The sequence below is a fragment of the Trachurus japonicus genome, chromosome 24 (genome assembly GCF_045865225.1).
Source record: "Trachurus japonicus isolate A0001 chromosome 24, Traja_1.0".
Taxonomy (NCBI): Eukaryota; Metazoa; Chordata; class Actinopteri; order Carangiformes; family Carangidae; genus Trachurus; species Trachurus japonicus.
The window spans coordinates 964,113-1,036,201 of NC_140930.1; the positions used below are offsets into that span (position 1 = coordinate 964,113).

The window sequence follows — 72,089 nt, forward strand, 5'->3', positions numbered from 1 at the left end:
TGTTGACCCCTTTTTTGGCTTAAAATTAGGCTGCTGGACTACTGGTGTTGGGTAAAAAAGAAAAAGCACTGAGCTCTGAGTGAAGGAAGGAAGGAAGGAAGGAAGGAAGGAAGGAAGGAAGGAAGGAAGGAAGGAAGGAAGGAAGGAAGGAAGGAAGGAAGGAAGTGTAGAAGCTAAAATATATTTTTGCCTGCCATTTTGCTTCAGGTTTTACGTCATTGTGTTGACACATTGAGAGGGTGTGGTTGATGTGGTTAGAACTAGAAGCTCATATATGGTAACATCTCACCATTAGCATTATTATTATTTATTGAAAGGGAACGTTATTATTTCCCCTTTTGCTGTAACTGCTTGTCGGCTCTTTTTGATGTTTTGTTACAATAAACACTTTAAACTGATCGTGGAGTTTTTGGACACGTCACAAAAGAGCTTTAAGTTCCTCAGCGGCTGAAGTTTGTTGAAAGACCGCCACAACAGGAAGGAAGGAAGGAAGTGTGTGTGTGTGCCAGCCTGAGAAAGTACAGTGTGTGTGTGTGTGTGGAGAAAAGGACGGCAGTAGAGCAGCTAACACACCCGGCGGTGGAAAGAGAATATAAATCTGTCATGAGGCTGAAAAGCAGAACAGCTCGTAGAGCATTCATTCACCACAACGTGGCCCGAGGCAGCACAGGAGAATCCACTCTGCTTAGTCTGAATCCTGCACGTGACTCTGAACCAGAGGAGTTTACATAGAAGACACTTTACAGAGTTTGATTTGGATACGAGAGAAAAGTAGGCTATATCCCTCGTTTAAATAAGAAGAGAAACACAAAGAGCAACAACTCAGTCTGGTCCCTCAATTCTACTTCTACCTTTTTAAATCATTTTAATGAAGTTATTCTGACACTTTGATGAGCATTTTTCTGACGTATTGGCCCTTTTGAGAATAAGAGAGTAAGGACACCTCCATTGACTCCCGTGGTAAGGGTTTAAGGGTTTAAGGGTTTAAGGGTTTAAGGGTTTAAGGGTTTTGCCCCCTAGTGGCAGGATATGGGTATTGCAAAAGCGCCCAGAAAACCCATTCACTCCAATGTATGTGTGTTGCCCACTTGCTGGTAAATTGATGAAAACGGCCGTGTTTTTGTTTTTAGGTGTCTTGGTCATATCAGATTATACTTATAATTTGTTTATTATAAATGTAGATTGAAACATTCATGTAGACAGCTGTTTTTTTTTTTACTCTCCTATGTGTTAATGTTTATCTGTAAAGGATCCTCAATGATGCTATTAACGTGGGTGATCTATAAATGTCCTTAAATGATTGAAAATACCACACTGCTCATTCACCAACAATGCAGAGATGTCAGTTCTTGGGCGCTTTTGCAAAACCCATATTCCTCCACCAGGAGGCGCTGCCATTGGACCAATGCTGTCACTACTCTCTTTTACAGAGCTCTAGTTTGTACTGGTCCCCGATGGCAGCTGGTAGAGCCAAGGGGGTAGATCGGACTACACGCAGGCGTAGCTCACAGTCGGCCATATGAGGACGGGCAACTGTCTCTGACTCTGGCTGCAGTTACAGTGCAGTAGATAGGTGATCCAGTCATCTGCACTAAAAAAACGATTCATAACTCTGTGTAAAATAAATCAGTATGTAGCTATTACTTTAATTATTTGCATAATGTCACTATAATGTTACTTTTACAAAAAAAAATACATTATTAAAATTATCCGTGATTCTAAATATGCTGCATCATAACTGCATAAACGTTCATAAAAATCAAACTGTTTTGAAATCGGACAAAAACTGAGCAAGTTGTGGTCATTATAGCAGAACATGCAGCAGAGGCTTAATGCTCTGAGGGAGAGAGTTGACCTTACCAAGATGGCCGCCGTACTGGCTACGCTTTGTCATTGGGAAACAGCTGCGGGTGAGTCATCTAGTTCTTATATATATCTATGGTCCCTGACAGCAGCTGGCAGGAAGTGGTAGAGCAGCCTGTTGTTTTCTCCACCGTCAGTCTGACCTCTAGTGGACAAAACTCTGAATGACATGTGAAGAGTTTCTCTAAACAGTCGTCAGGTCCCTCATCAGCTCTTATTGATACCAGTAACATCATAGATTCTGATAACGGATTGATTTCTTTATTGATTCCTACAGATTAGAGTCAAGTAGAAACACATGTTCAAAGCTGCAGTGTAACAACGGACACTGTCATTCACTCGTGACTCGGGGCTGAGGAGGAAACACACACACACACACACACACACACACACACACACACACACACACAGGAATGACGTGCCGTCGCTCTCCTTCATTCCTGTCATTCCTGACTCAGAGTTTCTCTCTGTTCAACCAGTTTCCAGCTCCTCCTCCAGCTCTTTATCTCTCTGTTGCTAATAATAAGTTTCATTCATTTGTTTTGGGGGTGGGGGGGGTGTTGATGCCTTTAATTGACAGGACAGTCAGGTTTAAGTTCTGCTTTTAACAAGATGCCGCCTCGTATTCATTTTACGTTATTGGATCAGACTCTATTGATGATTTTAAACTTTAAACTGCAGCAGGTTTTTGTGAATGGACTCATGTCCTCTGTCAAAAAACACAGACTCCCCCCCCCCCCACCCAGGGCTGTGTCCTCTCTCTCCTACTTTTTATCCTTTACACAGACAGCTGCAGATCCTCTCAAGAAAACAGCCGTTTTATCAAGTTCTCAGACGACACAGTCTTACGTCTCTTCCAATCTCAACTCAACTCAACTTTATTTATAAAGCACTTTAAGAGCAGCCTCAGCTGGAACAAAGTGCTGTACACAAGTAAAAATAGAACATAATAAAAACAATGTAGAAACAGTAAAAACATAAGACATAAAAACAATATAGACACTAAAAACAATAATAATGTTAAAACAATAAAACACTAAAATAAAACAGAGTCGCTGGGTTGAAAGCCAAGGAATAAAAACCACAGCTCTGTCCTCGCTGAAGCTTCATCGACCTCAATGTGTCAAAAACCAAACACATGATCATAGATTTCAGGAAAGCCAGTGTCGACCCCCAAACCGAGCCCTATTCATGGTGAAGAGGTCTCCGTCCATCGGTATCAGCAGAAATAAATATCTTCTGTACCTTTTCTCAAACTTTTATTTAGAGCCTTTTATAACATTTTCTTCTATATACTAGTTTGGTGGTCTATCTGTGAAAACAGGAAGTGTCTGATGGCAGAATGAACTGTGAATTATTTTGCCATGAATTATGTGAACTGTGACTTGTGGGTCTCTTGTGGGTCTTTATTTTGTGCAGTTTGATATTTATTCACTTTAGTGAACATGCTCTGAATGCAGAGATGCATTAGAAGTCAAATATATTGTTTTGTTGGTCTCCATTTTGTGCAGTTTGACATTTTTTTATTCACTTCCGTACATGCAGTTGTCATGGTAACTCCTCAGTTTCATTCATGTGCTCTGAAATGCACTTTGCTCAATAAAGAGCAAAATGAGTTTTTAAACGCTTTAAAAAAAAATTCTTGGTTTGAATTCTATAAAAGTGGGTCGCGACTTAATGACCATGGGACAATGTGGAGCCCAGAGTGAGACTAGTGGAGAACCACTGGTCTAGTCTTCTTACATACTGTTTGTCTCTGATGGTTAACGTTGGTGTACGGTGTCATGTAGCCAGCGTCAGACTGACAGCAGGTTTAACACAGAGCTGGTGAAACCATCCGACCGGTGTGAGTGACTCAGCTGTGACTCAGAGGAATGCAGCCAATCAACAACCTGCGTCACTTCCTGTTCACCTGGTTTACGCCGAGGACAGAAACATTCAGAAACTAGCAAGGTGAAACGAGGAGATCACATCATGAGGATCAAGTCTGACACTTCTACAGCTCATCAGTTCAACCAATCAACCATCAATAAATCAATAAATCAATACTAATATGAGAGGCCCTGCTCTGATCAGAGTCAATACAACATTTTATTCTGCACAGTTTTATTTATTTTTTCTTTCTTTTCATTATCCACTCTTACCGATGTTTTTAATGTTGTTTATTCTATGTTTTTTAATGTTGTTTATTCTGTGCTCTTGTGTTTCGGTGTGATGATTTATGCTTTGGTATTGTTTATTGATGATTTATTCTGTGTTTTGGTGCCTGATGATTTTAACTGCTGTAAAGTGTCCTTGAGTGGCGTGAAAGGCGCTTTCTAAATAAAATGTATTATTATTATTATTATTATTATTATTATTATTACAGACGTCTTCATCACCTGCTCTCAGGGATTGATCTGAAATATTGAGTTGAATAAAGCTGAAGAGACAAGGCAATTTTATTTGTATAGCCCGTTTTTACCACCAGTTTGTCTCAAAGGGCTTTACATCCCATCATAACAACATCCTCTGTCCTTAGACCCTCACATCCACTGAGGAGAAACTCCATGGAAAACCCTTTTAACAGGGAAAACCAGGAGAAAGCTCAGGGTGAGCAACAGAGGAGGGATCATCACCCAGGACGGACAGACGGGACAGAGATGTTGTTACAGACAAGAAAACAGTTTACAACAGAGAATGTGGGAAACATGGAAATGCTAACAACAGCTGAAGGAGGAAGCCTCTGGTAGGCAAGGGAGGCAGGGAGAGCAGACCAGCTTAATGCAGAAGTCAGTGATCCGGTCGTTTTGGCTAACTTCTTGTCAGCCGATGGAGTTAGCAGCCCCCGCCCTCGTCATGGATCTATTGGTCCTCGTCCCTACGTCACCACATTCAGGCGCATCCCTTGGCTGCACACACAGAGAGGACTGCCCCTTTATGCCGTTCTCTCTCCTCATTGGATAAAGGTTGTAGGATACAAGGAAAGTTTTCTCCTGGGCTCAGAGCAGAGCAGAGTGACTGACAGACCCGTGTTTCAGACCAAACACTCTATAGAAGTGATTGCTGTCGGAAGATACAACTATTTAAGACTTAGATTAACACACACATTCTGCTTACTGCTGCTTTAAAAACGGCTGAAGGAGGAAGCTTCTGGTAGGCAAGGGAGGCAGGGAGAGCAGACCAGCTTAATGGGAGGACTGGATGGCAGACTGGTTCACGGGAAGAGAGGGCAGACCGGTTTAACAGCAGGGGAAAGGGGGGGGGGGTAGTGGGGCGATGCAGGCCGCGTTGAATAAATAGTAATAAAGAGAACAGGAGTTGAATAAAGCTGAAGAGTTGAATAAAACTGAAGCTTTAAAGGTTTAAAGAGTCATTACATTTTTAACTCACACTGATACTATTATATTATATTATTATTACTACTGTTATTCAACTCTTTTGTACAAATTTTACAGATTTATTTATTTTGGTATTTTTATAGATCTATTTAATACTGCTTATTTATTTCTGTGTTGTCCGGAGGCCCGTAGCAACGACATTTCGTTGCCGTTAAATCACTTCTGTGTTTTTATGTGCAATGACAAATAAAGAAAGTCTGAGTCTGAGTCTGAGGTGATCAAACCGGTGGAGCAGGTGAGTCGAGCAGCTCAGGTGTGTCAGTAACCCCCCCCCCCCCTCCACTCCCCCAGCTGGTCGGACCGGTTGGACCTTCACGCCCCCGAGTCGACTGAGGAGGTTCAGGTATAAAAAGCTGAGGAGTTGGATGACGCCGTCACTCTGGAGCCCGACGGACGCCGACAGAATGCCGACGGAATGCCGACGGAATGCCGACGGAATGCCGATCCTCTCTGGTCCAGTGGTTCTAGACAGTTCAACAGTAGTGAGCCATGTTTGTGAAATGTTTAGGACCACTTGATCAGAGCAGAGGAACTTCTCGCCTCGCCGGGAGAACATCTGGATGTCCTCGCTTCCCCTACCCCTAACCCTGACGGACTTCAGGGTGGGCTGAGCTGGACCGGACCAACTCGACCCGGTCTGTCAACGCTTTGGTGCTGGAGCTGAAAATCCATCTGAGGAAAACATCTGTTCACTCTTCAGGTTGTTTCAGCTCTTTGTTTCTCAGTTTTGTGTAAATGAGGCGACTAAGTGACAACGAGGCCGGAAACGACCGCTTTATTTTATTTTATTTTTCTATTTAATTCTATTTTCTATCTTATTTAATTAAATTCTTCTGCTTTTTATTTTTGTAATATTTACTATATATATCTTCAGTTCAGTTCAGTTCAGTTTTATTTATATCCCGAGGGAAATTGGATTTGCAGCAAGCATTACAAACTGGTTTTTGTTTTTGTTTGGTTTTGTCTGAGCTCTGATGATTTTGTTTGGTGTCTAAATATGATGATAATGTGTCTTGTGAGCCCTTATAGGCTGGGCGCCTTAATTGGTGCATGACACGTAAATAAATATAAATTCATTCATTCATTCATTCATTCTCAAGACAAAAGACAGCAAGACATCAACATAGTGCAGTAATACATAAAAAAAACAGTACGAATAATAAAAACATACTACTACTACTAACAAATTACTTGATTGATTTTCTTACTATTCAGGAGTTTTGTTTGCAACAAAAAGACAAATTTCCCTCTAGGGATCAATAAAGTAATTCTGATTCTGCAACCGGTCAATCGATCAGTGAGGTGATCGACATGAAATCAACCTGTGTTGTCGTTTTATTGATGAACAGTAGATAGATACAGTAAAGTAGCTCTGTTGGTTCATGTTGTTGTGTTTGTCAGGTTTTCTATTGTCGTCACTTTGACACTAAACAACACAAAACCATCAAGTTACATCAGTTACATTTATTCTTTTATTGTACACATGTAGTCAGAGTTTGGTTAGACATTCAAAAATATTCACTTTGAGTTTAAGCCACTAAATATTTTGTTGGGAGAACTGGAGGTAAAATGCCCATCGACTGTAAACACCACCATCCTTTTGGGGAAAATATTTATATTTAAGATCCAAACAAAAACACTTTTGAATTTGGATTTTTTTTTTTTAGAAATAAAGTGCGACGCCAATTTCTTTTGGAAAAAATTATCACAACAAATCAAGATAAAGTAGAAATGCACAACAAAAATTGGGAAAAACTTACTTTTGAGTGAATGTACACTAAGTAGTTACTGTTAATTTAATTTTAGTAGCTTTACATCCTTTTTTGTTGTAGTTGTTTGTTCTTTTGTTTTGTTTTATCTTTTTTGTGCATGTTTTTTTTGTTTTTCTGTCCTGTTTTGGTCACGTTTTGTTGTGTTGTTAGGTTTGTTCTGTCTTTTGTCTTCTGTTTATCAGTTTTTTTGGTCAGTGTATTGTCGGTTTGTATATTGTATATGCCCGTTCCCATTTTTAAAAAATAAAATAAAATAAAATAAACAACACAAAAGGTTTAAAGCGTGTGTGTGTGTGTTCTTTATCAGTAAGTTAGTAAGTAAGTGACTGAGATGGTTGATGCTCAGTGTGTCACCAGATGACCTGAGGTCAGAGGTCATGAAGGTTTTAATGTTTCTTCCTCTGTTTTATCTCTGACGACTGATGGTTGGTGACTAGGGATGTCACGATTGCTTGTTTTCACAATTAATCGTGGTATTAAACGTCACAATTATTTAATCGTAAAGATTCCTAAATACCGTCACTTTCACAAAAAGATGATGTTGGAACCTTATCGGCAGATGGGCACCAAAATAAAGGAAATTGCACAGATACTGGTCCATTTAACTAACGTAACATTGAATTGGTAGGAATTTAAATGTTAGCGTGTCATTTTTAATAAAAAAAAAAAGCAAAACAAAACAAAAAACGATTAAATAAACGCAAACATTAGGTATAGAATTTTATGACTTGAATATTTCAAACACTTCCCCTGGGGGTTAATAATTGGTCATATATTAATAGATACTTGAAATATTTTGTGTAAACAATGAGTAATGAGTAATATTTTGACTATATTTGATTTTACACATTCATAGTGTTGTGAAATTAATTAGTGCAGAAGAAGAATCGTGATAATCGCAACATTGTGATTATTTCTCTGACAATAATCGTACCAAGAAAATCTATAATCGTGCTGTGACTGTGTTATTGGTTGTTATTGGTTGATCTGCTGAGGCACCGTCACATCCAACACACATACTGTACCTGTGCAGTGTGGGCGGAGCGTCATGGTCCAGCACCGGGACTTCTCCTCCGGTCCAGACCTCACTGTCAACACAAACATTTAAACATCATCAGTGATACAACACAAAGTTCAGTATCAGCTCTGCAGAGTCGGTTTATCTTCATCATGTCATAGTCTCTCACCAGTCTGTTATATGGACCTTTGACCAAGAGTTTAAATCAGTCTGAGTCAGTCTTTTAAGGGATAGTTCAACATTTAGTCAAATTGGCCCATTGCCATAATCCCTATAGTCATAGCAGTAGGTTTGTTACCTTTAATTGTCGGTGCAAGCTATTTTTAGAACGGCAGAGCAGAGCCGTGAGCTGCTCAGAGCTACGCTACGGAGGCTCATTATGGGATTTCTTGGTTTCCCTCATCAAACTCATCAAATACACAATCTAACAACTCCACAACGCTCTGGTGGACAAGTTGTGAGCTGCACATTCACCACGCTATGAGATAATAACAGTTACAGTTAACACAGCCAGATCCTCAGGAGCAATCAAAGAATCTATGGAGTTCAAAACCATTAACCAAACAATACCAAGCTTCAGTGGAGTTGATGTAAGGTTAGTTAAATCTCGTCTTCTCTTCCAGGTTTAGGAAATAAAATTAGCACATATAACAAATTTATGAGACAGTAGCCACAGTACACTGTCACTGTGACAGAAGTTAAATATTAAGGACAATGTTTTATAGGCTACCATCAGGAGTTGGTTTATCAGTGGGACCTATGGAGCCTTATTATCTCTACAGTGCAGGAGCTGGAGCTGTTGTAGCCATTGTCTTTTATCTTTACTGTCCTTATCCAAATTGTATTTCTCCTCCACTTATTTAGTGTTGGTTATGTAACTAACTGGTTAGTGTTTGAATGAACAAGTAGTGGCTATAAATCCAGAACATACCTGACAGCCGAGAACCCGCCCACTGGCCTCGAAGTAGCCTGTCTCCAGACCGCTCCGGACCTGTCACTCAACGTTTCCGCGCCCTAATTGGCCAGAATTTTAACCTAATAACATTAAAACGGTGGAGTTAAAAAAAAATCCACCCCCCTCAGAGTGTGTGCGGGGGTAGAAACTATCGATTGAGAAAAAAAAACGTGCTGACACCAGGCTTTGATCATGTTTATTGAGGATGTAAAGTGGGTGATTTTAACATGGGGGTCTATGGAGAATGCTGCTTTCTGACACCAGCCCCCAGAGGAAGCCCAGGGGATTGCAGTTTGTTGAACGCGTAAGTGAGTGCGGTATGAAGCTGCTCCAATTTCTCTCACACGAGTTTTCAAAGATCCAAGGTTGATGAGCTCCTTTAACTTTAGAGTTTTCTGCAGTGCATTCCAAGCAGTAGGTGCAGTGTACTTAAAGCAGTGCTTATCAAGTTCAGAATTAACTTTGGGCACGTTTAGTAAACAAAACTCATTGGAACGTAGGCGGTAATTGCTTTGGGATTTGGATAAATAATTACATAAATAGTGGGGGAGCAGACCCAAGATAGCTTTATAAATAAAAATATGCCAGTGTATAAGGCGGTGTGCTGCCAGAGATAGCCACTCAGTTATGGGCCGGTTACTGGTTTCAAATGGTTTCAAAAGTGAAGGTTTATTCCAATGGTGGAAAAACACAGCAGCCATGGCTTGGAGGAGGAAGTTCATCAAACATGTACGACAAAGGAGAGGACATTAAAGCAGCTCCAGTTGGCTCCTCTCTCCCTGCTGACGGCCTGAGTCTGTAGGAGAAACGCTGGTTTTTGACATGAAACTGTGCTACATGTTTTCGGCGCTTCATTCAGTTCCATTTATTTTTGAGAAGATCTCTGCTGATCAGTTCTTACAAAATGCAAATTGTTCTTCAATCTGGTCTGCAGAGGAACGGGAACTATGCTCATAGTTACTGTTGGTAAGTGTGTGTATAATATTTCAGTATATTTGAGATTATTCTTCGTAGAGAATGTACGAAAATTATTGGTACAGATAATTGTTGGCAAATACACAGATAAGTCTGATGATGACATTACCAGAGTCGATTATAATTAGTCAACATTTCATTGATTTTGCTCATTTTGCCCCGTGAGTTGATTTGAAACAATAACAAAAGTTAATTTTTGAAGAGTTATAACTGTTCATTTTTATGTTGTGATTACAGTAGTGATGTTGGTTATATTATTTTGTTAAGTCAGAGACAGAGCTATGATGTTAAATTCATCTTTACTCACTACATCTTAGCCTTTGTTAACCTCAGGTGTCTGTTAATCAGAATTGGTTATGAGAAGCAGGAAATTATCGGTATCATCGGATTAACAGAGTTATTGTGCATCCCTAATTCTGTAGTAGTGTAGACCTGTTCTTTCAATACTGTGCAACTGTGATATAGCTTTTTCACAAGGAGAACCAACAACATCTGCTCAACATAACACATTACCATATCACCTCCTCAAAGCTCCACAAAACTCCATGCACCCCCCCCACAGATGCCTCGATATTACTGCACAAAAAATGATTGCACAATGTCCTGAGATGATTAACCCCCAGCTCAATCTCATACCAGCTCAGACTGGTTCTGACGTCACTGATGTTGCAGATATGGACTATGAAGTTATAAGGAAGTGACTCCTTCCCAGATCAAACACACTGGGGCTGACGAGGGACAATGAGCAGCTTCTTGTCTTGATGGTTCCTCTACACATGAAGGTGAACAATGTCTGTAAGTCGACCTGAGGTGAGTTCAGCAGGTGAGAATCCTGCCAGAGAAATCTGTACGTTTGAACAGGATCACTGGGCGCTGTTTTATGTTCATTATTTAGGTATTTGAAAATGTATTCTATTACATGAACATGAGCAAGTCAGTCAAAAGAAGGTTTTACCATTAAATACACAATTTCGTTCTTCCAGGAATGAAAAGGTTTTGATTTGGAAGCATAAAGCAGTGATTTTCAACCACTGTGCTGCGGCACACTAGTGTGCCGTGAGCGTTCGCCAGGTGTGCCGTGGAAAATTACCAAATTTAACTTGATTGATCCAAACTAGCGATGCACATTTAGAATTTTTTTTTTCAGACCGCTAACCGACGCTCATAGGCGATTATAACCGTTAACGAGTGAGATTCAGCACTCCATCGAGTGTCTGTGCCTATAGGCTCACGCCGACCGGCCAGTCTCATTTTGTTTGTTTTTTATTTTTATAAAACACACGCGCGCTGCTCCCGCTGTGCTGCAGCTCATCCACGCCAGAACAGCGGAGCGCTCCTCTGCTCATCTGTGCAGCTGCAGGTGAGTGACGGGGGAGCCGGCTAGAGACCGCCTCCTTTTTATTTTAGGGGCATCGTCCTTATTCGTATTCACTTGGTTTTCCACACACACGTCATTTTAAACATGTGTGTGTGTCTCGTGTGCAGACGCAACAGTCAAATATGTATAGACGGCAAGCAACAACTTTTATTAATCATCATTTAATTTTGAAAATTGACCGGATTCTCTCGCCTTTTCTGTGCCCGACTTCCTGTCTGGTACGATCTGTTCTACCCAGCTTGACAGACGGCACTCTCGGCGCTCGCGGCTCACGTGAAAAATAGAACTGAACCGATCTGAAGCACTGCAGGCGCGCGCACTGCGCTCCACAGCGCGAGATGTGCGACCAGGCAGAGTGAAGCACGCGTTGCAGGTTGCACTCAGAGTTTGTTCTGACTTTCTATCACAGGGAGTGCATAGCATAAGTTTACATCCTCTCATGTTTGCTGTGAAATATGGCTGAAGGCACAAGTGGAAGTGTGCACGTGTTAACAAGCTCCCATGAGTTGATTGACAGCTAAAAAAAAAGAAGAAGAAGAAGAAGAATCGGAGTCAAATCAGAATCCAAGTTCTTGTTATCAGTTAACAGTTTGTGTCCAAACAAATATCATTTAGCTCCTAAAATAATTTGGCTTTGTTGAGCATCTGTGTCTGCAATAGTGACTGTCTGGCAGAGTTGGCTAATAAAATAGGACTCTTTTAGGTCAATGAGTGTAGTGGCAGAAGCCTGCAATGACCTGGCCTTAGCAATGACCATTACTGAGTCAGAATAAACTAACTACAATGTAAGAGACAAAATTTGTATTATATTTACTGTATTAGGCTGCACTGTGTCATTTTCTAACATTTTTGGTTAGTGGTGTGCCGCGGGATTTTTTTAATGAACAAAATGTGCCGTGGCTCAAAAAAGGTCGAAAAACACTGGCATAAAGAACTAAACTGACAAAACAACACATTTATGGTTAATTATTTCAACGGAACTGATATGAGTTGAATGTGTTGTCAAGGTTCAAGGTTCAAGGTTCAAGAGTTTTTATTATCCCCTAGGGGCAATTTGTTTCACAGCAAGTAGCAAACATGCAACAAACACATCCAGAAAAAAAAATTACTGAACCTATAATCATTACATTTACTGGACCTACATAATGTTTTATTGTGTTGGGAATAGTGCTGTTTGTGTAATGTAATGTTGAAGACTGTGGTATGACTGATGTGCACAGCAGCTTCTGAAAACATTGCTGAACCAAAGCACCACAAGTGCCGGTAAACTAGTGTAGGAGATGTCTGACTTAGGGCTGTGCGGTATATGCAGTAGATGGTAAAAATTATATGAATATACACAAAAAATTGTGTAGTGTGTAGTCTGTACTAACCTTCATTGGTCTAAACTGAATAGTTCAAATGTGGTCTGACTTTTATGAGTGTAGATGTTAACAGTGCAGTGTGAAGGTCAGTGTTCACACCCCACTTCTTGAACAAAGTTCACTGATTATGATCTACAAGAGTAACTGTACTACTAAAACTGGATTGTTTTTTATACTTTTTAGAGGGAAAAGATGGAGACACTCTCAGAGATCCTCTTGAAGACGTTGGAGGATTTGGGAGCTGAGGATTTTTATAAATTCAGGTGGCACCTGTGGCAGAGAGGAGCCCTAGAAGACCTCCCATACATCCCAAAATGTCGACTGGAGAATGCAAACAGGGAAGACACAGTGGATCTACTGGTCAAGACCTACTGTTTATACACTGTTAAAGTCACCAAAACCGTCCTGGAGAAGATTAATCAGAATGATCTACTGGGAAATTTCACAGGGCCCATCTCAGAACCCAAACGTAAGTCATGGAAAGACTAAAAGACATTTAGCAAAAGCCCTGAGTTGGACTCACCCCCTCTGGATTATATCATATTGATGAGATCCATATGGTTGATGGTCTGTGAAACACAGCATATAGGCTTAAGCCGGTGCATATTCTCATTTCCCCAGGTCATAGTATTTCAAAGGAGGTTAAATCGAAAGCAATTGGACTTAGTTATTTGTCTAGGAAGACGTTTCACCTCTAATCCAAGAGGCTTCATCAGTTCATGTACGCAACTGACCAGGCTGGGACTGGTCCAACTATCTGGTGTGGAGACTCACTATTTAACCTCTTGTGTTGGCATTCACAAGGGTGATGATGTCACTGGTTCCCTTTTGTGCTCCAAGTGCCAACGACAGTCATTTAAGTGACTGTCTTGATGGAAAGTTGGTTTCGACTTCGTTAGTGCCCTATGTTGTTATAACGACAGTCGTTGGAGTCAAAGAAAAAAAAAAAAGCATATAGACTTCAATATCCATTCACACACTCCCATAGTTTAATAACAATATGTTTCTTTTAAATTTGTGTTGAGTGAATCTGGTGAAATGGTGAATGTAAACCTCTAGAGGAGCAGGAGTTTTCAACACGTGACTTGATGAACATGTAGTTGTCTACTCAGATTTATTTTTTCCACAAGAAAAGCAACAACATGAATTCTGCAATTTCTGACACAGCCTCAGTCCTACGCTTGTTCAAATATGTGTACACCTGGTCAGACTTAATGTAGTGGCTATCTTACGTTGTTTTCTTCGTGAGGAGATCCTCGAAGTATTCCTTCCACCGCCCGACGATATCCCCAGTCGAGGTCAACAGCTCCCCTCCTCCACTGTAAACAGTGTTGGTGGAGCACTGCTTCCCCCTCCTGAGGCGCCGGATGGTTTGCCAGAATTTCCTCGAGGCCGATCGGTAGTCCTCCTCCATGGCCTCCCCGAACTTTTCCCAAACCCGAGTTTTTGCTTCCGTGACCGCCCGGGCTGCCGTCCGCTTGACCTGCCGGTACCTGTCAGCTGCCTCGGGAGTCCCCCGAGCTACAGGCTCGGTAGGACTCCTTCTTCATCTTGACGGCATCCCTTACTTCCGGTGTCCACCACCGTGTTTGGGGATTGCAGCCGCGACAGGCACCGGAGACCTTACGGCCACAGCTCCGGACGGCCGCGTCAACAATGGAAGTAGAGAACATGGTCCATTCGGACTCAATGTCTCCAGCCTCCCTCGGAATCCGGTCAAAGCTCTCCTGGAGGTGGGAGTTGAAGACCTCCCTGACAGGGGATTCTGCCAGACGTTCCCAGCAGACCCTCACGATACGCTTGGGTCTTCCGGGTCTGACCAGCTTCCTCCCCTGCCAGCGGATCCAACTCACCACCAGGTGGTGATCAGTTGACAGCTCAGCCCCTCTCTTCACCCGAGTGTCCAAGACATACGGCCGGAGGTCAGATGACACGACTACAAAGTCGATCATTGACCTCTGGCCTAGGGTGTCCTGGTGCCACGTGCACTGATGGACACCCTTATGCTCGAACATGGTGTTCGTTATGGACAAACTGTGGCTAGCACAGAAGTCCAACAACAAAACACCACTCGGGTTCAGGTCGGGGAGGCCGTTCCTCCCAATCACACCTCTCCAGGTAACACTGTCGCTGCCCACGTGAGCGTTGAAGTCCCCCAACAGAACGATGGAGTCCCCGGTTGGAGCACTTTCCAGCACCCCTCCCAGGGCCTCCAGGAAGGCCGGTACTCTGCACTGCTGTTCGGCCCGTAGGCCGAGACAACAATGAGAGACCTATCCCCGACCCGGAGGCGCAGGGAAATGACCCTCTCGTTAAGTTAAGTGGGGAGAACTCCAACACATGGCGGCTGAGCTGGGGAGCTATGAGCAAGCCCACACCAGCTCGCCGCCTCTCACTGTGGGCAACTCCAGAGTGGAAGAGAGTCCAACCTCTCTCAAGGAGTTGGGTACCGGAGCCCAAACTGTGTGTGGAGGTGAGCCCGACTATCTCTAGCCGGTACCGCTCAACCTCCCGCACGAGCTCAGGCTCTTCCCCCCCCAGAAACAAACAAACAAATAAACAAAATCCTATTGAAGTGGGAAATCTTATATTTAGTTTTATTTAGTAGTGTCAGCAGTGGATGCAGCACATCGGGTTATTATCAGAGAGACTGCAGTCTCAGGTGTGTCATGAGAGAAAATGAGAAAAACTTCGTAAGTAGGACAGTCCATGAATGAGGCCCAATGTCTCGAGAGCTGATCATGTCGGATCATCTGTCTGATTGCTGTGTCTGTTTTATATTTGACTCTTGATTGTAATGATTGTAAGGCCATGTGTTTGATTCCCAAGTTGACAGAAATCACATCCCGACAGTGACCCCTGTGTCACTAGTTTATGGTTTCTATATAATAATTAAGATTCTCATTGATGTCTTTGGTGCTCTATTCATACAGAGATTCTCACTAGCTGCCAATGTAAACTCAAATCCAACCTGAAGAAGAAGTTCCAGTGTGTGTTTGAGGGCATCGCTAAAGCAGGACACCAAACCCTTCTGAACCAGATCTACACAGAGCTCTACATCACACAGGGAGGGGCGGGAGAGGTCAATGATCAACATGAGGTCAGACAGATTGAAACAGCGTCCAGGAAACCAGACAGACCAAAAACAACCATCAGACAAGAAGACATCTTTAAAGCCCTACCTGGAGGAGACCGACCAATCAGAACAGTGATGACAAAGGGAGTGGCTGGTATTGGGAAAACAGTCTTAACACAGAAGTTCACTCTGGACTGGGCTGAAGACAAAGCCAACCAGGACATACACTTCACGTTTCCCTTCACCTTCAGAGAGCTGAATGTGCTGAAAGAGAAAAAGAAAAAGTTGAGTTTGGTGGAACTTGTTCATTACTTCTTCTCTGGAACCAAAGAAGCAGGAATCTGCAGGTTTGATCAGTTCCAGGTGGTCTTCATCTTTGACGGTCTGGACGAGTGTCGACCTCCTCTGGACTTCCACAACACTGAGATCCTGACTGATGTGACAGAGTCCACCTCAGTCAACGTGCTGCTGACCAACCTCATCAGGGGGAACCTGCTTCCCTCTGCTCGCCTCTGGATAACCACACGACCTGCAGCAGCCAATCAGATCCCTGCTCAGAGTGTTGACATGGTGACAGAGGTCAGAGGGTTCACTGACCCACAGAAGGAGGAGTACTTCAGGAAGAGGTTTAGGGATAAGAAGCAGGCCAAAGAGATCATCTCCCACATCAAGACCTCACGAAGCCTCCACATCATGTGTCACATCCCAGTCTTCTGCTGGATCACTGCTACAGTTCTGGAGAAGCTGTTGAAGACCAGAGAGGGAGGAGAGCTGCCCAAGACCCTGACTGAGATGTACATCAAGTTCCTGGTGGTTCATCTAAAACTGAAGAAGGCCAAGTATGATGGAGGAGCTGAGACAGATTCACACTGGAATAAAAAGAACAGGAAGATGATTAAGTCTCTAGGAAAACTGGCTTTTGAGCAGCTGCAGAAAGGAAACCTGATCTTCTATAAATCAGACCTGACAGAGTGTGGCATCGATATCAGAGCAGCCTCAGTGTACTCAGGAGTGTTCACACAGATCTTTATAGAGGAGAGTGGCCTGTACCAGGACAAGGTGTTCTGCTTCGTCCATCTGAGTGTTCAGGAGTTTCTGGCTGCTCTTCATGTCCATCTGACCTTCATCAAATATGGAGTCAACCTGATGTCAGGAAAGAAATTAATCTTTAAACTTTTTAAACTGTGCACAGACAAATCATCACATTTCTACCAGAGCGCTGTGGACGAGGCCTTAAAGAGTCCAAATGGACACCTGGACTTGTTCCTCCGCTTCCTCCTGGGTCTTTCACTGGAGACCAACCAAACTCTCCTACGAGGTCTGATGACAAAGACAGGAAGTGACTCACGGTCCAATAAGGAAACAGTCCAGTACATCAAGACGAAGATTGAAGAGACTCCCTCTGCAGAGAAAAGCATCAACCTGTTCCACTGTCTGAATGAACTGAATGATCGTTCTCTAGTGGAGGAGATCCAACAGTCCTTGAGATCAGGACTTCTCTCCACAGATAAACTGTCTCCTGCTCAGTGGTCGGCTCTGGTCTTCATCTTACTGTCATCAGAAGAAGATCTGGACGAGTTTGACCTGAAGAAATACTCTGCTTCAGAGGAGACTCTTCTGAGGCTGCTTCCAGTGGTCAAAGCTTCAAATAAAGCTCTGTATGTTCACATATACCCATCTATATTTATCTTCTTCTTTAGTCGCAATAAAACATTTATTTTTGTTTACTTTTGTTTTCCTGATTCCTCTTCAGACTGAGCGGCTGTAACCTCTCAGAGAGAAGCTGTGAAGCTCTGTCCTCAGTCCTCAGCTCCCACTCCTCTAGTCTGAGACACCTGGACCTGAGTTACAACAACCTGCAGGACTCAGGAGTGAAGTTTCTGTCTGGTGGACTGGAGAGTCCACACTGTAGACTGGAGACTCTCAGGTCAGGTTGAATTACTGTTTGTGTGAAATGTAACGATTATAACCTCTTGTTAATCAAGAAAAACGCATCCATGTTTTAATGAACTGGTTCAGATTGTTGTGACTGACTTGTTGAGTCTCAATAATCTCCTGCTCGTTCAACCTGTTTGAAACTGAACAATAAGAACTTCAGTCCTGAGGCCAGAGGACACGTCAACAAAACAGCAACTCCTGACGGGTCACTGTTTGAAGAAGGAGAGTTGACTTGGCGCTTTCACACTGTCCTCGTTTAGTCCGCTTTAAACGGACCAGAGTTCGTTTCCTCAGATAGTCCGCTTCATTTGGGCAGGTGTGAAAGCTCATACGAACTCTGGTGCGGATCAAACAAACAAACTCTGGTCTGCTTGAAAACGGGGGTCTCGGTTCGTTTGCAAGTGAACCCTGGTGCGGTTCGTATGCAGTGTGAAAGCTCACCGGATCAAACACAGGACCAAATGTACGTAGTGCATGACGTAGTGCATGATGTAGTGACGCAGCAACACCAACAACTCGACATCTCTCATCAGTCTCCGTCTTTTCCTCAGGTGCCTTTTCTCTGTCCTCAGTGCAGTTGTAAGAGCGGAATGCGCTCTGCCTCGCTGCCTCCGCCGAAGCGCCGCAAAGCTGTTCACATCAGACACTTATTTCTCTGCGCCGGTCGACAAGCTCTTCTGCCCCTCAGCTGTGTGTGTGTGGCCTGTGTGTGTGTGTTCCTCTCTCGCGCTCTGTTTAGATTAATAAACACAAATAGGCTACAAACGTACACACTTTGGACTCTGGTATTTGTCAATCTCTGTATTTTATTTTGAAAATTGACCGGATTGTCTCGTGTTTCTTTGTGTGACTTCCTGCCAGAATTGACGCGATCACTCGCAGCTCGTGCACAAAATAGAACCGACACCGTTCGGGTCTGATCTGAACTACACCATCGGTTAACAAGGGCGCTGAAAGGAAGCAGCTCCGTTCCACGGCGCTTCGGCGGCCGGTGTGAACCCGGCGTTACATGGTGGTCGTACTGCACGGCTTGATGAGCCATGTGCAATTGATAAATAAAAAAAGAAACAACATCCCAAAACAGCCATGCTGCTCCATGTTTACTGTTGTCCAGCAGGTCTGCCAGTCGGGAGTGATTTCCCCTCCTACTTTGTCCAATCTACAAGCGGCCGTTTCAACCATTGTGACGCTGACTGTTGACGCTCAAGTTTGGTGCAGTTCAGAAATTGCAGTGTGAAAGCGGAACCGAACCAAGTGATAAATGCAACAATGTTGCAACTTTCAGCCCCCCAAGCGAACCGAGTCCGCTTGGTTAGGTGTGAAAGCGACCTTATGTTCAACTGAAAAACATGAAGGTCTTCTTACTGTTGGTTACTTTTTTGTTTCCTTGTGAGCTGCAGAGAAAACTGAGACTATAATATTTGTGTTTTCTAATTTTGTTTAATCTTTACTCATCACTGAAGGCGATCACAGTTTAACACAGATGCTATTTGTAATCTTTTTATGATCAACTCTTCAGACTGAGCAGCTGTAACCTCTCAGAGAGAAGCTGCAAAGTCCTCAACTCCCAGTCCTCTAGTCTGAGAAACCTGGACCTGAGTAAGAACAACCTGCAGGACTCAGGAGTGAAGCTGCTGTCTGGTGGACTGGAGAGTCCACACTGTGGACTGGAGACTCTCAGGTCAGGATACAGATGTTTGTTCGACAGTTGAGCCTTAACATTCCTCTGTAACTTGTTGGTTAAGATTAGAGCTGACCGATTTATCTTGTTTTCATCGTCATAGCGATATCAACATGTAAAGGTAAAGGTAAAGGTACTTTATTAGTCACATATACAGCTAGTACAGTGAAATTCTTTCTCTGCATTTAACCCATCCCTGAGGAGCAGTGGGCAGCCGCGGTGCAGCGCCCGGGGACCAACTCCAGATTATGAGCCAGTGCCTTTGGTCAGGGGCACTGACTGGAGGATTAACCTAGCCGACATGTTTTTAGTGGTGCGGGATAAACGCATCACAAAAGGTTGCTTGAAATGCAATGTTCAAGTTATACAGTCGCCATGCCTTCACACTCACTTCAAATTCATACACCTCATACCTGTAGTCTGAGCTACACCTATAGACGTAACATATTAACAACAACAGCGGACTTCCATTGGGTCCATCAGACACGGTGCCTGAAAGGTGTCCATGCTGCATCAATCGTCATATTTGTTCTGAAATTACTTATTGTCTTTAGTCAACTTGTAATGTTTGAAGTTTGTTAACAGCAGCAAGCTTTCGACTCTTCTTCTCTGTTTGTGGTGTATTAGTGTGGCAGTGTTACAGCTCCACTACAGGACTGGTGTATGTACTACAGTGTATTGAGTCATTTTCAGAAAGACACAGGAAGTGTATGGACGAAACACGTTAACGCATATTAGACGCCATCACCCTGATATGTCAGTCACTGGTGCAAGGAAAATGACAAGTTGTGTACACCAACTTATCCCCACTGCTTTTAAGCCTCTTGACATGAACAGAAACCAGAAACATCACCATAGCAACTGGCATCTAGTCTAAATTAACTGTGTAAACCAACATTGATGTTAGTTTCTTGTTAGGGCCACGGGGCCATTGCACCGAGCACTATTGTTATACTGTGGATTTTTTCTTCTTCTTCTTCTTCTTATAGAGGGTATGCACATGACGTCACGGTACTCGGAAGTCGCTGTGGAATGTCCACTGAGTGGCAAAAAGACGAGTGGCAGAGCCGCCAAAGTTTAAAAACGAGCAAGTAACGAAACGATTTTCTCCGAGCCCACACAAGTCTGACATGTCTAGCTTTGCCAGCATGTACAGCATGCATGACCTAACCACAAGTCTGACATGTCTAGCTTTGCCAGCATGTAAAGCAGCATGACCTAACAGAGCTGCTAAAAATCTTGAGGATACGTCTCACTTTGACCGAGATACAGTCAAGAACCTGTTCTCAATGACGGAAAGTAAATTCACTGGAGCGGTCATTTTTTTCGATCGATCAGCTGTGTTTACAGTTTCAGGTGTCATAGTTATGATGTTTAGACAGATAAATTAGTCCTCTAACACATCCTACAGTTTGACTGGTCAGAGTTTTTCAGAATAAAAGCAGCTCGTGTTTTAGTGTCGGGAGTCACTGTCAGGACGATCTCGTCCCTCTGCACAGTAACAGCAGCCTGTCAGTCACTCTGCAGGTGCCGCGGTCACACTGCGTCTTGCAGGAAGTGTCCGTGGAGCAGACGGTTTTGGGGAGCTGGTTGTCGATTCCTTTTGACATCAATTTGTTTTGATATAAGATATTTTATCCAGTTTATGAGTCCACCGCTATCCGCCAGCATGTTGAGGGACGCTTGTTTTGCCACTCAGTCCGATCGAACGGGGCGTTGCCAAGGGCAACGTGACGTAAACGCATACCCTCTATTAGTGTGAATGCTAATAACAGACTCATTTATTAATGGGAAATGCTGGATACGCTGGTTGATAAGTTTCGTTTTTACCAGACCCATATAATATTCCCAAATTACAATAAATACAATGCAATGTGTTCTTAGTGGGAATTAAAATAACTTCTCAAGATAATCCGGTAGCAGTCTTCTTAGTTTGTTTTGATTCAGCTACTCGCCAACACTGCTGGTGAGGGGGGGTGGGCCCTTTGTGAATCACCAGCTGCGTGTTTGTGGATCTGTGTTGATCTCGACAGGAATGTCTTAGAAATACGTCATTGAGGAAAGAGATGTGTGCAAGGGAGTAGGTTTGATTTTGACATTGGTGGGGACATAAAAGTGGTCCGAGGCATCACTCCTGAAAGTTGATGTTTTTTTGCATTTGCAATCATAATTTAATGTTATGTATGGGGTAACTAATGAGCAACTAATGAAAGACAAGAAGGCAATTTAGAAGAGTTCTCAGTTGCTCTGGCTGAAGTCAACTGTGCATCATCATGACTAACACATCCATCGTTATTTAACCTCACCTGTGAATTTCCAGCCTCTCCTCTTTCTCTACCTCATCCAGCTTCTCCTTCTCTACCTCTTCCTGCCTCTCCTCCTCCTGTTCTAGCCTCTCCTCCTCTACCTCCTCTGGTCTCTATCCTGCAGCTTCTCCTTCTCTACCTCTTCCTGCCTCTCCTCCTCCTGTTCTAGCCTCTCCTCCTCTACCTCCTCTGGTCTCTATCCTGCAGCTTCTCCTTCTCTACCTCTTCCTGCCTCTCCTCCTCCTGTTCTAGCCTCTCCTCCTCTACCTCCTCTGGTCTCTATCCTGCAGCTTCTCCTTCTCTACCTCTTCCTGCCTCTCCTCCTCCTGTTCTAGCCTCTCCTCCTCTACCTCCTCTGGTCTCTATCCTGCAGCTTCTCCTTCTCTACCTCTTCCTGCCTCTCCTCCTTCTGTTCTAGCCTCTCCTCCTCTACCTCCTCTGGTCTCTCCATCCTTCTCCATCTCCTCCAGCCTCTCTACTGTCTGTCACCTGACAAAAATATGTTGATGTATGACATATGAACAGATACATTAGGGATACAATGATCATACAGCTTGATGGATTACAGTTATAGTTACAGATACAGTTATTGCCTGAGGAAAAAAGGCTTTTACTTTCACACAATTATGTGTAATTTATTCCCCCAAAATATGGATGTATAAAATCACATGAGCATCTGGAATCTGAGGTTTTTTTGTAGGCCTATTTTCCCGACCAATGTTCTTTATTTTTTGTTTTTTATTAAACAGTTGCTCCCTTTCACACAAAGGATACATGGAAATAATAAGCTAGTAAAAAATAAAAATAACTTTTAAAAAGTGTAGGCTATCTGTTTGCCATTAAATATTGGCTTTTATTCATTAGGCCTATCTGTATTGTTGAGGCTCTACAGTTAGATACCCCTGAAGTAACTTACACTTTGACTTATAAAGAAGTGTCTTACGGTATGTCCTTTTTTCTTTTCTTTCCAAGCACAGACCCACAGATAGAGCGCGCACGCACACACACACACGCACGCATGTAAACAGACAGACAGACAAACAGAGACAAACACAAATGCTAATGTAGTAGCTAAATGACACCACTGATGTTAAAATCCGTCTAGCTAACGTGACCCAGGCAGAACTAAAGCCGAACATGTTGACAACTTACATTCGCGGCTGCAGATTGAAGCACCGTGACCTCCTGTCCGTCCGACCAACGAGCAGGTAACTTTTACAAGCAGACGGAGTGACAGTGGGGACAGCCAATCACATGTACGTTAGCGAGAAACGGCAGAGCCAATCGGAGAGCGATATTCAGGTTAGAGGCGGGACTTCTAGCAGAGACCGACTGTTAACCCTTTGTGTGCCATAATCATTGACTAAAGACTACGGACAGCGGACACAGTGGCTGAATATTGGTAGGGACGTGTCCCTAGCGTCCCCACCCAATTCTACGCCCTTGGATGTGTGTATGTGATTGGTGATCCACAAATGCTGAATCACACTTCACAAACATAATTTTCACTTTTACAAATGGCTTTTTTGTTTTTACAAATGGAGAATTATATATTTACAAATACCCAATATATTTACAAATACACATGTATTTGTAAAAACCAAAATACAAGTTACAAATTAGAAATTTGTATTTGTGGATAGCAAAACACGTGTGCAAACCATGGAATATTTGTAGATCACCCTCTGTGCGTTTACAGGTATTAATGAGACAAATATAAGCCCATAGTCCTCTTGCATGGTCAAGTTTCTCTTGAGGCGATTTTCCATGAAGAAGGTGATGGTGGAGAACCTCAAAGAAAATTCACTGATTGCTCAGCTGATCATCCATGATGATGTGCACTTTACTGGAAGGCTGCACAACATAGGCTACACAAAGGAATTGCTCCTTTCTGTGTCTGCTGCCAGGCAGAAGTACAAAATGTACCTTGATGATGAAAGACATAAAAAGCAAGATCAACAGAAAATATCTGGTTTTACAATGTATGGTTTTCCCATTAAAAAAAAAAATATATATATATATATATATATATATATATATTTGCACTATTTTGTATGTCTACTTAACTTGCCTGCCTACCTCAGTTAAAGAAAATGCCCTAGGTTATTTTTATTTTTTATATTTCCACTAAGGGATTTGTTGAGAGTTATTTGTCTGCAAGATTTTGGGCTAATTTTGTTACACTGACTCAGCCTGGTGACTGACACATTGAAAAAAAAACGTTTCCATTAATTTATTATCCATCTGTAATACAACTGCTTTGTAAATTAAAAAGTGAAATTGCCAGTTTGAGTGTGCATAAATTTGATTCACATTATGCAATTCACAACTGCTCTTTCGGAACTGGAAAAGCTTTAACATTTTAAGGAAAAGTACTTCAATTTGGCCATAGCAAAAGCATAAAAACCTTGTCTATGTTTATCAAATTTTGTATCTCCAGTCTGTCAGGATGTCTGGTCACAGAGGAAGGATGTGCTTCTCTGGCCTCAGCTCTGAGCTCCAACCCCTCCCATCTGAGAGAGCTGGACCTGAGCTACAATCACCCAGGAGACTCAGGAGTGAGGCTGCTGTCTGCTGGAATGGAGGATCAAGACTGGAGACTGGAGACCCTCAAGTCAGAATGAATTACTGTTTGTGTGAAATATAACGATTATAAACTCTAACACAAACGATTAAAAACGTGCCGAGTGATAGTAATCTGCTGTGGTTCAACCTGTTTGAAACAGAACAATTAGAACTTAAGTCCTGAGACAAGAGGACACATCAACAAACCAGCAGCTCCTGACTGGTCACTGTTTGAAGAAGTAGAGTTGATTCTGGTTCAACTGAAGAAATGAAAGGCTTCTTTTTGTTTAGTTTAGTTTTTTGTTTCCATGTGAGTTGCAGAGACTGAAATCTCTTTGTTTTCTAGTTTTGTTAAATTGGTCTCTGTATGTGATCACTGTACATGATCACAGTTTAACACAGATGTTATTTGTTCTCTTGTTCATGATCATCTCTTCAGACTGAGCAGTTGTAACCTCTCAGAGAGAAGCTGTGAAGCTCTGTCCTCAGTCCTCAGCTCCCAGTCCTCTAGTCTGAGACACCTGGACCTAAGTAACAACGACCTGCAGGACTCAGGAGTGAAGCTGCTGTCTGGTGGACTGGAGAGTTCACACTGCGGACTGGAGACTCTCAGGTCAGGATACAGCTGCTTCTTACACAACTGATCTTTAAAGGGATAGTTCAACATTTTGGCAAATTTGCCCATTGCCATAATCCCTATACACGAATTCGGCGAGTGATTTGTGTATGCCGCCATCTTGCGGCGGCACCATTGCTGCGGTGACATGTGTCAGTCATAGTAAACTGATTCTCTATGACAGCATCATAAATAGGCTGCATTTGTGATGTTTAGTGCCCCCCAGTAACTGATTAAGGTATCTTACATGAATACCAATATTAATTTAGGAACTAATCATTTGTTTGAGCGATTAGCAGGAAAGATTAGAGTAACAGGGAGATAAGAGACTGTATCATAAACAATATAACATAGGCTACCGGTACGTTATGCGTGCTGGCGTTAGCAAGCCAGCAGCGGGATATTTAATCATGTGGACAGGCTACATAAATAAAAACAACAACTTGTGCTTTGTTCTAGATATTCAAGAATATTTTATTGATCAGCTGGCCTCCGATGATCAGAAAAAACTAAAACGTCAATTACAGGTCTCCGATTTATGGTCAAAATGACCTGAGCTCCGGATGGGTCGGACATATTTTACACCGGCTTTTAGACGACCATGATCACATCATATTGAAGGGATCAGTGAGACATTCACCACCGTCCACAGCTGCTGCTGCTGCTGACACGCTGTACGTAACGTTGCGGTCTAAACACGGACACTCCTCCTGAAGTAAGGGGCTGTGTTTTGCTGATATTAGAGCAGTCAAGGACGGCACATGTCCTCCCAGCCTTCCTAGACATATTTACAGAAGAGAAAAGGTCCACTTCTTGGCGCTTGCATTCAAATGCCCGCTTCAGAAGAACCCATCGCTGCCTGACTGGGAGCTGTCACCGCAGTAATGGCCGCTGCTCGACTAACGGTTATTTCGCCGAATTCGTGTATAGTCATAGCAATTGTTTAATTACCTTTAATTGTCAGATTCGTGGGGCAAAGATGCAAGCTGCTCAGTGACTACTACTTGCTTCGTGTGTTGTGATGTTATTATTTCATAGTATGGTGAATGTGCAGGTCACAACTTGTCCACCAGAGCGTTTTGGAGTTGATGGATTGTGTATTTGATGAGGGACAGGACTATTGTGTGTACTGTTACCTGGCTGAGAAGCTTGTGTCTGTGCCCCGCCGATCTCAAAACAACATGTACCAACAATTAAAGGTAATTAACCTAGCCCTATGACCAGGGGTGCAACTACCTACTTTCTGAGGAGGTATGCAGACACATTACTGGTTACTTTTTTACTGGTCTTTTTTTTGTTGAATGTTTAAGTGTATAAATTAGGGCTATCAGGCGATTAAATTTTTTTATCTAATTAATTACAGGATTTGTAATTAATTAATCTAATTAATCACATTTTAATCTCATATCTGCTAAAGGTACCAAAATAAAGAATTTGAATTCTAGGACATTACAAAATTGTATTGCATGACTAATCAATTGAATACACTAAGAAGAGAAGATTTGAAATCCACATTTTTATTGGTAAAGTGCGTTTCATAAATGAAATAAAGAAAAAATAAACTGGTCAAGCACCACAGCGCCCTGGAGCGGAAGCAGTTTCTGATCGGCACCCATTAACCTATCTGACTTGATCTGACTCGATCTGACTGGCCGTGCCCGCAGAGGCTTGCACGCTGCAGCACTTCAGTTCGGCGTCTGTTCTATTTTTCACGTGAGCCGCGAGCGCCGTTGTCAAGCTGGATAGACCAGATCGTATCAGACAGGAAGTCGGGCACAGAAAAGGCGAGAGAATCCGGTCAATTTTCAAAATAAAATAATTAAATGCTGATTAATTACAGTAAGTTGTTGCTTGTCCGTCTATAAATATTTGTCAGTTGCGTCTGCACACGAGACACACACACACATCCATTCATACAGAGCTAGAGACAGACCTGTGCGAGTGGAGTCGCGTCCATGTCTGTTGTCACCCTGCTTTGACTAGCGACGCAGGTGGGAAGTGACCAACATGTCCGGACAAGTTCCTCGGTGCTAGTGCTACCGTGACGTGCCACTGCCAAGTAGTCTGCTACGGGTCATTCACTGTGCCAAATTTAAAATGCTCGCGCATTGAATTGCCATTCAGAATCTCAGAAATAATTGTTAATTTTTATAACGCGCTAAGTTGCAGTGTAATTATTTAATCTAATTAACACGTTAAACTGACAGCCCTAGTATAAGTCTTATTGGTAACGCTTTATATTAAGGTCCTTGTAATAAGCATTAGTTAATAGGTAATAAGGCCCTTATAAGTGATTACAAGATGCTTATTAACATTATTATGCGTTTATAAGACTATATATGTATTAATAGACTCATTATAATATAGTTAATAGCAGACTATAAGAGATTTATAATAACTTATAATAAACTTAGTTAACTGTTTGTTGATGCTTATGAACATTAATAAAATCCTTATGAGTATCTTATAATTGTTCATAATAACATTACAAACACATATATTGACTCAACTAGCCCAATCATTATGTCTTTGTTATGCCTTTATTAATCTTAAGGTCTGTGTAATAAGCGTTAGTTAATAGGTACGGAGCCCCCAAAGGGACATGGAAGGAATTTTTTTTATTGCGAGATCTCGCAATACTTTTGCGAGATCTCGCAATACTTTTTGCGAGATCTCGCAGTGACACGCTGTCATTCATTCATATTTCAGCACTGAGACAGCGGACAGGGCACTTTTTTTGAAGTGCCCTGCCTTTTTTTGAAGTGCCAAAAGTGCCCTGTCCGCTGTCTCAGTGCTGAAATATGAATGAATGACAGCGTGTCACTGCCCGTGAAAGAGAGAGAGAGAGAGATGGTCAGGTTATGTCAGATGAATTAGTCCTCTAACACAAACTACAGCTTGACTTGTCAGTTTTTCTAGTAGGATGTAGTTAACGGACAGCGTATCATAGGGTCTGGGTTGTTTGGGGAGCTCTCTCCATGCTGATCGCCCACGGTGATTTAATTCAACAGCGTTATTTTGCATCGGACTGATGTCACCACCATCTCTCCGTCATATTGTCCACTCCCAGAGCGCAGGAGGAGGAGAGGACGGCGCGGCTGCATGGGATAAAGCATCCGGTCCTATCGAGAGTCAATTAAATATCAAAGACTGGGGAAAAGCCACTATCACAATCGTTACACTCTGTTTTCTTGTTATCAGTCCTACTTAATGCTGTTCATCACAAAAACCGAGAGAAAATCGGCATAAATAAAAGCGTCATGTTAATTCTGAAGAATATATTTCAGGATGGAGGACCAGGATCACTAACTGACTCAACAAGTTTTATCGATCAGTCTAATTACTGTAAATAGGCCTATATACAGCGGTGAGCCCCGTGCGTAATGCTGCACCGCGGCACCGCTGGAGGAGAATAAGGACGGAGAGGGTCTTCAGGGACCGACAACTGCCTGGCCCATGATGGTGACTGGTTCATATACAGACTCACTAGAACTGTTGTCATTGTTGTAACTATGTGCCGAACCAGGTCCAGCATTTGAGAGGGCAGTGCACCAAAACAACACAGCGTGCGCTCCGTGCCGCTGACGCCGTTAACAGCTGCAGCAACACGTCACGTTGTCACTTTAACACCTGCAGCTAATTCACAACACAGACAGAACAACAGAACAACAGCACGTCAGGTTCATTTACATGCAGACCGCATTCATGTGGTGGTTTGCATTGACCATCTACGGTTAAAACAGGGCGTGTACAGGGCGGAACGTGAAGCTGATTCAGCTGCGCACACTTGTAGGAACTCTGCGATTTATGAGGGGAAGTTTGCTTGCAAGTGTGCGTGTGCAGGGTTTTATAGAGCAGCAGAGATATAGCCTTACTGCTCCACAAAATGACACAAGAAAGCTGGTGGCAAAACTCTCTACACACTCTCTCTCTCACGGCCAGTGACACGCTGTCATTCATTCATATTTCAGCACTGAGACAGCGGACAGGGCACTTTTTTTGCGAGATCTCGCAAAAAGTATTGCGAGATCTCGCAATAAAAAAATTTCCTTCCATGTCCCTTTGGGGGCTCCGTAAATAGGTAATAAGGCTCTTATAAGTGCTAACAAGTATTAATAGTCTCATTATAATATAGTTAATAGCAGACTATAAGAGATTTATAACTAGAAAATTTCCTCTCGAGAAATTTTGAATGGGCCACGGGGCTACTGCCGGTTGTGCCATCTCTGTCAACATGGGAATCAAACCCACGATCTTAAGGTCAAGACAGAGCTGATCAGACAGACACATGATCATCTTTCTATAAGCACTGATATGGAGGAGCTGTAACCACATTAGGTTACCTGTGTGTGTGTGTGTGTGTGTGTGTGTGTGTGTGTGTGTGCGTGTGTGTCTTGTGTAATAGGACCAGGACTCAATTAAAACAATTAATCTAATTAATTAGAGGCTTTGTAATTAATGAATCGCAATTAATTGCATTTTAATCGCATATAAATATTTGACCTGAGAACAGTGAGAAGCATTTTTTTCACATGGATTTTAGTATACCATTGAATGACTGAATAGCTTAAGCAACAAAACATTGTTTTTTTTTTCAAGGTGGTACTTAACCAAGACCAACATGCAAATTATCGATCAATTCATTAATTGATATTTGATACAGATTTAAATGGTCTTTCCTGCCAATACACTATGATGATTACTGTAGTATTTAACTAGGCTACATAAATCACAGTAGCATAAACTGATTTGTTGAACGGACCAGGTGATGGGCTGACTGGTCCTGTCTAACTTCTGTGTACTGGGTGCCATTGTGCAGGGTGTTAAGGCAGCCTTCCTCCACTGCAGTCCCTATGGTCCTGGACCCTCTGGCTGGTGGGGTGGGCTGCTTTCAGCTGGGGGGGACTCTATCAGCTGCTCCCACGAGAGGCATTTGACGCATTTGACACCAACAAGGTTTAACTTTAAAACCAGATTAAATCATGGTTTAAGTTTAAATTCTGTTGCACGTTAAGTAAGGGATAATGTATAGTTCGGAGGTTGTTATGGAGAAATAAACCCCGACAGGTTGTATGGAACCCCGACGCGAAGCGGAGGGGTTTCATTCAACATGAAGGGGTTTATTTCTCCATAACAACCGACCAACTATACATTATCCCGCTTATTACACGGTTTACGAGTGAAATAATTAATTTGAAACATAATTCTGATCAAAATACGACTTTCATTGATTTAAAATTGCATAATTTAGCGAATCTGCAAGACCGGTCACTTCCGCTGTTTTGCCGAGCCTCCTCCCGTTCGTGCAATTGAAGCCTTTGATAATCAATCAGTGGATCGATAGATTACCATACACGTGTTACGATGTGTGTATTGTGTGTAGTCGTATCTGTCATAAACAAGAGATTAACTTTACTGTTTACGGGGTGCGTTTGTGTCGCGGAGTCGCGGTCCGACCGAGACGAGAGGAGAGCTGTGACACCGGGTCAGAGGCTCTGATCAGCAGGTTTGGTTTCCAGCAGCGATGTGGAAGGAGCCTCCACTCTCCTTGTAACAGGTTACAAGTCATTTATCTAACATCACTATTAGTCCGACGCTGTTTAATGACGGTAAAAATGAAACACAAGGTAAATATCCTGCATAGTTTCTCTTTTCTGTGCTGCGCTGATCAGAGCGGCGTCCCTAGCAACGGTCTGTTATACTTGACGACGGTCCGTTATACAGAAATAACAGACCGCAGAACGCAGCGCTGGACCAATCAGAGAGCAGCATTCAATAGAGTCGTGTAATAACTGTGTTTTAATCACATGAAGGTGTGTGTGTGTGTGTTTGTGTGTGTGTGTGTGTGTGTGTGTGTGTGTGTGTGTGTGTGTGACTGTAATCACATGAAGCTGGCTCCAGAGTCTGTGTGTGTGTGTGTGTGTGTGACTGACTTGACACATAGTTAGTTAGTAGCTGCATCCTGTGTCAGTCTGATTTAGCTGTGTCTGTGTTTATAAACATTTAAACGAGCGCCAGGTGGATTGTTTATGAAGTTAACGAGCTCTGGCCTGAGGATCAAAGAGGTTACCACGGCGATAGGGGCCCCCGCAGGCTGAGACAGACAGAAACGTGGAGAAAAACAGCCATTTTCTGCCTCTAAACCGGTCTCACAATTAGGCCTAGCATGAAAAAACGGTAACTCCTATCAGAACAAAACACAGAACACGTTGCTCTAAGGACTTACTGAAAATTTCGGTACGATTTGGTGTTTATTTTGGCGACGCTGGCAGTTTTAAAACATCAGGCCGTTCTGCTTCTCTCAGAAAATATTTGTATTGGACTCAATGAGGAGCAGAGACAGACGTGGCCGCACTTAGAGGCTCAGAGTTTAAATTCTGTAAATCACTCTGATATTTTGAGCAGATTAAGAGATCAAGGATGAGCTCGTAGGGCTGTCAGTTTTTAGAAAAATGAGGTTCGAACGATTATTGAATGACCCGTAATTCGTTCGGATATATTCGAATATTACAACCCCCGCCCCCCCCCCCCCCCCCCCTCCCCCGCAGCCGCAGCCACAGCACACACAGTCGCGGTGTTTTATTTTGAAAATTGACCGGATACTCTCGTTGTTTCATGTTTGACTTCCTGCCCAGCTTGACGCGATTGCTCGCGGCTCTCACACAAAATAGACCAGACGCTGCACGGCGCGAGCCGGCCGCGGAGGTGCACGCCGCGACACCACACCAGCGGTTAATATGGGCACAGAAAGTAAACTGGCTCCGTTTCTCGGCTGTTCGCGGCCCTTCTGCGTCCGGTGGACGTTCCGCGGCGCTATGCAGGCACCGGGCACTGCAGCCAAAGACGGTAAATAGAGTATCTTTGCTGCAGCCTGCATATCGAGCAGGTCATTACTGCTCGAATACGAACTTTTTCCCCCACATTCGAACGAATATTCGAATGTCGAATAAAAAGTGACAGCCCTATGAGCTCGTCTACAAACGTGCTGGAAATTATGTGTGTAGAGTGTAAATTGTGGCCGTTTGGAGTTTGGATAGAGAAAAAATCTGGAGTTTTTCTGGCATCTCTCCCACTCTAACCGATGATGTCACCCACTCTGACACGAACATTCCGTGCAATACACACCCATTATAATCTAATAATTTCTCCAAAAATGATCATGGTCATTGATCAGGGATTGATCAAAAACTATATGACCTATCAAACGTGGAGTAATACGACAATACACAAGACTTGTGTCTACTGTTTAAAGTTTAAATGGAGTCTCTAGGTGAAAGTATGCCTGAGCAGTAGACGTTTGTTAAACTCCAATGATTGGTCTTTTTCTGTCTTTTTTTTCCGCCCGTCCCATTGACTTACATGCAAAAATTTTCGCCCGGGCACTGGTCCCTGCAGCTATTTCATAGCTGTTGGGACCAGTGCCCGGTGCGATTGCCCGTGGCCCTAACTAGAAAATTTCCTCTCGGGAAATTTTGAATGGGCCACGGGAGCTACTGCGGGTTGTGCCATCTCTGTCAACATGGGAATCAAACCCACGATCTTAAGGTCAAGACAGAGCTGATCAGACAGACACATGATCATCTTTCTATAAGCACTGATATGGAGGAGCTGTAATCACATTAGGTTAACTGTGTGTGTGTGTGTGTGTGTGTGTGTGTGTGTGTGTGTGTGTTTATCTTGTGTAATAGGGCCAGGACTCAATTAAAACAATTAATCTAATTAGAGGCTTTGTAATTAATTAATCGCAATTAATTGCATTTTAATCGCATATAAATATTTGACCTGAGAACAGTGAGAAGCATTTTTTTCACATGGATTTTAGTATACCATTGAATGACTGAATAGCTTAACCCCTTGGAATTCCGTAGAATTCCGTAGATTTTTGTCTAGTACACCTAAAAGATTTATACCCAAAGTAAATGTGAAGCTGTGCTTGAACTGTTTGGAGGATGTGACTTACGTCGCGAAAAATTCGCACACTGTTGAGAAAAGTAATAGCGCACCGATCCCGATCAGGACGCACGTTTTGATATATGATTTGTTTCATTTGTTTCATTTGTTTTATATGATTTCGAGTTGCAGGACTAGTAGCGAACCGAAATCTGGCCGGAAGTGGAAAAATAACTAGAAAAAGCATTTCCAAGAATGGAAATGGTGTGACTGCTGAAAGCAGCTGAACGCTGTTGCAGAATTAGCAAATAGTGCAAGCAGTGATCACCATACAAATGTTTGACCAAGGTCGGAATCGAACCCACAACCTCATGGTCAATAGACTTCCACTCTGCCTCTAGGCCACAGTGCACACACAGTTGCAGAGACTGTTGTCTGTTAATGATCTGCACTCTGTCTCACTCTGAAGTTAACGAGCCCAAAGCTGCACCTGTTGGAAACACTGTCAACATCAAGAAAGCTTGAGAGTCAAGCTTGAATGACTTAGAATGAAAATTTCTGTGAATTTCAGGCTGAGAGCAGCAGTTTCAACATGAAGCAAGTTATCAGAAGTCAACAGAGGACAACTGGGAAAATAATTCACTATAATTGTTGTTGAGGCAAGATTTGAACCAGCAACCTTCAGGTCTTCAGACCAGCAAGCTAACCACTAGGCTACAGACAGGGACAGTATGTGAGGGGCAAAGAAAACCTTTGATAAGAGGATCACTGGCTTCTGCTTTAAAAAAAAAGTAAGGAAAGTGCAGAAATTAGCCACAACAAGTAAGTAGAGGACTCTTTTGTGAAAATAGTGCAAGCAGTGATGACCATACTTGGTTGACCAAGGTAGGAATCGAACCCACAATCTCATGGTCAGAAGACTTTGACTTTGCCTCTAGGCCACAGTGTACACACTGTTGTAAAGACTGTTGTCTGTTGATGAGCTGCACTCTGTCTCACTCTGAAGTTAACGAGCTCAAAGCTGCACCTGTTGGAAACACACTGTGTCAACACCAAGAAAGCTTGAGAGTCAAGCTTGAATGACTTAGAATGAAAATTTCTGTGAATTTCAGGCTGAGAGCAGCAGTTTCAACATGAAGCAAGTTATCAGAAGTCAACAGAGGACAACTGGGAAAATAATTCACTATAATTGTCATTGAGGCAAGATTTGAACCAGCAACCTTCAGATTTCCAGCTCAGCAAGCTAACCACTAGGCTACAGGCAGAGACAGTATGTGAGGGGCAAAGAGGGTAGCATTAGTGCCCTCCCCTGGAGCTGTGACACGTCAGCTCCAGTCTCCCTGAAACTGCCAGTTTGCGTCTGCCATTGGTTCACAGCAATTTGAAGGCAGAAAAACTCAGAAATGCAATTTTGCACTAACTTTTCTGCTGATATGTGCTCTAACACAAGAAAAATGCCACAGGAACTTGTGAAAAGCACGAAAAACATGATTTTCATGGGAGCGGGTCTTTAAAGTTCAAAGTTGCTGACACACTAACAAAACTGCTCAGGTGGGATTTGAACCAGTGACCTTGTGGTTGGATGGCAGGAACCTTATCCACTGGGCTATTCCAACACTATTAGTGAAGTAGAGGTTTGATGAATATGAGATTTTTCAATGATGCTTTAAAAAAAAAGAAATGAGCCACAACAAGTAAGTAGAGGACTTTTTTGTGAAAATAGTGCAAGCAGTGATCACCATACAAATGGTTGTCCAAGGTAGGAATCGAACCCACAATCTCATGGTCACTAGACTTTGACTTTGCCTCTAGGCCACAGTGTACACACAGTTGCAAAGACTGTTGTCTTACTCTGCCACTTCGCCACAGAGAGCACAGACATAAGCATGTTGCCATTGTAATGTGATGATGTGCTGCAAACGGTGGCAGAAGCAATTAATGCGTCTCTTAACGAACACCTGTAACCAATTGAGGGTGGGGGAGGGGAGCAAATGTATAAAAATCAAAATCACCTAAAACAGGTAGAAAGCACCTTTAAAACATTTAGGCATATTATACAAAACATAATTTAACTCAAAAAAGTGCAATTTTGCAAAGTGCAACATGATTTTTATACTTAAAATGTATAAAAATAAAAATAACCTAAAACAGTTTTATTTTTTTTTATTTTTAATTCCATTGAACATTTAACACAGCTGCTCTTTTGCACTCTTGTTTGCATCAAAAGCAATTCCCTCTTCCTCTTCTTCTTGCCATCATCTGAGGTTGAGGAGCCTGAGGAGTCTGAGGAGGGGTCGGTAGAGAATGAGGATAGAGGAAATTTACATCTGAGTTTTCATAATGACATTTTCTTTTTATGTAAAAACATAAAAATAAAAGTCTCGATATATCCTGCAATAACACTTTACAGTTGAATTTTCAAGCATTTTAAATAGAGTCTTAATGTAGCACATTTCATTAAACTCAAACTCAAATGACTGTGCTGAATGTTCACAGCAGTAAGTAGGGTCCGGGTATAAAAGTACCCCCGAGTAGAATTCAAACCCATTCTGGGCCTCGAAAAGAAGCAGCTGACAAGAGGAAGCAATGTGAGACGGTGGATGACTCTTCTGGTAAGTTTAACTGCTGCTAACTTGTTAGTACAAACTCAAACATGCATAGCTAACGTTAGCCGAAGCTAGTGTAAACCTAGCCGCCTCATGACTGTTGCTGCCCTATGGAAGCGCTTCTCTGTGTATCAGTGAGAACGTTTTTATATTAAAATGTAGTTTATTTTGTCTCCAGCTAGGCTTATATACATACAGTGTACATTGTCGAAATATATAACTTCTCTCTTTCGTTGTGCACCGTCTGATATGTTCTTGACACTTTTCTGTACATGATAGCCTACTTGGTCCGGGTATAAAAGTATAATCCGTTTTTTCGTTTTAAAACAAAAACGGAAAAACGGAAACAGCGCCCCTTTTTCCTTTTTTCATTTTAAAACAAAAACGGAAAAACGGTTTTTGCTGTCAGCATAAAAAACGAGAAAACCAAAAAACCAAAACCAAATAACGGCCGAAATTTGGTTTTTGCAAATTCATTTTGTCGTTTTTCGTTTCTTTTTTTTTAATGAATATGATATGACGGCGGACAGACCGGAAGCGGAAGTGAAGTGTAAAATCGTCAAAATAATAGTTTAGCTTGCTAGCGCTAACTTCTTAGCGTATAGACTGCCGTCCTCTTTCTACACCTATGGTTCACTTTTTTTTTTTTTTTTTACTTCTGTGAAACTATAACAGCTGGTTGTTTGGAAGAACGTGTTAGGCCTATAATCTATTCCTGACGTCTGCGGTCGATATAAAGTCGATAGGTTTCATTCATTGACAGACAACACAAACAGCCGCGCTGCACCCACAGTCATGTGTCTCAGCCAGCCAGCTGACACAGCACAACACACAGCACGGCGACGTGTGCAGGCTGCTGCAGCAGTGCACATCAAAGGGACACCGCCGGAAATAAAATAAATAGGCTACACGTAGTTTTTAAATTGTTTTTGCGCATGTTTTCATCCATAGGTGTAGAAAGAGGACGGCAGTCTATAATATACGCTAAGAAGTTAGCGCTAGCACGCTAAACTATTATTTTGACGGTTTTACACTTCACTTCCGCTTCCGGTCTGTCCGCCGTCATATCATATTCGTTAAAAAAAAAGAAACGAAAAAGGACAAAATGAATTTGCAAAAACCAAATTTCGGCCGTTATTTGGTTTTGGTTTTTTGGTTTTCTCGTTTTTTATGCTGACAGCAAAAACCCAGCAAAAACCGTTTTTCCGTTTTTGTTTTAAAATGAAAAAAGGAAAAAGGGGCGCTGTTTCCGTTTTTCCGTTTTTGTTTTAAAACGAAAAAACGGATTATACTTTTATACCCGGACCAAGTAGGCCATGTACAGAAAAGTGTCAAGAACATATCAGACGGTGCACAACGAAAGAGAGAAGTTATATATTTCGACAATGTACACTGTATGTATATAAGCCTAGCTGGAGACAAAATAAACTACATTTTAATATAAAAACGTTCTCACTGATACACAGAGGAGCGCTTCCATAGGGCAGCAACAGTCATGAGGCGGCTAGGTTTACACTAGCTTCGGCTAACGTTAGCTATGCATGTTTGAGTTTGTACTAACAAGTTAGCAGCAGTTAAACTTACCAGAAGAGTCATCCACCGTCTCACATTGCTTCCTCTTGTCAGCTGCTTCTTTTCGAGGCCCAGAATGGGTTTGAATTCTACTCGGGGGCAAAAATGTTGGGCAACTACCTCCATTTTACACATGGGCATGTGTTAAGCTATCAGCGGCTAGCTTAAACCGGAGCTTTCAAAATAAAAACGAAAGGGGTAAAGAATCACTCAACAGCATAGACTGTACAGACTGAGAAAAAGCAGAAAAGAAGCGGTCCCTCAAAAACACTGGAAGGAGGAGGAAGAAAAAAAAAGTGACTTTGCCAGGCACACAAAACAAACTCAGAAAACTGATTTTTGAAGGTAGTTCGACCAAAAAAACTTTAAATCCTAATTAAATAGCCTACCTTCAGGAAAAAAAAAAAAAACCCTGAAAAAAATCAAATCTGTCACCAGATGAAGATGACAAAGAAGAGGGTCAGAGACAATGCCTTGAGAAAGGTCTGAACGAAACAATCGCTTAATAAATGTTTCAAGTGAGAAGAAACTCTACAAGTCTGCTCTTCTCCTCCGACGCACCTGTCTGAAAACCAAAATTAAATGCCTTAATAAGACATTGTTCTCGCTTTAGATCCAGTACCTGCAAAAAGCACAGTTTACTGTAAACAAGTAAACTTATAATGGATGAGCAATAAAGTATAATGTTAATAAATCAAACAAAAAAAAGATTAATAAAGGCATGACAAAGACATCATGGTTGGGCTAGATTGATACTCATGAAGATTTTATTAATGTTCTTAAGCATCAACAAACAGTTAACAAGTTTCTTTAAGTTATTATAAATCTCTTATAGTCTGCTATTAACTATATTATAATGAGACTATTAATACTTGTTAGCACTTATAAGAGCCTTATTACCTATTAACTAATGCTTATTACACAGACCTTAAGATTAATAAAGGCATAACAAAGACATAATGATTGGGCTAGTTGAGTCAATGTGTTTGTTATGTTATTATGAACAATTATAAGATACTCATAAGGATTTTATTAATGTTCATAAGCATCAACAAACAGTTAACTAAGTTTATTATAAGTTATTATAAATCTCTTATAGTCTGCTATTAACTATATTATAATGAGTCTATTAATACATATATAGTCTTATAAACGCATAATAATGTTAATAAGCATCTTGTAATCACTTATAAGGGCCTTATTACCTATTAACTAATGCTTATTACAAGGACCTTAATATAAAGCGTTACCGTCTTATTTATTCAAGGACTTTAAATGATTTTAGTGAGTCGTCATCATGTATGGACTATAAAGACTTAAAAGTTTATTTTAAAGTAAAATGTGGATAAACTAACCGCATATTGGGATCTAAACGGTTAATTACTTGCATGAAAAAATATTAAAACTTAACAAAGTGAAGAATACCAGCGCTACGGCGGGTACATCGCTTTGCCTGGTTTGCCTGCACACGTCACCAAAGGCTATGGGTCAGCCGCCACCAGGAGTAAACAAAACGCGCTAAATGTTTAAAATTAATCACCAAAATTAACACGTAACTTTGACAGCACTAGTGTGAACACAACAGTCACTCTGCACTGTGCTCAACAGTAATTGTTTTGAGGAACTGGTCAAAGCACAAATATGTACTATGCTTCCCCCCACCCTGGACCCGTTGCAGTTTGCCATTGCTCATGTCATACATATTGCCCTCTCCCACCTGGAGGGAAGGAACACCTATCTGAGAATGCTTTTTGTGGATAACAGCTCCGCTTTCAATACCATAGTACCATCTAGGGGGCGCATGACGTCTGTCCGACGACCCATTTCTCCGGCCATACATTTCTTATTTTTGCGTCCATTAGTCCGACCTCCCATTTCTCCGATTTAAGTAGCCCTAACCCTTAACCTTACCCTAAACCTAACCTTAAAGCGGAACTATGCAGGATTTGGGCTGTAATTATTGTGGCTCAGAGTCACTGTGATGGTTGAGTGACCTGTTATGAAGTGAATGGGGTCTAGGCCAATGCGCTCACCCCCCCCACTGGCTGAAAACCGCACTTGCAAGATCAGTCGTCCGTCTCGGTGTTACAAATCTCGTCAATGGATAGAAGTATCGCGAGAAACTGCCTTACGGCAGTACGAGATAAGAACGCACATGACGTCATGCATGTCACGAATCGTGATTGGTTTGAGTTCGGAAAGTCGGAGGAAACCATGGAAACATGAAATGTTTACTGATGAAGTTCAGCTTGTGGCTAACGGGGAGCTAATGCTAACACAGATACACACACCATGGGTCTTTATAAGATAATGTAATACATCATGACACACACACACACCTTCGCGTTTTGGAACCTTTATTCCTGTGTGTGTATGTCTGTGTCTTTGTGTCTTTGTGCCTGTGTGTGGCTGTATTAGCGTTAGCGCCGTGTTAGCGTTAGCTCCGTGTTAGCATAGCGTTAGCTCCGTGTTAGCGTTAGCTCCGTGTTAGCATAGCGTTAGCGTTAGCTCGGTGTTAGCAGGGCTTAGCAAACAGCAGTAAACACAAGCACGTGTAGGGGGGGTGGAGGAGGTGGCGGCGGCGAGTTTTTTTTTTTTTTACGACAGTGACATGTGCCTCCCAGAACTGTGGGGGAGCTCCGGAGAGGGAAAAAAAGAGAAACCAACGAAGGAGCGAGCTATTTCCGGCCGACTTGCATTGTTCTGCTTTAACACAGTAGAATGGGTAGTCGGAGAAATGAGCCATCGGACTTTTGGGCGGTCGGACTGATGTATGCTCCCCCCATCTAGGCTCATCAGTAAGCTCCAGGATCTGGGTCTGCATACATCTCTGTTTGACTGAATCCTGGACTTTCTGTTGGGCCGCCCCCAGGTGGTGAGAATGGGTGACTGCACCTCCTTCCCACTGACTCTCAGAACAGGAGCACCACAGGGCTGTGTTCTCAGTCCTCTCCTGTACTCCCTCTATACCCATGACTGTGTGGCCTCACACACTTCAAACACCATCGTGAGATGGTCGAGATGGAACGTTAGTGCTGGGGATGATCACTGGAGATGATGAAACAGCATATAGAGAGGAAGTGACCCACCTAGTATGCAGCGTATAGTGCATACTATATTGCCATACTGTCTATGAATATACGGATTATGGCAATGGGCGAATTTGCCAAAATGTTGAACTATCCCTTTAACATCCTTCTGTAACTTGTTGGTGAAGATGCTCAACATCTGCCGGATGTTCCTGTTGATGTAATTTTCTAAGACTCTGAGTTCATCACATTTTCTATCTCCAGTCTGTCAGGATGTCAGGTCACAGAGGAAGGCTGTGCTTCTCTGGCCTCAGCTCTGAGCACCAACCCCTCCCATCTAAGAGAGCTGGACCTGAGCTACAATCATCCAGGAGACTCAGGAGTGAAGCTGCTGTCTGCTGGACTGGAGGATCCAGACTGGAGACTGGAAACTCTCAGGTACAGTCAACAAGGACTCAGTCTGTCTCCTGTCTTTTATGTTTTCCTGCTCAATCAGTCGTCATGAAAGATGTCTGATTTATCTTAGTTGTGTTCAGAGCAGTGAGTCGGCCTGAATTCACAAACACAGGGATCCTCTCAAGTCTTTGACCAAATGGAGACGTCCCTTTAGGCTTGGCGATAGGATGAATGTATCGCCAATCGACCACCGGCTGAGTCCGTCACGGTTGATTTAATTTTTGGCGATTTTCTTTGCATTTTGTTTTGCCAAATTAATGGTCTGCCTCCACAGAATTCAACTCTAATTTACATGGAGCACAATTCAAAGCGTTCGTAAATTGGATCTGGCAGCTATAGTTATGTAATATGTATGTTATTCACACTGATTTCCGACGAGTCTCTCACAAAATAGGGGCAGTGATGGCAGAGATGAAAGCAACGTCAGTTCATAAATCATATTTGAGAACTAGATAAAAACTTAAGTGCAGTTACACACTGATGGTTTTAATAGGCCAGGTAGCCTGTTATCCCGTTCTCCCACCTGTTTGCTCAGGCTGTGAGCGGAGACGTCCGGAGGGGCACGAGACATTTCTTGCCCATTACACGTCTGCAGAATTATTTTTAAAAGAGTGTTACGGCTGTAGTGTTTTATGCTATTCAGTGTTAGCCTCGTAAACCCGCCTCTCCCGGAACTGCATTTCATTTCATTTCATTCTGAGGGAGAGTCTGGCCTCATCCCCATTCTAAGCGTTTGGACTGAAACCCTCAGAAGGCCGAGCCAATCAGCGTCGCCGCTGTGATTGACACAGCACGTTGGCCAATCAGGGACCGACCGGTGCAAAGCCCCGTCTCTACATCAACTTGCTGATTGGCTGAATGGGGTTGTCTGTCAACGCTACTACTCCCGCCCAGCTCCCGCCCACCCCAGACGCTTAGAGCGGGGATGAGGCCAGACTCTCCCTCAGAATGAAATGAAATGCAGTTCCGGGAGAGGCGGGTTTACGAGGCTAATTCAGTGTGCCCTTATTTTGAAATCCTTGTACCTGGGGTTACTGTTACCAAGGAGACGGAAATAAAAGTAGCGAAGCTCCGGACAGAATTGCGGTGATTGTATCCACTTCATGGTACGTTATGTGTCTATCACAACAACAGATTTTCCGGGATAGATCAAATCCGTTAGATTATCACGCTGATTATCCATATGAGAGGTAGGCTGCCGGTTCTCATAGTTTGTTTTTTTTTGAGGGTGTGTGTGTGTGCCGAGCGGACCCGTCTTTTAGAGACACGCGTCTATATGGGACAGGCTTTTATTTAATTTAGAACAAACATTATGCTCAGCAAAGATGGAAAATAATTAAAAGAGTCAGAATATAAGGAAAGAATCGGATCCAGAGCAACATTAATTTACAAGTTTAGCCAGCACCAATTAAACTTCTTCTAAATAAACGTAAACATTTAATAACTCGGGTCAAGTCGGACCACAGGCTTCTTCTTTTTTTCTTTTTTTTCCCTTCTTCCTCATAGGAGAAATAAGGTGTGCGCTCACCTCGCTTCTCTCTGATGCGTCAGTGTTCTGGTTGTGATTGGTCTGCTCTCCTTTATACGTGCGCGTTCACCGATTCACAATAAGACAAGCCTGGTACACACATAAAGATTTTATAAAAGACCCCACACATGAAGATAAAAAATCTTTGAACAGTTTTGATCGTATTGTTTGTGGTGTGCTCCGATATTCCAAATACAGCACACCACACACATAAAGATTTGTCTGATAACACACTAGAATCTTGTCCCCCACGGCAGAAATCTCGCGTGATAAAACGTGATCTGACAGTGGTAGCCACGGAGATGTTAGCCACACTGGTTTGTTATGCTACGTGTTCTGCAGTCAGCTCACTTCTTTTTTGGTTACATTCAATTTCACGTCACATTCCGTGGAGCCGGTGACTCAGGATTGTCGGGTTCCCCCACGAACAAGGCAACTTTTGATCCAAAGGCTCCCGTTTGTCGGAGCCGAAAATCGTAAATATGGAACATGTTTAACATTTACGATTGTCGGCGTCGACCGTTTTACGAGCCGATTGTCGGGAGAATTTAACTCTTAACACACCACACACCACAGGAGAATCTCATAAGATAATCTTAAGAGCCTAAGATAATCAGGCGATTTTTGTCCGTGGTCTGAAGGGGGAAAATCGGGGCAAAATCAGCCAGATTATCTTTATGTGTGTGGTAGGCATTACCGAGTTGATAACCAGCGTCGTGGTACCGCTGATCCGGTGTGACAGTGTTGTGGAAGGAGCGTACCTATGTTACCCGGGTTCCATGTTCCCCTATAGGGAAACATAAGACCCTCTTTTTGAAAATGGATCCTATGTTCCCCGTTTTTCCCCAAAAGGGTCCTATGTTCCCCACTGTTACCAGGGAACATAGGACCTTTTTTCAAAAAAAGAGTCCTATGTTCCCCACTGTTGCCGGTCGATGGACTCTCTGACTTTGTGTTTATGTCTTTTACCTTAATCTTAAACCAAATCAAACTTATGTCTCAATGTAAAGCACTTTGGCTTCCCCTGTGGTTTTTCAAATGTGCTATATAAAAAAAGTTGATTGATTGATTGATTGATTGATTGATTGATTGATTGATTGATTGATTGATTGATTGATTGATTGATTGATTGATTGATTGATACTTATCTGGACTCTCTCTCTATTTTTTATTTTTTTTATTTAAAGGTTTATTTGGAATGGGACCTCACATATTCATGAACATACAAAAAAAAACAATTAATTGCTGTAAATATGTCAGATTTAGCTGGAAGCTAATTTCCATCCGCAGTCCCATGACACATAATTAAATAAAATTACACTCAGACATTTAAAACGATAGACAATAACCTCCATAGGGTGTTTAGCAGCAGTTACAATTACAATGTTGCAAATTACTCAGCAGGTGACAATGCTAGGCGACGCATTGCCTGTCTAGCCTCTACCTGGTCTTTTTTTACTAAACTTAACCAACTCCTTTCTTCATTGCCTAAACCCAACCAATGGGACAATTACACTTCTCACTCAAAGTCACAACCAGTGTTGGGTAGTAACGCGTTATTAGTAACACCGTTACGTAACGCCGTTACTTTTTTCAGTAACTAATAACGTAACGCGTTGTTTTTTTAAAATCAGTAACTCCGTTACCGTTACCAGACGCTGCGTTACTCCGTTCCTTTTGGCGAGGTTTTACAGCGGCACACAGTTCCCATAACATTTTTGCGATCAATAAAGTTTCATTGAATTGAAAGACAGAGCACACTGACACTGTGTGACTGTGAAAAACAAAGCACTCGGTGCCCTCTAGCGTCCCACACGTAATCAAACACGCTCCATGAAGAGGACTGGGCAGGTCAGGGCATGACGGCAAGCAAAGGTAGCTTTGCTAACGCAGCATCCGAGACCGAAGCTGTGTGTCAGTTCAGGCTGCAGCCCCTGAACTGGGACACAGCTCCAGAGTCACAGCGAGACACAAGCACCCACTCCACCGAGCAGCAGCGGTTAGAGTCCGACAGACGGACTCCAATTATGACACCTGAAACGGTAAACACAGCTGATCGATCAGAAAAAATTACCGCTGGAGTGAATTTACTTTCCGTCACAGAAAACAGGTTCTTGAATGTAACTCGGTCAAGACGTATCCTCAAGATTTTTTTGCACTTCTGTTAGGTCAAAGCTGCTGTATTTGCTCATCATGCAGCATGATGATGATGGTAACATTTTACAGATAAAAACAGATGTTTTTTCATCAGCATCAGTACAGAACTGAAATGAGGTTAGAGGGGAATTCAATCAACCTTTATTTAATGGGAGCATTGGAAAAAAACGTTTTAAAGTAACGAAAAAAGTTACTTTCTTAGTAACGCATTACTTTTTGGTTTAAGTAACTGAGTTACTAACTGAGTTACTTTTTTAATGGAGTAACTAGTAACTGTAACTAGTTACTATTTTTCAGTAACTAGCACAACACTGGTCACAACTCAACTTCTCACTTAAAAATAGGCAAAAATCTGCACAACTCCACTTCCAGGTGGGTACAAAAATTGCATGTTCCCCAGGTCCTTTTGGGGAAAAGCGGGGAACATAGGACCCTTTTTTAGAAAAAGGGTTCTATGTTCCCCGGTCCCATACAAAGTGGGGAACATAGGACCCGGGGAACATAGGGATGACCCTGTTGTGGGAAGGTTCAGCTGTATAGGCTTGGAGTTGAGCTTGCTTCGTGGTACAGGCCAAGGGGGCAGTTGTCGGTCTGAGAAGTGAAGCTCACTTCCGCGTTCAAAAAACTGCAATCCCCTCTTCTTCCTCTGGGGGCTGGTGTCAGAAAGCAGCATTCTCCATAGACCCCCATGTTAAAATCGCCGACTTTACATCCTCAATAAACATGTTAAAAGCCCGGTGTCAGCACTTTTTTTTTTCTCAATCGATAGTTTCTACCCCCGCACACACTCTGAGGGGGGTGAATTTTTTTTTAACTCTACCGTTTTACTGTTATTAGGTTAAAATTCTGTCCAATTAGGGCGCGGAAACGTTGAGTGACAGGTCCGAGCAGCTCCGTGGACAGCTGCTTCGAGGCCAGTGGGCGGGTTCTCGGCCGGTAAATCCAACATGGCGCTGTTCAGGCGTTGTTCAGGGGGGGGGTCGACGAGTTTGATGCCAAGGAGTCCGTGCACATGTGGCTCAATCAGCGTTAACAGATAAAGAGGCCAAACTACGGCGTCTGTCCTACACTGGGGGGGGGGGGTCTGTTCTTGGATGAGTTTACCATAAGTGGTGTGTCTAAACATTATAGTTTCTGCATTTATCAAAGTATTTATCAGTAATACAGTGAAAATTTGAGGAAATGTGAAAATTTACTTTGCAAGTCGATTTCAGTGTGTGCCCCTAAATGTTCTGTTTGTGCTCCTAAAATTTTAAGTTAGGGGCCACTGTGCTCCTAGTCAAAAAAGTTAGTCTGGAGCTCTGAGTGTAGATGTTTGTTTGGTTCGTTGGTTGGTCCACAGGCCCTTGCAGAGACCTTTGGAGGGGCAGGTGCTCAAAAAAGAAAAACATATATATATATGCATATAGTATATAGCAGTGATCATAAGGATGATGAGAAAAGAAAATACATTGATCACCAAAATTGTAGCCTATACTAGGATTCGAACCCAGACTGGTATAAAGATTTAGATTACTGGGTGAGCCGCCCTACAAGGTGAGCTATACATTATTCGTAACTTTTACTTGTCCAGCATCTTTCAGAATTGGCCGGATGTGAAACAGCTGACCCCGAACGACTTTTTTTTTTTTTGATGCAGCCACATCCACACGGCTGCATCTTCACAGAGCGGTCACAGTCACCTTGGTCTGACCATTTTGGCATTTGCCCACATTGCCTTATGGCCATTCCGTCACTACTCCCGTTTTATAGCATAAATGCAATATTGTTCTCATAATGGTAACGGTGTGATCTGTCGGATCTTGGGGCATTAAGGGGCAAAGGGGCAGGTGCTAATTTTGAACACTGTTCTTCCCATCACTGGTTCAGACTGATGTGTTTCAGCCTGTTTCTGAGGCTGGGTTTACACCTAAAGTTCTGTTATCCGATTCAAACCAATGTAAGGATGATAGATTGTTGCAATTTTTCAATTCTGATCTGAAAGAAAGAAAGAAAACTGTAAATAAAAGTCATGTGGTTCCTTCCTGTTATTGGTGCGGTTGGGGTGCACACCAGAAATAAACGTCTCTAGAGTTCACTTGATAGCAGGCCGAGACCACACATATGAGGCGGACCAGACAGCGGTTCTTTGGTCCACACCAGAGTTTGAGGTTAGCATTCACACCAACCCAAACGAACCACACTAAGGGATAAACGCTCCTGGATTCAACCAGACTAAACAAGGCCTGAACATGACCTGAGTCCCACTGACAAACTGCTTCATGTTGAACAGTAGTTTAGATATAAAATCCATCTGACTGTGTTTCTTCCTCCAGGGTGGACCATGGTGGAGAGCACAGGTTAAAACCTGATCTCAGGAAGTGTAAGTGTGGATTTAATGTGACTAATGATCAGACAACAGCTCTGTCAGTTTGTCTTTAAATACAATGTTGATTCAATAATCAATGAACCTTCAGATGATGTGTTGTGTCTTGTTCTCTCCATCAGACGCCTCTGAACTGGAAGTGGACATGAACACAGTGAGCAGAAACCTCAAACTGTCTGACAACAACAGGACGGTGACATTTGTGTTATTGGATCAGTCATATCCTGATCATCCAGACAGATTTGATGACTGTCCTCAGCTGCTGTGTAGAACCGGTCTGACTGGTCGCTGTTACTGGGAGGTGGAGTGGAGCGGAAGAGTTTATATATCAGTGAGTTACAGAGGAATCAGAAGGAAAGGAGACGGTGGAGACTGTAGGTTTGGAGGAAATGATCAGTCCTGGAGTCTGGACTGGTATAATGGTCGTTATTCTGCCTGGCACAACAACAGAGAAACATTCTTCTTCTCCTCCTCCTCCTCCTCCTCCTCCTCCTCTGTCTCTAACAGAGTAGCAGTGTATGTGGACTGTCCTGCTGGCTCTCTGTCCTTCTACAGTGTCTCTTCTGACTCACTGATCCACCTCCACACCATCAACACCACCTTCACTGAACCTCTGTATCCTGGGTTCTGGATTCACCCTGGTTCCTCACTGTCTCTGGTTGATGTGTAGGATGGAGTCTCTGGAAGTGACAGCAGCTTCAGTCCTGTGGTTTAATTGCTGGTTGTGGACGACGTTTCACTGGTTGTGCCTTTAATTATCTTATGTTCACACTGTGTTAAAGCAGATATCAGTGGAATGTTTTTGTTAATATAAGTCCTAAATAGTCCTATTTTCCGTCAGCAATCACTTACATGAAGTATTTCAGCCTAAACACGAGTCTCTCCGTCACTCTGCTCTGCTGTAACCCGAGGAGAAAATTTTCCTTGTGGGATACAAGTGTTATCCAATGAGGGGAGAGAACGGCATGAAGGGCTGTGTGTGCAGCCAAGGGATGCGCGTGAATGTGGTGACGTAGCACGAGGACCAATTGATGCCTGACAAGGGCGGGGGCTGCTAACTCATGGTGCGTTCAAGGAAACTCGTACTTTGTGTTTTTCCTTCCTGTGAAGTCATACCAGTCCGATCTGGTACGAGTTCACGGGTCGGAAGTTACGAGTGGCCGTTATAGGGAACTTTCATAGACAACAGGACGGTAAAAACACGAGCTACGGGTTACCTGGAACGCTACCAAGTCGTAGTTGTGACTTGAAGCTGTAACTTACGGTTTCAAAAGCCTGCCTTGAACACAGCATTAGCCGAAACGGCCGTGCCACTGATATCTGCTTTAACACTTTTTTCCAGCGGAGTCTCGTAGCTTCTCGTGTTTTATTGTTTTAGGAGGAGAGCGGCAGAGACTCTCAGACATAGTAGAGAAATGTTTTCACTTTGATGTTGAACTGATTCCACTGAAGCTTCAATAGTGAAGTGAAGTAACAAACACTCCTCCTGGGGCCTCTTAAAAAAAAGAAGCACTGCCGCTGTCGTAAAGCTCAGAGAGAGTGCGGTGGACAACTGCAGACTGATTGTATAATCCAAAACTATAATCACAACTCAAGTTCCTTTCACAAATCAACAGTTGTGCACTTTGCCTTAATGATGAGCAGTGGAAGTTGATTTGTTGCACAAATCTAAAGTAAAGTTCATACAGCACAAAAACAAGTGGCCACAAGTGCAAGTGCAAAATTAATTAAACATAAGAACATTATGCAGTCTGGTGCTTCAATAAATTGCTGATAACAATGTTCAGATGAGGTTAGATTAACTGGAAGGTGTCTTCTCACACTCACTCAATTTTATTCTTGTTTTCTTACCTCAACCAATATTCAGGCCTATGTTATTTTGTAACATTTTATGAAAATAAATCTATTGCTATTTTTGCTCCATTGCTTTTTATGAGAAGCGCTGGCACAACGATTCAGTGTGAGAAACACATGAATAGGCCTAATTATGAAAAAGAAGCCTAATAAATACTGTAAATGTTTCATGTTGTTTGATTATTGTAAATGTATTTAGTTTGTTTATAAATCAGGCCAATATGTACATAAGAACATGGAATAACTGTATGAAACACATTGATTTCTGATCAGAGTGACTGATGACTTCAAAGATAAAGACAACAGAATCAACTAAGCCTGGCTGTTATTATGGTCTGGAGCAGGCTAGCTGCAGAGAATAAATCACCATAGTAACTTGGCCAGGATAAATTTAACCTGCTTTTCAACAACCGACTTGAGGCTAAATTAAACCAGGATAATCAAGATATCCCGGATTAATCCCTTATCTAGGTTGAAAAAAGATGATTGACCAATGAGCATTCAGCTCAGACAGTGTGGTTCCAACTGATGTGTGCCCACATTTGTGGATTATTTTCTGTTTATGGGACTATTGTTGGGGTTTCCTCATTTTGGACCAATAGGTGGCAGTATAAGGCCAGCTGATCACAGCAGGGCTTTTCAGGGGATTCTGCAACCAACCCTGAGTTTTCACAAGTCAACAGAAGTGGCCGTGTCCTGCTAACGGTAACTCTGTACCATTTTCTCAGGTTAGTCTGGGCTCAAACTGATCAAATGATGACTGTTTTGTTATTGTTAATTAAACGCAAGTGATTATGTGTGTAAGACATAAGTACACTGTTGTTGTTTTTTCTATTTTCTGTTTTCCTGCTTTTTTATGATGTTTCTGTTTGATGTTGTTTTATGGCTTGGTGATTCATTTTAATGAAGGTGTAATAAAATAAGTATATGAACTCCGAGTGTGTTTAATAAAACAGTCCTATAGGAACCCTCCTGTTGTCCTTCTTGGTCAAATTGACCCAATCTGTTCCCTTCCTCCATCCTTCCTTCTTTCCACAATCCTTTTTCCTTTCCTTCTTTCCCTTTGTCCTAATTTCTTCTTCCTTCCTTTTTGACCCAATTGACCCAAGCTGTTCCCTCCCTTCTTCTATCTGTCCTTCCTTTCCCCTTTCCTCTTTCCTCCCATCTTTCCCTTTGTCCTTCCTTCCTTCTTTCCTCCCATCATTCCCTTTGTCCTTCCTTCCTTCTTTCCCTTCATCCTTCCTTCCTTCTGTCTTTCCTTCCTTCCTTCCTTCCCTCCCTTCATCATTCATTCCTTCCTTCTTTCCCTTCGTCCTTCCTTCCCTCCCTTCATCATTCCTTCCTTCCTTCTTTCTTTTCTTCCTTCTTTCCCTTCGTCCTCCCTTCCTCTTTCCTCCCATCTTTCCCTTTGTCATTCCTTCTTTCCCTTCATCCTTCCTTCCTTCCCTTCATCCTTCCTTCCTTCCTTCCTTCTTACTTTTCTTCCATCTTTCCCTTCGTCCTTCCTTCCTTCTTTCTTTTCTTCCTTCCTTCCCTTCGTCCTTCCTTCCTTCCTTGACCTAGGAGGACAACAGGAGGGTTTTAATTACCCGTCACCCTCCCTGTTTACCATCCACTGCATGTTTCCATGTCGGGCCGGGTCGTCCAGTCCCACGTTGCTCAGCTCCTCAAAACTCAGGTTGAAGCTGTACATCGGTGAACCGTCTGCCTCGGCGGCGCCACGGCTCGTCTTCCTGCTTCACTGACCACCGACGATGCTGCCTTGCTCACTGGCTGCTTCCTCGTGCAGAACCTGACTCTCAATGTCCAGAACCTGTGGTAAAAAATATCTCGATCTGACCAATCAGCCTGCTTCCTGCCTGTCATGATAGTTGTGTTGTTTTTTGTTGTTTTTTTTAATCCGAAGAGCGTTTTCTTCAGTCAGAGAGAGGGAGAGAGAGAGAGACATAGCTCAACCGATAGTGTTAGAAACAGTTTTACTCACCAACGCTAGAGGTCGTCGAAAGTTGGAGAAACCCATGTGATACAGATTCAGGAAACTGACCCAGTGGAGCGTCGTGTTTCTAAACCGTGGCTGCGTTCCAAGGCTTCTGCTCCAGGCTGGGGCGCAGTACTCGGCTACAGAGAAGACGAGGGCTTGGGTAGAGATACGCAGTACCTTGGCAGAGGCACCAGCCAGCAAGGCAGCAAGGCAGAGAATAAGCGAAACCCTTGATGTTACTTTGGCCCTCACTTCCTGGATATGTTGTCTGTAGGACAGCATCCTGTCCAGGCGTACGCCGAGGTACTTTGGGGCCTGCTGGAACTCCAAACGTTTGTTGTCTGTGAAGACCTCAAGCTCCCTGTTGGCTTCCCTGTTATTGAGGTGGAATGCTGCCGACACTGTCTTCCCAGTGCTGAGCTGCAGGCGCCACTTGTGGAGCTAGGCAGCCAGTGTGACCATGTCCTGGTTCTGGTTCTGGTAGGCATCCAGTGTGACCATGTCCTGGTTCTGGTTCTGGTAGGCAGCCAGTGTGACCATGTCCTGGTTCTGGTTCTGGTAGGCAGCCAGTGTGACCATGTCCTGGTTCAGACCCTCTTCCACCGCCCTCCACGGTGGTTGTTGTATCATGATCATTATTTTATGTGAGGACTGGGGATGGAAATTAGCTTTGAGCTAAATCCGGCACACTTACAGGATGCCACGGCGTAACTGTCCATGAATGTGCACTGTCCTCAACAAATAAACAATAAACTAAACTAATGATAGCTAGGTCGTCTGCATACCCAGACCGTCTGGATGTTGTCTCCGCGAGGTCATAGATGTAGATATTAAAGCATCGGTGAAAGGACAGATGGCAGCACCTGTGTCCCTGCAGATGGGTTGGACAGATCAGCTCGGTTCTGGTCCTGGTCCTGGTTCTAGTTCTAGTTCTGGTTCTGGTTCTAATTCTGGTTCTTCTGATGATCCTCTCTACTGTTCAGTTGGTGAACATCCTTCCATCCATTTCCTTCCTCTTATCCAGGTCCGGGTCACGGGGGCAGCAGTAGAGGTAAGATCTTAAGCCCGAGCCCGAGCCCGAGCCCGACCCGACCCGAATTTCGGGTCGGGTCGGGTATAAAATGTCAATCATTACGTTCGGGTCGGGTCGGGCCGGGCTTCTCTCTCGCTGACTTTTTTTTTTATTTTTTTTTTTATATATGTTTATAGAAATGTATAAACGATGTGTGGAGATACTAAACTGAGGAATACTTGTTATAAAATAAATAATTAGGGAAAAAAAAACAGAGAGGGCGCTGTAAGGTAATTGCTATTTAACTAAACAGGACAGGATGCTGAACTTCGTCAGATGGAGTTAGAACGGGCAGACAGAGAGAGGAGGGACAGGGAAGTGAGAAGCTGAAGTTAGACCACAGCTGTGACAGACAGGGTGACCGGGTGATGATCAGTAATGCAGCGCAGTCCGTGATGGAAGATCAGCCCGACAAATACACACACACGTAGGCTACTATCAGACAATCAGCGATTGAGGACGATTATTTTTTTTCTTGCCGTTACAGTATAAAATAGCGAGCCTAAACACCAGCCACTTCCACTGTGCTCTGGCTCAGCTCAGCTGACCTGATCAGCTGAACTTTTAAAGTGCAGGCCAGAGAGAGAACTAGTGAGGCTCCTCTGACAGCTGCAGGTGAGCTGCAGGTGAACTACACGTCAGCTGGCTGGAGAGCGCAGCGTCTCTCTCTCTCTCTCTCTCTCTCTCTCTGCAGCACCGGCCTTGGAGGTGATGCGCGCTGTCTGTGTGTGTGTTTGTCGGTCTGATCTTCCACATGGACTCTGCTATAGGAACCAACACCAGGAACCAATGTCAATTTGATGTTTACAATCGAGCAATTATAGAGCAGCACAAATCTCAGCGGCATCGCAGGGTAATCGTGGTGGAGAGCAATCGTAGAACGACGTGCAATTAGTGGGGGTCTGAGACTGATCTGAGACGTAGGACTGAAGAGGGGCGCTCGTGCAGTTTGAGATGTGAACAGACGAATAGTCTTGCAGTGTAAGCCCAAGATCTTAAGCCCAAGTCTGTCTATTATCCACCCCGTCATTGCTCTTCTTTGTCTCTCTGCGCTCTCTCTCTCTCTCTGCGCTCTCTCTCTCTCCCTCTCCCCGTCTCTCTCTCTGCGCTCTCTCTCTCTCCCTCTCCCCGTCTCTCTCTCTGCGCTCTCTCTCTCTCTCTCTCTTTTAAAGTGCCGCGCTAGATTAAGGACGTACTCTGAGTCCTCACAAATAAAATATGAAATTTCGGGTTTGGTTCGGGCTCGGGCCTGCAAATCAAGTTAATTGCTCGGGTTCGGGCCGGGTCGGGCTTTAATCCCGCGGGCCTGGGTCGGGTCGGGCTGGATTTTTTAGGCCCGATCTTACCTCTAGGCAGCAGTCTGAGCAGGGACACCCAGACTTCCCTCTCCCCAGACTCTTCTTCCAGCTCTTCATCCTTCCTTCCTTCCTTCTTTCCCTTCGTCCTTCCAGTCTGGGCTCTGGGCTCACCATGGCTCCTGTGTTTTTCCACCATTGAAATAAATCTTGACTTTCTCAAACCATTTGAAACCAGTAACCAGTCCATGACTGGACAGAACCTCAGTCAGATAAGTCCCACATCAGAGGGTGTAGTTCTACTGTCTGTCCACTAGATGGAGCTGAGAGATGATGGTGGAGCGGCAGTCTGGATCATACTATAGAGCTCCGGGAGCTGACGTCACGCTGCCCCGAAACTGACAGCGACGCCATTTTGGCAGGAATCTGAAGATTTTCGTAGAGTAGATACAGGGGAGAGCCGGGTGCGGAACGAGAGTAACAAAGCGATTTTCTCCGAGCCCATACAAGTCTTACATGTCTAACTTTGTCAGCATGTAGTATGACCTAACAGAACTGCAAAACATATTGAGGATACGTCTTACTTTGACCGAGTTACGTTCAAGAACCAGCCGTTTTCAGTGGCAGAAAAAATTCACTCCACCTTAATTTTTTTCGATCGATCAGCTGTGTTTACCGTTTCAGGTGTCATAGTTATGATGGTTAGACGGATAAATTAGTCCTCAAACACACCCTAAAGCTTGACATGTCAGGGTTTTTCAGTATAGAAGCAACCAGGTTTAAGTGTGGGGAGTCACTGTGGGGAGTAACAGCTGTCATTTCATCCCTCTGCACATTGACAATGAACCTGCCTGTCACTCTGTCGGCACTGCGATCACACTGTGTGTGTTAAACAGGATTAATTAAAACACACAACGTAACGTAAACAATGTGACTGTACATGTAGATAGTGCGGGAGGAGGGCAGACGTGGATCGGTGGACCAGGAGAACAGCTGCATAACATTTTGGCAGTAAAATGGAAGATTTTAAGCTGTCTGTTCACATGATCTCACTTTAATTCCAACACATTGGACTTAATATATATAAAAACTAAAAAGATTAAATATTACCGACCCTTATAATGCCCCCGGGGTGCTTTTCAAAAGTATCTCCGGCCGCCGGCGGACGTCCCAGACCTGCAGTATGCGGACACAGCTAAGTTAGGCTACCTGATCAACTTTGCATCGCGCTGCTCTAAAAGCATACAAAAGCCTGGAGGGTTACACATGGACACAGTCTGGCTTTGTGATGAACGTCCAGCTGTGGAATCTACCAGCATAACCTGCTGTATCCTCACTAGAAGGGTAAGTGTTGTATCATCCCAGTTAATGCAGTGTAGCATGGCTAACGTTAGCTCGTAGCTGTCCGGGGTGCTATCGGGGTGCCGGCCGGGAGCTCTCCCCGGTGCTGATCAGCCCGCGGCGGTGCGCTGCGACCGGCTCTGGGTCAGCTTGGACAGGCTGGAGGCGAAGGAGACTCACAGCTTATATGTGTTTGCCTCTTTCTTTTCTTTTTGTCACCGTCTTTCCTGCTTGTGTCATTTTGTGGAGCACAAAGAGCATAAAGCCGGCTTTTGTATGCTTGTAGAGTAGTTGATCAGGTAGCTGTGTCCGGATACTGCAGGTCTAGGACGTCCTGTTCTGCGAAAATATTTTTGAAAAGCACCCCGGGGGCATTATAAGGGTCGGTAATATTTAATCCATTTAGTTTTTTTTATATTAAGTCCAATGTGTTGGAATTAAAGTGAGATCATGTGAACTCAGACGGCTTTGGCGCTTACAGTCAATGCTTCGGAGCTGGCCAGTTTCCTGCCAAAATGGCCGCTCGAACGCTGGAGGTCACGTGGGGTCCGGAGCTCTATACTGTACTGTGGACATGTTGGTTTGTTATGAAGCAGAGACCAGATCCCCTTCAGTCCTGGGGCCTGTTGTTCGAAACCTAGATAAGGGATTAAGCCGGGATATGTTGGTTATCCTGGCTGAATTTAGCCTCAAGTCGGTTGTTCGAAAGCTGGATACCTTTATCCTGGTCAAATTACTATGGTGATTTATTCTCTGCAGCTAGCCTGCTCCAGACTAGGCTAACAGCCAGGCTTAGATGATTCTGTTGTCTTTATCTGTGAAGTCAGCAGTCACTCTGATCAGAAATCAACGTGTTTCATACAGTTATTCCATGTTCTTATGTACCCTACATATTGGCCTGATTTCTAAACAAACTAAATAGCCTACATTTACAATAATCAAATAACATGAAACATTTACAATATTTATTAGGTTTTTTTATTTTCTTTTTTTCATAATTAGGGCTATTCATGTGCTTCTCACACTGAATCTTTGCATCTGCCAGCGCTGCCTGCTTCTTCAGATGCAGGGCTACAGATGTCTGACAGTTTGTGAAATCTGTAAAACACATTACCACAGAATTGTGCACACTGTTCTTGAGACAATACAAACTATTTTCGATATCTGTGACCCATCTATGATATTTTCTATGACCACTAGTACTACATGGCTTCTCATAAAAAGCAATGGAGCAAAAATAGCAATAGATTTATTTTTATTATTAGGGCCGCGGGCAATCGCACCGGGGCAAAGCCCGGGCACTACTGTTATTGTGTGGATTTTTTCCTAGTTATTAGGGCCACGGGCAATCGCACCGGGCACTGGTCCCAACAGCTATGAAATAGCTGCAGGGACCAGTGCCCGGGCGAAGCCCGGGCACTACTGTTATTGTGTGGATTTTTTCTTATTATTATTATTATTTTTCCACTTCCGGCCAGATTTCGATGTGCTACTAGTCCTGCAACTCGAAGAGTTGCAGGACATATTATATATCAAAACGTGCGTCTTGATCGGGATCGCTGTGCTATTACTTTTCTCAACAGTTTACGAATTTTTCGCGACGTAGTCGCGAAAAACTGCGCAAAAATTTTGCATGTAAGTCAATGGGACGGGCGAAAAAAAAAGACCGAAAAAGACCAATCATTGGAGTTTAACAAAAGTCTACTGCTCAGGCATACTTTCACCTAGAGACTCCATTTAAACTTTAAACAGTAGACACAAGTCTTGTGTATTGTCGTATTACTCCACGTTTTGATAGGTCATATAGTTTTTTGATCAATCCCTGATCAATGACCATGATCATTTTTGGAGAAATTATGAGTTTATAATGGGTGTGTATTGCATGGAATGTTAGTGTCAGAGTGCGTGACATCATCGGTTAGAGTGGGAGAGAGTGAAGAAACATTCTGTATTTTTTCTGGATAAATTGCCACCACGGCCACAATTTACACTCTACAGACATAATTTTTTCAGAATTTGTAAGACAAACTTGTTATCTCTCATGTCGTGTGCTCAAAATATCAGAGAGACTTACAGAACTTACAGAATCAGCCTCTGAGTGCGGCCACGTCTGTCCCTGCTCCTCATTGAGTCCAATACAAATATTTTCTGAGAGGAGCAGAACGGCCTGATGTTTTAAAACTGCCAGCGTCGCCAAAATATTTACTGTAGAAACACCAAATCGTACCGAAATTTTCAGTAAGTCATTAGAGCAACGTTGATCTGTATTTTGTTCTGATAGGAGTTACCGTTTTGTCATGCTAAGCCTAATTGTGAGGCCGGTTTAGAGGCAGAAAATGGCTGTTTTTCTCCACGTTTCTGTCTGTCTCAGCCTGCAGGGGCCCCTATCGCCGTGGGTAACCTCTTTGATCCTCAGGCCAGGGCTCGTTAACTTCATAAACAATCCACCTGGCGCTCGTTTAAATGTTTATAAACACAGACACAGCTAAATCAGACTGACACAGGATGCAGCTACTAACTAACTATGTGACAAGTCAGTCACACACACACACACAGACTCTAGAGCCAGCTTCATGTGATTACAGTCACACACACACACACACACACACACACACACACACACACACACACACACACACACACACACACACACACACACACACACACACACAGGTAACCTAATGTGGTTACAGCTCCTCCATATCAGTGCTTATAGAAAGATGATCATGTGTCTGTCTGATCAGCTCTGTCTTGACCTTAAGATCGTGGGTTTGATTCCCATGTTGACAGAGATGGCACAACCCGCAGTAGCTCCCGTGGCCCATTCAAAATTTCCCGAGAGGAAATTTTCTAGTTATTATTATTTTTCCACTTCCGGCCAGATTTCGATGCGATACTAGTATATTATATATGATATTATATATCAAAACGTGCGTCTTGATCGGGATCGCTGTGCTATTACTTTTCTCAACAGTTTACGAATTTTTCGCGACGTAGTCGCGAAAAACTGCGCAAAAATTTTGCATGTAAGTCAATGGGACGGGCGGAAAAAAAAGCGCGAAAAAGACCAATCATTGGAGTTTAACAAACGTCTACTGCTCAGGCATACTTTCACCTAGAGACTCCATTTAAACTTTAAACAGTAGACACAAGTCTTGTGTATTGTCGTATTACTCCACGTTTTGATAGGTCATATAGTTTTTGATCAATCCCTGATCAATGACCATGATCATTTTTGGAGAAATTATGAGATTATAATGGGTGTGTATTGCATGGAATGTTCGTGTCAGAGTGCGTGACATCATCGGTTAGAGTGGGAGAGAGTGAAGAAACATTCAGTATTTTTTCTGGATAAACTGTCAGCACGGCCACAATTTACACTCTACAGACATAATTTTTTCAGAATTTGTAAGACAAACTTGTTATCTCTCATGTCATGTGCTCAAAATATCAGAGAGACTTACAGAACTTACAGAATCAGCCTCTGAGTGCGGCCACGTCTGTCTCTGCTCCTCATTGAGTCCAATACAAATATTTTCTGAGAGGAGCAGAACGGCCTGATGTTTTAAAACTGCCAGCGTCGCCAAAATATTTACTGTAGAAACACCAAATCGTACCGAAATTTTCAGTAAGTCCTTAGAGCAACGTTGATCTGTGTTTTGTTCTGATAGGAGTTACCGTTTTGTCATGCTAAGCCTAAATGTGAGACCGGTTTAGAGGCAGAAAATGGCTGTTTTTCTCCACGTTTCTGTCTGTCTCAGCCTGCGGGGGCCCCTATCGCCGTGGTAACCTCTTTGATCCTCAGGCCAGAGCTCGTTAACTTCATAAACAATCCACCTGGCGCTCGTTTAAATGTTTATAAACACAGACACAGCTAAATCAGACTGACACAGGATGCAGCTACTAACTAACTATGTGACAAGTCAGTCACACACACACACACACACACACACAGACTCTAGAGCCAGCTTCATGTGATTACAGTCACACACACACACACACACACACACAAACACACACACACCTTCATGTGATTAAAACACAGTTAACGTGCAACAGAATTTAAACTTAAACCATGATTTAATCTGGTTTTAAAGTTAAACCTTGTTGGTGTCACACACACACACACACACACGCACACACACACACACACACACACACACACACACACGCACACACACACACACACACACACACACACACACACACACACACACACACAGGTAACCTAATGTGGTTACAGCTCCTCCATATCAGTGCTTATAGAAAGATGATCATGTGTCTGTCTGATCAGCTCTGTCTTGCGCTTAAGATCGTGGGTCTGATTCCCATGTTGACAGAGATGGCAAAATCGGCAGTAGCCCCGCGGCCCATTCAAAATTTCCCGAGAGGAAATTTTCTAGTTATAAAATATGTTACAAAATACAGTATATTGGCCGAATATTGGTTGAGGGAAGAAAACAAGAATACAATTGTTTGAGCAGCTAGGCACCTTCCAAATAATTTATACACCTCATTTGAACATTGTTATCAGCAATTTATTGAAGCACCAGACTGCATAATGTTCTTATATTTAATTAATTTTCACCTGTTGCACTTTTGGCCACTTCTATTTGTGCTGTATGACCTTTACTTTAGATGATAAGAGATGAGTGCAATGTATCAACTTCCACTGCTCATCATTAAGGCAAAGTGCACAGCTGTTAATTTGTGAAAGGAATTTAAATTGTGATTATAATTTTGGATTAGGCTACTTCCACATTCAATCAGTCCGCAGTTGTCCGCTCTCTCTGAGCTTTACGACAGCAGCGGTGCTTTTTTTTTTTTTCTAAGAGTGTGTCACCTTACGTCAAGATCCGCTGTTGATTGGAGGAAAGTGGCCACACCTGTCCTCTCATCAGTGAATCTGTGATCAATCTCTGTGGTCTACTGACGAGAGAATAATGGTGCGTTCCAGGCAGGCTTTTTAACCCGTAAGTCACGACTTCAAGTCACCAGTTACGAGTTTGTAGCGTTCCAGGCAAGTTACGAGTTACGAACTGGGAACTGGGAGTAGATCGATCTAGTACGAGTTCACAGGTGGGAAGTTACGAGTTTGACTGTACATTCTAACGGGTAACCATAGGAACAGGTCGGAAAAATACGAGTTACGAGTTGCCTGGAACGCACCATAAGTTACACCTGGCTTGACAAAGCTGCTGCTCCTCAGTCTGGCTCGGCGTTCCAACAACCAACTAAACCAGGATGGACTTATGAGACTTTGTCCAACCTGGCTTTTCCACTTATCCTGGATATCTTTATTCTACTTTCGAACAATGGGCCCCTGGTTCCTAACGAAGGAACCAGAACCTCAGGATGAAGGCAAGGCAAGGCAATTTTATTTGTTTAGCCCGTTTTTACCACCAGTTTGTCTCAAAGGGCTTCACACAACACAATCCTCAGTGTCATGCCATGTCTCCCTAGTGTCAGTAGTGAGTGTGCGTGTGCGTGTGTGAGAGTGTGTGTGATTGATTGATTGATTGATTGATTGATTGATTGATTGATTGATTGATTGATTGATTGATTGATTGATTGATTGACATGGCATCACAACAACATCCTCTTTTCTTAGACCTTCACATCGACTGAGGAAAAATTCCATGGAAACCCCTTTTAACTCATTGAGTGCCAACCACGTAATTTCTCGTTTTTCGTTCCCATGCGTTGAGTGCCAAAAACGAAATTTTTCGTTTTTTGCTTTTTTTTAAAATTATGAAAATAGACACTTTAATACACATTATATGTAAATTTGGGGACTCTACGACGAGGAGAACTGAAATAGATGACGATCAAAGTCACATGACAGCTCATGATCTGGAAGTTTTTATCATAACTCGGCTTCTGCAAACGGAGTTCTGCATGCAGATGCAGCAGCTGCTCCGCTGCTGCTCTGCTCTCACCCGCGAGGCTGCAGCAGCTGGGAGCTGAACCAGGAAGCTCTCAGCCCACTGTCCCGCCCGGTCTTCATCTGGAGCAACACCGTGTCCTCCCCAAAGTCCTCCCGCGGTAAAATCTGATGGTCTCTGGGTCAAAGCAGACCGGCACCACCGACCCGTACCACAGACGGACCGCGACCACCGGCGGGACCGGTGTTCGCGAGCCGCTGTGGCCGGCAGAGCCTCACGTTCCGCGGCGAGAGGCTGTGACACGGCACGGTGCGTCTGTGTTATTGTTGTTTAGTGGCGCCCCCCCCGCCCCCGATGGTGGTTTTGTGAATAGAACAACAATTGTTGTGTATATTTATCTTATACGAGCCCTTTGATCCAGAAATGCGAGTGTGAGAAGAGCGACAGGCACAAACAGCGCACCTTTCATAAAAGACGCTCTATCTCCTTTTCTAGAAAAAAAGGAGGGATTTTGGTGAAACCCAGCCATGTTTAGCTTGACTTTTCTCAGGAACGGAGGCACGTAGAAACAAACGGTTTGTGGCCATTTGAAGGATAAAGTTAAACCTTTCAAATGAGCCACAGTATGTGTTGGTGGCAATAATATAGAATACACTATGGCTCTAAAATAAAAAGTCAAATATGGTCTAATTTGCCGGTACACTTGACTAAAACTTTGGAAAGGAGCGCGGCACTCAATGAGTTAACAGGGAAAACCAGGAGGCGGAGCTACAGGGTGACCACTCTCTGGCCACCCCACTGGCCACCCCCATGGCTGGGGCATAATTTGACAAAAAACGGCTCTGCGCGCAGAACTTTAGTTCCGCCTTACCGCCGTTTCCGCACGGACGCATTTTACTGCAGCACACAACAAACTTACCGCGGGAGCAGAGCAGAGGAGCAGAGGAGCAGGAGCAGCCAGTTTGTCATAATATGCTGTCGCCAAGCAAGGACACCTTTGGAGGTAAGTTTTCTACGATCACTTTGGTCGGTTCTGGTCCAGTTTTCTTACTTGTTGACTGTGACTTTACTCCAGTTCTGAAGCATTTCAGACACATACATCTGGTAGTCTCCTTGTGGTACATTAGCGAATGGAGAGTCTGCTCTGACTGCCCTCATTTACGTTATATTATATTGTGTGTATTTAGTGATTTTAGACAAGTCTTTTGCACTTAAAAAAATAGACATCATTATACCATTGATAAATCACCAGCTGCAATGTTTTTTCCCCACACATTCAGCACACAATATCTTTTAATAGTGACTTGCATGCTGCTACTCTCTGTAGCAGAGCAGCATGAGCATAAACACTCAAATAACGATAGTCGTGTGGTAACTTAATGTATTTTGCTGCTCGCCTTACCTGTCAGGCAAAATGAAAAGAAAAATTGCCTGCTACTTCAGTAGAAAGACAGGGAATGCTGAAAGGAGGGACAGTGGTGAGGACAGACAGGAACAGGATGAGAACACAGATCCTGTAGCTACTGCACACTGTGACTGCCTGCCGTTTCTGCCTTTTGTATCACCTATACTGTTATATGTAATGATGTTTGATAAAATCATTAAGACTTACTGACAGTTTCAACATTTGTGTTTCAGACACTGTCACCACAGAACCTATGCAGGGCTCATCACAAGGTACAGTAGGTATGCCCACAGCTACTGTTTACTTTATGTATTGCAATGAATCATTACATTCTAAGTAACAATGCTAGGTAATAGTATAGTATAATTTAAATCCTCCTATTAATATTTTATCGTGTGTGTGTTTCAACTGACAGGTGTCAGCAGACTAGACCCACAGCAGGAGATGGTGAACAGTGTGTTGTAAATTGTTTTCTTGTCTGTATACAACATCCATTGCATGTCTGCTCATCCTGAGGGATCCCTCCTCTGTTGCTCACCCTAAGGTTTCTCCAATTTATTTTCAACAACCTTCCAGACCATCAACATATAACTGTTTTGTGCATTTGTACAGTAGCCCTTAAGCCTTGTCTATGACTGGAATCCTTATGTTGACCCAATTTGCTGGCCATTATTTGTGTGTGTTTATACTGTAGCTTGATCAGGCTATAATAAAACAACTGTTTCTCAAATTATGTCTGTGCATTCCTGATACACCAACAGAATGAGCTCATAGTGATCACTACAAGCGGAGCTGATCATCTCCCGAATCCTCTCATCACAGTACGCTGTGCAGTTGTCTGTATATTGTGCTACATTTGTATAGTGTAAGCATCTTTGTTACTTTACTTGCAGGAATAAGAAAAAAGTTAGATACACTGAATATTAGTTGATCTTTTCCATCATTACCTGCGTTCTAAATATTATGGAGGTGTGTGGTTTACAGTAGGTGACCTAAATATCGCTATATTTTACAGTGAAACATTGCCACCCCATAATGATCACATGACCATCCTGGCCACCCCACAGAAAATTTCCTGGCTCCGCCACTGAAGCAACAGAGGAGGGATCCCTCACCCAGGACGGACAGACGTGCAATAGATGTTGTTACAGACAAGAAAACAGTTTACAACAGAGAATGCGGTTAGCATGGAAATGTTAACAACAGCATGGAAATGTAGGAAGCTTGTTGAATAAGTGGAAGGCGACTTGTCAGCCCCACAAGGAAGTTATGTTGGTGGATTTATAACTCACAAGGTTTAAGTCGCTCCACTGTCACGTCTTATCTATGTGCAACACACGGAGTTATCATGAGGAAGCAGCTTGTTCCTCTTTCTCTCTCTCTGGACATGCGTGTGAGGGAGCGCGCACCACGGGGCAGCCCCACCCTCGGAGACAGAGCGGAGCAGCAGCGGACAACACACACACACACCAACATACATACACAATACCGTGTATATTACAAGGAAACGTGTACGGTAGATAACCGCGGCATTTTGACAGCGCCGTTGTTTACATCCCCATGCACTACAGGAATGTATTTATTTATTGAAAAAAGAAACGTGCCTGGCAAGTGCTTATTTGAAGTTATGAGGAAGTGACTCCTTCTCAGATCAAATGCTCACGGACACCAGGGCTGACGAGGGGCAACGAGCAGCTTATTGTCTTGATGGTTCCTCTACACATGAAGGTGAACAATGTCTGTAAGTCGACCTGAGGTGAGTTCAGCAGCTGAGAATCCTGCCAGAGAAATCTGTACGTTTGAACAGGATCTCTGAGCGTCACATCGTGCTATTTTATGTTCATTATTTAGGTATTTGAAAATGTATTCAAGTACATTTAAAGGGGAACTATGCTTTTCCGCTGTTCTGGTTACGCTCCTCTCCTCCATGTGCATTTACGCTCCTCTCCTCCATGTGCCTTTGTTTACAACAAAGCCAGCGAATCAATAAATGGAGCGGTGGATAACGGTTACATAACATGCAAGCAGTACTTCCCACGATAGGAATGGAGGGGAGGAAGAGCAGTACTGCCCAAAATAGGAAGGGAGGGGGAGGAAGAGCAGTACTGCCCAAAATAGGAAGGGAGGGGGAGGAAGAGCAATAGAGTAGAGTGTATTCCTGGTTGTTCCTGCACTATAGCTCTAAAAAACATTACTAAGAAGAGCACTGAGATGATTTATGTCATGTATTTAGGTAAGATGTGTTCTTTTTAATATTATGGTTTACAACACCATTATTATTGTTTGTAGTGGCCTTTGTCCTTAGACAGACTTCAGATGATTCAAATACTAAACTGAAATGTTTGTACAACATGTGGTTTATGAAGTAAAAATAATTCAGTGTCCAAATGATCTACCTACCTCACTGTTCCACCTGCATGCAAGACACATGCATTTTCACCAGGCTTGACACATGCCAAGTTTTTCAACATGGGAAAGCCAAACAGGAAATTTATGTTTCACAAAAAAAGAAAATTCTGTAGTGTGTAGTCTGTACTAACCTTCATTGGTCTGAACTGGACTATTATGACTGTAAATGTTAACAGTGCAGTATGAAGGTCAGTGTTGAGTTAAGTAACTGTCGGGCAAGTTTTAGATTTTAGTCCCAGTTTCAGTTCAGTGCAGCTGAAGTGATTCTGGGATATTTGGTTTATACAAACTAAGATCACTGCATCAGAAATTCCACAAAAAGAATGTATGTTGGGGTATGGTTCACCTTAAAGGTAGGTTCTGTATTTCTGGATTGTAGGTCAGTTTGTAACTTCCTGATACTTTGTCTCCCTCTGTTCAAACTGTGTGTGGTTAAAGTACCAAAAATTCTGATAATCTGCTGTTCACTGGAACAAATGGACCAGTTTCAGCTGGTGAGGAAGCTTTCAACCCCACTGCTTGAACAGAGTTCACTGATTATGATCTAGAAGAGTAACTGTACTACTAAAACTAGATTGTTTTTTATACTTTTTAGAGGGAAAAGATGGAGACACCTCCAGAGATCCTCTTGAAGACTTTGGAGGATTTGGGAGCTCATGATTTTTATACATTCAAGTGGTACCTGTGGCAGAGAGGAGCCCTAGAAGACCTCCCATCAATCCCAAAATGTCGACTGGAGAATGCAAACAGGGAAGACACAGTGGAGCTAATGATCCAGACCTACTGTATAAACACTGTTGAAGTCACCAAAACAGTCCTGGAGAAGATTAATCAGAATGATCTACTGGGAAATTTCACAGGGCCCATCTCAGAACCCAAACGTAAGTCATGGAAAGACTAAAAGACATTTAGCAAAAGCCCTGAGTTGCACTCATCCCCTCTGGATTATATCATATCGACTAGATCCATACGGTTCATGCTTTGTGAAACAGGCTTCAATATCCATTCATACACTCCCATAGTCACTGATGATGTTTCTTTTAAATTTGTGTTGAGTGAATCTGGTGAAATGGTGAATGAAAACCTCTGGAGGAGCAGGAGTTTTCAACACGGACTTGATGAACATGTGGCTGTCTACTCATATATATATTTTTTTTTTCACAAGAAAAGCAACAACATGAACTCTGCATTGCTGCATCATTATGATCTATTTCTAACTTTCTGACACAGCCTCAGTTCTGCATGGTATATGCTTGTTCAAATATGTGTACACCTGCTCAAACTTGGTGTGAGATTTTTTGCGTATACTACGCTCACATTCAGATTGATAAATAAATCCTTTGGCGTACATATTTTTGGTGTACACACATTTGATAAATGAGGGCCAGTGTGCTAAAGAAAGCAGAGACTTACAGAATTTTAATTATGAGCCTCTGAATGAGGCCAGTCCCTTCCCGCTGCCCATTGACTCCAATACAGAATTTTCCAAGATGAACAGAAAGGACCCCTGTGTTTAATAACTCGCAAGGGGTTCCAAAATATTTACTGTAGAAATTCTAAAAACATATGAACTTGTTCAGGAAGTCCTCTGGAGGCTCACAGTCTACTCCTTTCTCAGCCTTTTGCCACTGCCTGGTGTCTTTCTATTATTGTGGTAACACCTCAAGTTATGGTGGAAACCGCTGAGCCTCGGGCCAGAGCTATAGCTCTGAGACCAATTCATTAATTAGGGACTCCTCTGATATCTCTGCTGTTTTTCAAGTATTTCACTGATATTTTCTGACCTGTTACGATGCCAGGCTCGCCTTGGCTCTACCTAATCAAAACCCCCTCCCAAAGGTTAGCCCAGCACCTAACATAAACCTAACAGTCCCTGCGTGATGCATCGACTTGTAAGTGACGTTGTGTTTCTCTGGGTGAGTGCAGTAGTTTCCTATCTGGAGGGGGTCGTGTGTGGTGGGAAACTCAACCAGGTGATCTGCACGCGCCCTGTCCGTGGGTGGACTCCGGCCGTCTCCTTTGACTTTGGTTTCCCGGACAGCCCACTCTTGGTTTAGTTGGTTTAAGTGTGGGTCAAAAGAAAAACAAGTGGTGGTGTGGTGAATGTCGCTTCAGTCTCCTCGGTGTGTCGTTGAGTCACCTTCTCCCTGTGGCGTTTCCCTTGTGGGCCTCTGCCTCCTTCCTACTTCCGGCCCAAAATCCCGACTTCCCCCTTGGGAGCAGCTGCCACCAATTTTGAGAATTCCCAACACCACGCTCCCTCCTCACGTGTATGTCAGGGAGTCCCTAGCAACCACTCTATCCTACACCCCACCAGACTGACTCATAACAGACCCTTCTCCCCCATACATTTATATTAAACACAGCCATACAAACACATGGGTAACTTTATATGATAACAGTCAGGATGTTTGATTTACAAGCCAGTGTTTGGGAGGTACAATTCAACTGAATCTCACTCACACACAGGTTGATAGCTCCCTACGGTCAATGGGCCTCATTCACCATGAGTGTGCGTAGATTTTGCTCTTAGCTAAGAACAAATCCTGGATAAATTAAAACATTCATGAATGCCACAATCTTCGTAAAAACTTTGTAAGTAGGACAGTCCGTGAATGAGGCCCATTGTCTCGAGAGCTGATCATGTCTGATCATCTGTCTGATTTGCTGTGTCTGTTCTATGTTTGACTCTTGATTGTCTTGATTGTAAGGCAATGGGTTTGATTCCAAAGTTGACAGAGATCACATCCCGACAGCGACCCCTGTGTCACTAGTTTATGGTTTCTATATAATAACTAAGATTCTCATTGATGTCCTTGGTCCTTTATTCATACAGAGATTCTCGCTGGCTGTCAACAAAAACTTAAATCCAACCTGAAGGGAAAGTTCCAGTGTGTGTTTGAGGGCATCGCTAAAGCAGGACACCAAACCCTTCTGAACCAGATCTACACAGAGCTCTACATCACAGAGGGAGGGGCTGGAGAGGGCAATGATGAACATGAGGTCAGACAGATTGAAACAGCCTCCAGGAAACCACACAGACCAGAAACAACCATCAGACAAGAAGACATCTTTAAAGCCCCACCTGGAGGAGACCGACCAATCAGAAGAGTGATGACAAAGGGAGAGGCTGGCATTGGGAAAACAGTCTTAACACAGAAGTTCACTCTGGACTGGGCTGAAGACAAAAAATACTTACAAGACATACAGTTCACATTTCCCTTCACCTTCAGAGAGCTGAATGTGCTGAACAAGAAAGAGAAAAAGTTGAGCTTGGTGGAACTTGTTCATCACTTCTTCTCTGAAACCAAAGAAGCAGGAATCTGCAGGTTTGATCAGTTCCAGGTGGTCTTCATCTTTGACGGTCTGGACGAGTGTCGACCTCCTCTGGACTTCCACAACACTGAGATCCTGACTGATGTGACAGAGTCCACCTCAGTCAACGTGCTGCTGACCAACCTCATCAGGGGGAACCTGCTTCCCTCTGCTCATCTCTGGATAACTACACGACCTGCAGCAGCCAATCAGATCCCTCCTGAGTGTTTTAAAATGCTGACGGTGACAGAGGTCAGAGGGTTCAATGACCCACAGAAGGAGGAATACTTCACAAAGAGGTTCAGAGATGAGGAGCAGGCCAGAAAGATCATCTCCCACATCAAGACATCACGAAGCCTCCACATCATGTGCCACATCCCACTCTTCTGCTGGATCACTGCTGGAGTTCTGGAGAAGCTGTTGAAGACCAGAGAGGGAGGAGAGCTGCCCAAGACCCTGACTGAGATGTACATCCACTTCCTGGTGGTTTATCTAAAACTGAAGAAGGTCAAGTATGATGGAGGAACTGAGAGAGATCCACATTGGAGTCCAGAGAGCAGGAAGATGATTGAGACTCTGGGAAAACTGGCTTTTGAGCAGCTGCAGAAAGGAAACCTGATCTTCGATGCATCAGACCTGACAGAGTGTGGCATCGATATCACAGCAGCCTCGATGTACTCAGGAGTGTGCACACAGTTCTTAAAAGAGGAGAGCGGCCTGTACCAGGACCAGGTGTTCTGCTTCCTCCATCTGAGTGTTCAGGAGTTTCTGGCTGCTCTTCATGTCCATCTGACCTTCATCAACTCTGGACTCAACCTGATGTCACAACAACAAACAGCCTCCTGGTTGTCTGGACTGCTGAATTGGTCTGACAAATCATCACATTTCTACCAGAGCGCTGTGGACGAGGCCTTAAAGAGTCCAAATGGACACCTGGACTTGTTCCTCCGCTTCCTCCTGGGTCTTTCACTGGAGACTAATCAGACTCTCCTACGAGGTCTGATGGCAACGACAAGAAGTGAATCACAGACCAATCAGAAAACAGTTGAGTACATCAAGAAGAAGATCAGTAAGAATGTATCTGCAGAGAAAAGCATCAACCTGTTCCACTGTCTGAATGAACTGAATGACCGTTCTCTAGTGAAGGAGATCCAACAGTCCCTGAGATCAGGACGTCTCTCCACAGATGAACTGTCTCCTGCTCAATGGTCGGCTCTGGTCTTCATCTTACTGTCATCAGGAGAAGATCTGGACGAGTTTGACCTGAAGAAATACTCTGCTTCAGAGGAGGCTCTTCTGAGACTGCTGCCAGTGGCCAAAGCCTCTAACAAAGCTCTGTATGTGCACACATATGCATCTACATTAACTGTATCTTCTTCTTAGTCACAACAAAAACATTTATATTTGTTCACTTTTGTTTTCTTGATTCCTCTTCAGACTGAACTACTGTGACCTCTCAAAGAGAAGCTGTGAAGCTCTGTCCTCAGTCCTCAGCTCCCAGTCCTCTAGTCTGAGACACCTGGACTTGAGTAACAACGACCTGCAGGACTCAGGAGTGAAGCTGCTGTCTGGTGGACTGGAGAGTCCACACTGCAGACTGGAGACTCTCAGGTCAGGATACAGATGTTTGTTGGACAGCTTATCTTGAACATCCTTCTGTAATTTGTTGGTGCAGATGCTCAACATCTGTTGAGATGTTCAGCGGTCTGTTGAGATTCTCAACATCTCTGTTCACATGATTTTGTAAAATTGGGAGTTTATTATATTTTATATCTCCAGTCTGTCAGGATGTCAGGTCACAGAGGAAGGTTGTGCTTCTCTGGCCTCAGCTCTGAGCTCCAACCCCTCCCATCTGAGAGAGCTGGACCTGAGCTACAATCATCCAGGAGACTCAGGAGTGAAGCTGCTGTCTGCTGGACTGAAGGATCCAGACTGGAGACTGGAGACTCTCAGGTAAAGTCAACAAGGACTCAGTCTGTCTCCTGTCTTTTATGTTTCCCTGCTCGGTCAGTCATCATTAAAGACGTCTGATTTCTCTTAGTTGTGTTCAGAGCAGTGAGTCGGCCTGAATTCACAAATTTTCTCTTTTTTTTTTTTTTTCAACTTTTTATTAGTTTACATCAGAAAACATAAAAACAAGACAAGAGCAGAAAGAGCTCAACTACAACAACAAGACAATATAAATAAATACAAAATAAACACAAGACAAAAAAAGAAGGGAAAAAAAAGAAAAGACATCTTCCTTCCCACCCCAACCTAGGCAGCAAGGACACATCAATACAAAGACAGGCTCAGAACATCAGACTATGCTTGGACAGTGTAACAATAACATTAATTAGAGTAAATAAGTAATAAAAAAAGTTATTGTAACACAAAAAGAAAAAAAAAGAAGAAAAAGAACAGAGAAACACACAGAGACATACAAGGCTCTAGAGATCAGTTTGGGGGCACAAAAAGTTCTTAATTTTCTCTACTGAAGAAGTCCAGGAGGTGATAGTGGCTTGCTTTGCGTTGTGCATTCTGGCTACTGACAGCTCCATGTACAGGATATCTAACAAAGAAAGTATCCAGTGAGTCCGAGAAAGAGAATGAGGAGGTTGGAGGCCAGCAAAGTTTTAATTTTTTTTTGTGGGGGGACTTTGTTTTTGTATTTTTTGCCTTTATTTGATAGTATAGTTGAGAGAGACAGGAAGTGGGGAGGTAGTAAAGGGGGCAAAGGGCCTCCCGATGTGGGATTCGGGGCTGACTGCAGCTAGGATGGTAGCCTGCTCTACCCCCTGGGCCACACGGTGCTCCAGATCCTCTCAAGTCTTTGACCAGATGGAGACATCCCTTAATCAGAGATCATCCTCCTCAGTCTGAGCTGTGACAGCACTGTCGATGTAGGTTTGACAGGTTTGGTCAGTCCACCTCTTTGTTCCAGACTGTAACGTCTCAACAGCAACTAAATATATTCAGATGAGATTTAGTTCAGATATTTCTGATCCTCAGCAGATTCATCCTCTGGGAATTAGTGTATCTGACTTTTCCTCTAGCGCCACCAGCAGGTTGACATTGTTTATAGGAGGTGCTAGTGAATTTTGACACAACAAATTGTGAAATACACGTTACTAAATGTTTATCATGTAACAACACAAGCATATTTAACTACTCGTATTTAATGAATGAACCAATGCCAAACAACAAGCCCATAGCTGGTTTTCAGTCACGTGGTTATGATGAGGCAAAGGGGGCGGGGCGATGTCAGATGGAGGACAGGAAGTGGAGAGCGGTGCCTGAAAATGATGGAAACCGAGTACTCCGAAGCTTTTGGTCAAGCCTGCACGTAGCAGGTATCACCAAAAATTAGAGAAATATATCGGATACGATCCGTACAACCTTAAGTCGGGAGAAAGGAAGCAGTGAAACACACCGCCTCAACTACTGCCGACCAGAGCAATTGATATAACAGAGTGGCGACACTCCCATAGGACTCCCATAGAAATACCGAGTAATTTTAAGTCATAAAGTGGTAATAATCTTTGCCATGTACAGTAACCATGTCGACTTAACAAAATAAATTAGACTGATCGGTTCATTGTAAAACATTTATTTATTTACATAAATGTGGTGATTTCACTACGTAGCCCAGAGGCAGCCCTGCTCACTTTTCATTCAAACTAGCTAATGCCACTGCCACAGTTGTTAATTTTCATCAATAAGACCAACATTAATCTCCTAAAAATAATTTAACCAGCCAGCGGTAAGTGTGCGGATACGTTAATTGGCTCGTTTCCTCCGACGGGAGGAGGACGGTCGGCCCCGCCGGCAGATCAGCCCTGGTCCCCGGTCGGGGCTCACACAGACTCTGCACTTCTCCCAGAACAAACATCGGAGCAAATTCCCAAGCGTTATAATTAAACGGTGACGTGTTAACAGTGCTAAAGCCAGAATTAAAACAGTTTTTAGCCGCTTTACTGGCTGTAAACTGCATGCTAATTTCTGTTAGCCCGTCTATGGTGTTTTACATTATACGTTAGCATTAAGCTAGCGGACTTTATATGCTTAGTTGTGACACTGCTTGTGTGTGTTTTGAACGTTGTTTCAAACTATGTGGGTTTGGTTGAACATCTTTGATGCTTAAATATATATTGCCGCTTAATATTGCTTTACTCCTCTTTCTATGTGCCATTTTTACTGTAGGACAGGCTAGAACACCGTTTGTTTACTATGGTCACTTCCGTCCCTCCCACACACCGTTTTTCGGTCCGTTGTTGAAATTTGAGTCCTTTATGTGTTACTACCGTAGGAACTCTCATGTAACTTTTTTGATTTTCCCGGTTTGAACAGCCGTAGACAGCGCACACCATAGGCATTTTCCTATTCTTTTCCTGCTGGCAAAACACTTCCTGCCCTCCATCTGCAGTCGTGACGTTCCGCGTGACGTCATCTGAAAACCACCTACACAAACAATAAAAATCAGAGTCCCAGCACATCATTAAGTGACAGGCGACAGTACATTCAATTATGATGCTGATTTTAAAAAAATGTTCAATTGAACTTTCCACAAAGACTTTTAACAAGTAAGGCATCTTTCTTAAAATCCATCTATGAATAATCTATGAAGACAAATGAATCAGAGTTTCTGTCCCCCCCTAAAGGATTTCTGCGTTATTACAACGATACGGCCGTCACCTATGGCAAACAAATCAATTTTGGCCCTGTTCAAAGGCAGACATATGACTGTTCTCATAATAGTTGGAGGAAATAAAATTATTTTTAAAATTTTAATTTTATTGCAGTTTTTCAAAAAAATTTTTCACAAGATAGGGTCGCCTGCAGTGTTAGCCTCAACACATGGGGCTTGTGCTCTACCAACTGAGCTAAACATCACCCCATCATCACTGTCATCTTAATCCTCTTCTTATTCTGACAAACTGCTTCATGTTGAACAGTAGTATAGATATAAAACCACTCTGACTGTGTTTCTTCCTCCAGGGTGGACCATGGTGGAGAGCACAGGTTAAGACCTGGTCCCAAGAAGTGTAAGTGTGGATTTAATG

General features: G+C 43.1%; 2 protein-coding genes across 2 annotated transcripts in view; both read left to right on the forward strand.

The window, feature by feature from the left end:
* The first annotated feature begins 16,560 nt into the window (after positions 1-16,560).
* LOC146961054 (uncharacterized) lies at positions 16,561-47,207 on the forward strand. The gene is made up of 7 exons (XM_085771607.1): positions 16,561-17,439; positions 17,535-17,708; positions 19,239-19,400; positions 24,147-24,320; positions 40,249-40,422; positions 46,441-46,487; positions 46,613-47,207. The coding sequence occupies exons 1-7, from the start codon at positions 16,574-16,576 to the stop codon at positions 47,158-47,160; spliced, it is 2,145 nt and encodes a 714-aa protein (XP_085627733.1). The 5' UTR covers positions 16,561-16,573; the 3' UTR covers positions 47,161-47,207.
* Positions 47,208-62,505: 15,298 nt separating this feature from the next.
* LOC146961055 (NLR family CARD domain-containing protein 3-like) overlaps positions 62,506-72,089 on the forward strand; it is a 10,952-nt gene continuing 1,368 nt past the window's right edge. Inside the window, exons 1-6 of the mRNA XM_085771329.1 lie at positions 62,506-63,079; positions 64,328-64,613; positions 66,569-68,384; positions 68,485-68,658; positions 68,827-69,000; positions 72,025-72,071. Of these exons, the coding sequence (XP_085627455.1) occupies positions 63,059-63,079; positions 64,328-64,613; positions 66,569-68,384; positions 68,485-68,658; positions 68,827-69,000; positions 72,025-72,071 (2,518 nt within the window). The 5' untranslated portion in view covers positions 62,506-63,058. The remainder of the gene's footprint in view (positions 63,080-64,327; positions 64,614-66,568; positions 68,385-68,484; positions 68,659-68,826; positions 69,001-72,024; positions 72,072-72,089) is intronic.

Excerpts from the sequence above, each read along its gene's own strand:
- LOC146961054 (XM_085771607.1), top strand. The coding sequence starts at position 16,574 with ATGTACATCAAGTTCCTGGTGGTTCATCTAAAACTGAAGAAGGCCAAG. Across the intron at positions 17,709-19,238 it reads TGTAGACTGGAGACTCTCAG|ACTGAGCAGCTGTAACCTCT; the intron begins GTCAGGTTGAAT and ends TCAACTCTTCAG. Across the intron at positions 40,423-46,440 it reads TGGAGACTGGAAACTCTCAG|GGTGGACCATGGTGGAGAGC; the intron begins GTACAGTCAACA and ends TTCTTCCTCCAG.